General features: G+C 34.0%; 2 protein-coding genes, 1 long non-coding RNA gene and 2 pseudogenes across 5 annotated transcripts; all 5 read right to left on the bottom strand.

The window, feature by feature from the left end:
- The window catches only part of LOC145587552 (peroxidase 1-like), a 2,371-nt pseudogene extending 2,275 nt beyond the window's left edge, over positions 1–96 (bottom strand).
- An 11,431-nt stretch (positions 97–11,527) lies between these two features.
- Positions 11,528–15,025, bottom strand: LOC145587551 (uncharacterized). Of its 2 annotated transcripts, XR_014101299.1 has the most exons (4): positions 14,888–15,025; positions 14,674–14,780; positions 12,125–12,954; positions 11,528–11,805 (listed from the first exon to the last, which is right to left on the bottom strand). It is a non-coding gene; the product is annotated as an uncharacterized LOC145587551 (long non-coding RNA). The 2 variants fall into 2 exon arrangements; XR_014101298.1 differs by having other exon boundaries at positions 11,528–12,954.
- An 8,839-nt stretch (positions 15,026–23,864) lies between these two features.
- LOC145588621 (uncharacterized) lies at positions 23,865–25,150 on the bottom strand. Its single transcript, XM_081645244.1, has 3 exons — positions 24,885–25,150; positions 24,676–24,784; positions 23,865–24,281 (listed from the first exon to the last, which is right to left on the bottom strand). Exons 1-3 carry the CDS (start codon positions 25,148–25,150, stop codon positions 23,865–23,867), a joined length of 792 nt encoding a protein of 263 aa, XP_081501370.1.
- A 3,132-nt stretch (positions 25,151–28,282) lies between these two features.
- On the bottom strand, positions 28,283–30,485 carry LOC145587550 (peroxidase 27-like). The gene is made up of 4 exons (XM_081644283.1): positions 30,238–30,485; positions 29,748–29,939; positions 29,429–29,594; positions 28,283–28,919 (listed from the first exon to the last, which is right to left on the bottom strand). The coding sequence occupies exons 1-4, from the start codon at positions 30,445–30,447 to the stop codon at positions 28,504–28,506; spliced, it is 984 nt and encodes a 327-aa protein (XP_081500409.1). The 5' UTR covers positions 30,448–30,485; the 3' UTR covers positions 28,283–28,503.
- Positions 30,486–45,415: 14,930 nt separating this feature from the next.
- LOC145587549 (gamma-soluble NSF attachment protein pseudogene) lies at positions 45,416–48,683 on the bottom strand (annotated as a pseudogene). Its single transcript, XR_014101297.1, has 2 exons — positions 48,540–48,683; positions 45,416–46,674 (listed from the first exon to the last, which is right to left on the bottom strand). The product of XR_014101297.1 is annotated as a gamma-soluble NSF attachment protein pseudogene (transcript).
- Between the last annotated feature and the right edge of the window lie 23,406 nt (positions 48,684–72,089).

Genomic DNA, 72,089 nt, shown 5'->3' with positions numbered 1-72,089 from the left:
ACTAACATATTGCTTAGTAATTCTATGAACAATTTCCTCGGCTTCAGGACACGAAGACTCGTAAAACCCGAGCTTCAAGCCTTGTGCATTCGCCATGGAAAAAATGAGAAAGAGCGCGAGCAACCTGAGGTTTGTCATACTGAACTATCTTAGCTTAAGTAAGCTTACTTCTCTAGAATATATTTTTCTAGGATTATTTAGTTTGTATGATATAAATTTGTACGTAGAATGTTTGCATTATATACTAAAATTTATGGCATATTTTCACATGAAATAAATTAATATTGTACAATCTCAAAACCAAATTAGAAAACACGCATTTACATGCAAAATATCAAATGCATTAAATTAATGCACGTTATATCATATGGGCAGAAGATGTTATAATCACAACGTATTATGATGATGATTGATGATTGTTTAACTTAAATACAACAACTCTAAAAATAATCCGTAAATGACTAAACTTAATTGTTACTTGATATTATCTTATTGTCTTACATGTATTATGTATATAATCAAACAAAGGCAAATTTTTTTAAAATATTATTGTTTTTTCTAATGATATGTTATAGTATAGATATAGTTTGTCATTAATAGTATGAAGTTAAATTAGTGCTTTCATGCATTTTTGTTAGTAGCGAAACAACTATCCCAAATTATTAAGAGCGGCTGATGGCTTCGGACTATAATAATTGATCTTAAATCGCCACCCTAGACAAGCTTGTTATATTGTTACATGTACAACTACAGGCTAAGTTAATTTTTACATGCAATAACATAAATACTCTCTCGGTTTCAAAATAAAAGAGTGGTTAGTGTTTGCTCAAAGTAATTAGAATGTAACAAAAAATATATAGAGAAAGGATCAAAGGAAAAGAGTGATCCTGATTTCTTCTACCTATTTAGAAGTCTTGTTGTTTGGCTGACAAAATAAAATAGGGGAAGTTAAAATTCATGAGATTTTGTAATTTGGATAGTTGATTGGTTGACATAAAAAAGCAAAAAAGGGGAAAGTTAGAATTTATGGAAATTTCCACTTCCCACAAAATGTAGAAAGTAAATTACCTAGCCCCTCCTTGTTCATTCAAAATTCATGGGAATTCCAATTTCCCATTGCACAACCAAACGTAAAGAAATTTCTAGGAACTTCATTTGGGAAATAATTCCCATAAAATACAACTTTATATAAAATTTATTTCACATGTCAACCAAACGAGTTAAGATTGCTCTTGCAGAGTTGCAGTTGTTCCTTATCAAATTAATGTTTAGTTCAACCTTCAAAGTAAACTGTAGATTTTTATCAATACTCCGTGTTAATTTTAATTTGGACACGAATAACGTCCTTGATTATATAATTTTTATGAGCATGATTAGGCTATATCATGTTATTACTACTTTCGTATGCATCTGAATAAGTGAAACAAATTGACTTTTGCACTAATTTTAATTTCATAATATATACACAATTTTTTTTTATGCGACCTGTTGTACTGTGCGACAGGGGTTATTCGAGTTACTCGGTCAAGGGTTAATTGAGTTTCCAGGATTACACGAGTTTCTCGGTCACGGGTTACTCGAGTTACTCGGACGGGGGTTACTCGATTAGCCGAGGTTATTCAAGTTACTTGGTCAGGGGTTACTTGAGTTAGCCCTCACCGAGTAACCCCTTGAGTATTCCATGATTGAACCCCTCGAGTAATCCCTGACCGAGTAACCCCTTACTGAACCCTCAAGTAACCCCTGATCGAATTACTCAAGTAACCCCAAACCGAATTCCTTCAATAACCCCCTAATCGAGTAACCCCTGAGTCCCTGACCAAGTAATTTAATTCGAGTAACCCATGACCGAATGACCGCTCGAGTAACCCCTAACTGAGTAACTTCAGTATTCGTACCCTTTGCCGACTAACTCGAGTAAGCCCTAACCGAGTAACCCCTCAAGTAACCCTTGACTGAATGAACCTCTCGAGTACCCCCTGTCCGAACCCCTCAAGTAAACCCTGACCGAGTAATTCGAGTAACCCGTAATAGAATAACTCAGGTAACCCCTAATAAAATAACTCTAGTACCACATGCCACACGGTGTGGTCTGGCACCAAAACGTTGCTGCATAATATATATATTACTCCCTCAAGGAAAGGATTTCCTTACTTAGAGTCATGTCATCAATCAACAATCAATTAATTTAACCAATTTGAATTTTAATCCCATCATTTACTATTTTGGGCGTTTTAAAAAGACCTAACTTAATTTTTTTTATGAATTAATTGGTTGTTGATTGATGACATGGCTTAAGTAAGGAAATATCTACATTTAATTATGCAATTATGACTTATTTGCTAATCAAAAAAATCAAAAAATTTAAATAATGTATGAAAAATTGCGGAAAATAATATAACCTTTGGCCCATTTTTTTTTAATAATACAACGTTTTGATTATTTTATAATAATAAAACATTTAGGAGGTCTCAATTTTAAACAGGACAAAAAACTTGTAACCGGTTAAACAGGTTGGCCATGACACGTGTTGTCATATAATTGGTGGGATTATTTTTTATTTTTTCTTTTCATTTTCTTCTTCCTTTCTCTTTCCTCATCCATACTTATGGCTACCTTCCGTCTTTCCCCTCACCGATTCACCTCCCTTTCCGGTCACCCCCACCACAGCCACCTCCCTTCCCCGCGTCCTCCACCCCAGCCTACCTCCCTTCTACGCATCCCCCGCCCCGCCTCCCGAATTCCCCCTCCTTCTCAAACTCCATCGAAACCCAGAAAAAACCCCACCAACTCCCTTAAAAAAAATTGAAACCCCCACCCTTTTCCCTTGCCGTTGCTGCCTCTATACGAGTTTGGTAAAGCATTGCTGTTGTTGCTGCGGTGACAATTGTTATTGCTATTGTTGATGTTGATTTGAATTTAAAAGAAAAAAAAAAAGTGAAAAGGGGCACCAAAATTTCTGGTACGGTGGTAATCGATTGAAAGGCAGGGGATGGTTGTTGTATGAGAGAAGAAAAGGGGGGTTTCGATGGGGGACTGAGGGTTGGGAGATATGGCGGGAAGGAGGGCTGCGTGTGGTGTGTGAAGTGGTGGCTGGATATTATTTTTAATAATGATAATAATAATAAATCAATAATAATAATGATAATTAATAGTTTTACTGAAATAGCCAATAAAACAATGACAACTGTCATGGTAACTTGTTTTAACAGGTTACCAATCGGTTATGTCTTGTTTAAAATTGAGACCCCAAAAGTTGTATTATTAAAAAATAACGGGCCAAAGGTTGTATTATTTTCCGTAATTTTTCCAATAAAGTAACTAATTATGAATTATTTTGTACTTTAATGTTAGATTTCAAATATTCTCCTTTTCTTAATTTATGTGATTGATCTATATTGTAATACCCCATATTTTTATACGTATTTTATTTTAAATAAGTATTTTGTGAAGTATTTAAATAATTTAAAATGAATTATTTATGGCATTTTAATTACTTATTTTAAATAAGTTTGGAAATATTTTATAAAAAGAAAGTTTTATTTAATTAATTATTTTATTAAGTTGGGATTTATTTTAGGAAAGTTTTATTTTAGTTAAGTTTTATAAGGAAAGGGATTAGTAAAGATAGAAAAGGAAATTTTAGGTAAGAAAGGTTTCTAGAGAAAGGGTTATAAATATTCAACACTTGGGCAAATTAAACATTGCCCAGAGTGGAGAATACCCAAGGTAAACTTTCTCTCCCGTCTTCTTTATTTCTTTTTCTTTTTCTTTCTTTTCCCCTTCCCTTTTTTGCACACACCACCGCCGGCCACCACCACACCACCGGTGGGTCGCCGGCCACCACCACCAGCAGTCGGCAGCAGCGGCGGCGCCACCAGCAGCACAGTAGCAGCCAGCCGTGGTTCCGTGGCTGCTGTCCGACCACCATTCGAAAAAAAAAATTATTCTTTTTTTTTATTTCTTTTGTTTAATCCTAAATCTAATTATTAATTATGAGTTTTGTGATGATTTTATGATGATTGATTTTAAGTATGGTACAAATTAATTTTCAGATTTTAATTTTAATTAAAAAGCCCCAAATTTAAAATCCTAGATTTGTAAATAATTGATTATTGAAGGAATATGATTTAGGGTGGTTTAAACCTTTAATTTGAGGGTTTTAAAGTATAATTACAGCAAGTTTTCATGAATTAATATTGTTGGAAATTTTGTTAGTAAGCTAAAAATTAAGTTTCTTGAAGGAATTTTGACTACCTATTAATTGGAATTAAAGTAAGAGGTTTTAAATTAATTTTCATCTTATTTTAATTAAATTATGAGTGATTTAATAATGTTTATATTACTGGAAATTTGTGTATGCCATATTTTGATTTTGGATTGTAGAAAACTTCTAAATGAGTGATTTCTATTAGTCGTGGCGATTTTAAGATCGTATTAAAGGTACGTTTGCATACTTGGCATTTATTTGGTGATATAGGAACATGCTAGCTAGGCTTTGAATAATTGATTCCAAATAGTATTGTGATAGTTTTGGTTGGACTTTATCATTTGGTTGATATTGGTGATTGAATTATGAAGCATGGATTATTTGTTATGGATTATTGAATGGAAATAATTATTTTTGGCATATTATATATGAACCACACTTTTATTATTGGCATGATAGAGAACATGTTTAATTAAAGTAAATGTTTAATTTGGTTTGGAATATTAAAAGGGAATTTTATTATGGTTCATATAATTTTTATTGATGTTATAGGCATGAGAAAAGAGCTATGTAAGTGTCTATGTACACGAGGAATAAATTATATGTTGGTGACTTGGTGCACTTAAGGTGTTTCTAACACCGAAAGATAGGAGTTTTGGCGCATTACACATTTAAGGTGTCTTTGACACCGAGATAGATTTAAAAAGGGTTCAACATTAAATTTTATGTGGTCACTAATTATTCGAGAATTAAATTGGAATATTTAATTGTTTGGATAATTAGAATGTTTGATTGTGTTATGGTTTGATAGTCATCACCAAGTTTAATAATATGTAAATAACGTAAAGTGAAAGAGATTACGTACCAAAACTCTTGGAACGTATACACCTAGAGTATGAACATATGGGGAGAGTTATGGGGTTTTATATTTAACCATAACTTCTATTGGGAGTACAGAACGCTATATTTTCCTTTTATTATTATGCACAAGAATTCCGCCACTTACGAGTGGTTCTTTTATATTGGCACGGTTAGCTCCCGTGTTAGTACCCCTTTATTAGGGCAGGTTAGGGGGGAAACCCGTTCGATGCGTAATCAGTGCTAAATGAATCATTTGGTTACTTAATTAAGAAGTCATGTTGTATGTTGTGTGCTTGTAAACAGATGTATCGAGGTAAGTTGTGTGTTGATAGGTGAAAGCATGTTAGTGTGTTTAATTACACTTATGTACTCAGTTTTGCTGATTGTGTGTTTGTTGGTCTTGTCTTTACCTTGGCCCTATGATGACCCATTTTTAATAGAGAGTAGTGGAAACAAGAAGTAGAGAGAAGCTTTTTTAGGTCATGAAGCATATTCATGATGGGCATGACTGAAGAGCGAATCATGCTAATTTCCATAAGTTTATGATATGTTTATTGCTTCAATTATTTTATTATATTATATTTGTGAGACTAACGCAAAGGTTTTGAATTGGTTCGGTTTTGTTAAGGGCCTACAGTGGTTCCAAGTTGTAGGTTGACTTTGTTTTACTTTGGTTTGACTTTACTTTCGTTGGTTGACTTTTTAAGTTGAGTCGTTTTGAATGTTTTTAAGAATAGTCTTCCGCTGTGTGTCTTTAATAGTTTCCTTAGCCGTTTTCATAGTAGCGGTAATGTCTTAGATTTTTCTATTTTGAGTTTTAAACAGAACAAAACATGTATTTTAAAATAAAGAAATTTCTAGGGTGTTACATATATGATATTAACATTATGAAACTGAGGGAGTATATGGCACTAGTATTATGAAACAGAGGGAGTATAGATTTTTACTAACAGGTAATTAATTCAAAGATATTAATAATCAAAATAGTACACTGTCAGATGCAATGCTAGCTAGGTAGTTAAACTAATGTATATACTTAATTATTGAGATACAGTGGAAGTATTTAACTGGAGAGCATTACCAAGTACCAACTCAAACATGTACAATTAAGTAAAAACTTCTACATCTTCTGATTTTATAAAAAAATATACTACGTACATGCCATGTGGAAGATATAAATTAATTAATAAGTTGCCATATACTTTGTATAAAATATGAAACTAATTATAATGAGTTACATTTGATTAGATTAATTGAAAAGAAAACTGGTACGTATAAACTAATTCAAATGAAAGAATTATCCTATTTTCCTATGCTCCTAGCACTGTCAAACCAGGATAGTTTTGGTTTGGTTAAAATTATTAGCAGTTCGATTTCTTTTTTTTTTTTTTAATCATTTTAAATTGGTTCGGCTCCTAAATGGTTCGAGTTGTAAACATCTCGGGTTATTATAAACGGCTCAATTTGGGAAATTATATCAATTCAGATTGTAAGTAGTTCAGATTCATATCAATTCGGATTGTAAGTAGTTCAAATTCATATCAGTTCGGATCGTAAACAGTTCGGACAATAAACGGTTCGAATCATAATCGAATTAGTTTGAAACGGGTCGCTTTGGAAGCAGGTTTACCAAAGTTAATGCGGATTCGTGTTCAAATTAATTTGGGTCATAGATGGCGTGGATAGTAAACGATTCAGATTATAATCGGACTTGTTTAAAACGAGTCGATTTGTGAATGAGTTTATCTGAGTTCATATCGTTTTAGATTAAATTGGGTGGGGTTGAAACGGTTCATTCCATAATGGGTCGGTTTGGATCGGTAAAATAAATTAATGAGCCGTTTTAGTTCATTTCTTTTTGGTCGGGCTGAAATTGGGTTTTAAGCTTTCTTTTTTATATTTATCATCTAGTAATTTTATTTAATAATTCTGACATTTTCAATTCTAATACATTCTACATATTCTTTATTTTTCTTCTATAGTTGTTCTAATGAAATAATTTCCCCCTCTTTGTTAATTAAAGATCAACAAAGACAATAAATTTTGCTCTTTATGAAATATGGACAAAATGTTTTTTTTTCTTTTTTTTTTTGAGATGTTGAAATATGGTAATATATATAGAAAAATCTAGTACAGATAATTTTCTAGAACAAAATAGAATCATCTAGGATTTATAGTGATGGAAAAATCTTGTAGAGAAAGTTTGAGAAGTAAAATCTAGTTGTAAGTATAAAATTCTAAACTAACTACAAGTACAAGAATAGTGGAGTAATGAACCGATGTACTACCACTATAAATACATGCTATGCGTATGTTATGAATTAATGTGAAAAGTATTCCACCAAATTTTGGGTAAGTTAAGAGTTCCTACAAATTAGAGTAATAAGAGATATGAGCTTTCACAAATTAGTATTACAAGGATGTTAAATAGGTTGACATAATACTAAATAAATTACAATAATTTACGTGTTACAATAAATTACAATAATTTATGTGTTACAATAACTCTGAGTGTTTGAACTTTAATAGTTAAAATTCCGAAAAAAGAACAATGATCTTGCTATAAGAAGTAAATAATAGTTAATAAAATGGTTTAATTTTGAGTTCTAAGGTGTATATCAAAACCATGTTGAACAGCTTTTACGTTGAACATCCAAAAACTTGCCCCTCACATTTGCGACAAAAAGAAGAGGAAACGATGCTTTGGGATACGATCAAATTTCACAAATATCGATGTTGTTATCATGGATATTGTCAAGTTGATACTACTTAATGCAAGAAAAAATATATCAAAGGTGTAAATAAATTGCTTTATATACTAAAAACAAACAAAATAGGATAGTTTAATTCTGAATTCTAAGGTGTAAATCAAAATCACTCAAAACAACATGTGATAAAAGGAATAGGTTTGTTCTTGTGACTAAAATTTTAATTCTTCGATTTTATGCCTCGGGCTCTCAACGACAATGTATGTTTTGGTCTAAGTTGCTAATAATCAATAGATGTCTTCATATGTCACGTCACTTATTCTAACTCCATAAAACAATGCACAAAAACTTTGAAAATTCAACAAAAGATTTTACAAAAATTTGATATAATATCTCGAATTTGAAAATTAAATTTATGCAATGTTAAAACCTATACCACTTTCAATCGGTATATCCAATTTATGTGATTGAATGAAATTGTAAAGTGTGAATGCAACAACCATAATAGTTTGTGTTTGGAGTCCATATTTAACATCATTGGCAATATTTTCCATCAAGATTTTAGTGTTCCGAAAATCTTTCAATCGTTGTACGGAATGAAGAGTGAAGATAATTAAAATTTTCAAGTGTGTCTTGAGGTTGTAGACCATTTTGAAATTCGAGTATATGGACTCTAGTATCTTTATCTTTTATCAGACTAAAATATCCAACGACATTCAGATTTTCCAATTGCCCCAAATCAATATATATCATGGTAATTTTCCATAGTGTTGTCCATCTATTGTTTGCTGGTAAAGTTTATTTATTTGTGCATAACATTTTATTTGTAATTAATTATTAATGTAGAAGAATGTTTGTTATAGGTCAATATTTTAGGATTATTTTGTACATGCATCTGTTTAACCATTGTATTGCATCTGTCCGGGTTATGTCAGACGCTGAACGCTAGGATTATCGTTGTGCGTTGTGTTATCGATTGGGCGTTCTTTTGTTCTCTATTTCAATACAGTACTCTGCTTGCTCTAGGGTATTTGCTGGGGATATTTTTAGGGATCATGTAGTGTCATGTGCTAGCATAGTGGGTGTTAAATATCGTCATAATGTTGTTCCGGATACCCTTGTTGATATTTGTTATCGATATGACTTGTAAGCAAGAAAAGAGGTTGATATTGGGTTATCTTGGGGATCGACGGAGCCCTTAAACATGCATGCAAATGTGTTACTAGAGCTGGCAAAAGCTGACACGACACGATAACACGACATGAACTGAACACGAAACAAGTGGATTAGTGTTGAGGAGTTTCGACCCGTTTAGTTAGACGTCGGGTCGACACGACCCAACACGATAAGAATTGGGTTGAGTTAGTGTTGAAAATTATAACACGAAATTAACATTAGTCAACCCCGCTTAATAAACAGGTTGTGTTTGGGTCAACCTGTTTACCCGTTTAATGATTTAGAAAAAAAAATACTTATATTACACTATTATCCAAAAAATAAAAAATAACCTAATCTCATTCACTACTACAACCGGCATACATAGATAGAGTGGCTATGCCACAATTTGTACCCCCTTAGTTTATTTTGTTTATTTTGTTTCTCGGGGCTTTGCCCCTCGTTTGCACCAAAAAAAAATCCGGGATACATAAACAAATTATTAAACTCTTATCTCATTTTACTCTTTCTCATTGACTCTCACAATTTGTTTATTTGATTTCTTCTTTTTCGTAGCAAAATCAAAGCTGACATATAGTAATTCTTGCTCTTCGTTTCTTTTTATTCTTCTCATTCAATATCTAATTCTCTCATAGTAGTAGTTTGTTTTTGTACTGTGCTTTCGTTGTTGTGGAATACGAAGCCTTCGTATCTTAATGCATGTTTTTAATTGATTTGGAGCGATTAGAGCGAGATCCACTTTTTGAAGAATATGAGTCGAAGCAATTACAAGAATATTTCTAGTAGACCTTCTTTCACAATCCCTGGAGAGATAGTTCACGAATAGACCGAGGGATAAGTAATTCGACTCATTCACATCCAGATCATGAATGTTTGGAATCCATATTATTCAAGGAGACATTGCTTTTGCTAATTCGAATTGAAGGGTGATATAAAATTGGTCTATTTCTGGCATCATATCCATAGTTAGTGCATTCATCATAGTTAGCAGCTCCAGCTCCGTATCAAGGTCAAGATCGATATCGTCACTAACGTCAATATCTTCACTAGCATTAATATCGTTACTAGCATCAATAAGAGAACCTTTAGGCTTGTTATCCAGGAACTTATTCATAAATACCGTAATAAAAGGATCATAGGAGTTTGTCGCTAGGTATTTGACCTTATTTTTTTGTTTCTTTTAAAGCTGCAATGGAATATGCGGATTCTAAATCAATTGAAGCAATGAAATCTGTTTGAGTTTGTGCATAACTAGATGAATTTAGAGCTTTTGGAACTTGGAAATCAATTGAAAGTTTTTATAATGTTTTAAATTTTAGATGGAGGTCTGTAATATTTTGGGTAAAATTAAGGTGGTTAAACATTAAATATTAAGCTCTATTAGCTATTTTTTTAGTGAATTTTTCTTAAAATAGGTTTAGGTTTTTTTTGACACAACACGACCCGTTTGCCAGGTCATGTTGTGTGTATTGACCTGATAGGGTCCTCTCCTTTGATTCAATTTGGGTTGTCTGACTTTATAGCCGAGCAAGTTGTGACTGATGTGGCTCATCATAAGCGGGCTAAGTATGAAACTTGTCAAACAATTGGGTACATTTTCCTTCCTTTCTCATTCTCTTTTCTTGTGGAATTAAAAAGGAGCTTGTTGCATTGATGAAGCAGGTTCAGAAGTTGTCGAACACTCAAGACATTAGGGCACGTGCTACTACCCATATCTTTGACCACCAGGATAGGATTTGCTATATGTAGAGGAGTGGGAGCCCAAATTGTATCTTGGCTTCCCACTAATTGTTTGTAAGTCGTATGACTTTATCGGGTTTTGAGTAAAAGTAAGATTAATAGTAATAAGAAAAGTAATAATAATAATAACAATAACAGTAATAATAATGAAAATAATAATAACAATAGCAGTAACAATAATAAGTAATAATATTAACAGTAATAGTAATAATAATAACATTAACAATTATAATAATAATAATAATAATATAGTATTAGTAACAGTAATGATAGTAATAATAACAATAAAATAAATAATAATAATAGAATAAGAACAATAACTGTAATAATAATAATAACATTAATAGTAATAATAATAACAGTAATCATAATAAAAATAATTATAATTATAGTAATAGTAATAGTTATTATAGTAATAGTAATAATAGTAATAGTAATAAAAACAACAATAGAAATAATAATAACAGCAATGGTAATAATAATAACAACAACAGTAATAATAATAACAGTATTGGTAATAATAATAATAACATTAATAATAATAATAATAATAACAGTAATAACATTAATAATAATAATAATAATAATAATAATAATAATAATTACTACTACTACTACTACTACTACTACTACTACTACTACTACTACTAATAATAATAATAATAATAATAATAATAATAATAATAATAATATTATTATTATTATTATTATTATTATTATTATTATTATTATTATTATTATTGTTAAACATATAAAGCTATATAAATGTATCAAAATAAAGGAAATTTTCACTGAAATTTAAAAATTAAGAGTACATGTATACAATTTCGCAGAAAAATTAAGTTACAAATTCAAAACTCACTTAAAACTACATGTTTATTTGTCAAAACATAATTTTAACATTGTTTACAAAAAAAAATTACAAGTTCAAATATCTCCAACTAGGCACAAAATTCTCCAAGCTGGCTCACCACCTATGTTTATTTACATCAGAGAAGACTTTAGCTAGCACTTTTGCCTGCATGTCTAACATATCTAACAATTGGATCAGCATGAAGGTAATATTCTGGCCTACTGTAGCAAATGGGTATTTGCAAATAGCCCAATCTGCTATTTAATACAAGAAGATAGTGCATGTCAGTATATCACATACCTATTTAATACAGTAAAAGGCAGAAAGGGAAGTGGGTTTAAGCAGTGAGATAGATGACTAAACTGCCTAGAAGATATAGATGAGGTCCTAGATCCAAATAATCTTCTTGCGGTTCTTTTGTGACTTAATTGAAGCTCATAACACAACAATACATATATAGCAGAAAATCAACCTTGATTTCAACCTCTATACAATAAAAATGCAAATCTTAAATATAAAAAACTCCATCCTCTTTACAAATAAATTCCAACTATAGAAAGAGTAACAAAGACTTACATCATAAGCCTCAAAAAGCAACTTGAATTTAGCTTCAGTTTCCTTATGGCATTTCTCACTCTGATTTCCTTCCTCTGATCTTCTTTCCCCCTGGAGATGATAAAATAAGCTTGGGTACCAAGTGAACCCAATCTTTAACTTGAGATTTAGGGTTATTAGATTCCTCCTCCAAGCTGCTAAACAGCTTCTTACTGTCATATAACCATTGAGCATTAAACAATCAACTCAAACTCAATCTAATAAAATAATAATAGCGTATAAATGAAGAAAGCAAGGAAAAACCCTCTTCTTGATCTCTTCTAGTGGGTTGGGTAATGCCGCACATATATTTTAATTGTAAGTGTTATATATTATCAGCAACTTACAGAAATTAAAAAAAAAATGATCTATAGATGACAATAGCAAATGTATTGTTTTTTTCTTATTTTCAAAATGTTACCGTCATTTTGAGAGCCTATAGATAGTAAGGAACAAAGTACAAGCGTTGATGAGTGCAGAGAGAAAGAGTGTATCTCTAGAGTGCTTCCTTCTTATTGAGCCTGCATAGTCATATCAAATATTAACCCCTGATTTCTTTCATTTTTCTTTTTTCTGATATATTTGAATTATATTGAGATTTTGCTGTAAGTAGTCCCTAAAAAAAATAAGGAAAAAGGATTTTGCTCTAAGCAAACAAGAGCAGGAAATTTTATTGTATTTGTACCAAGTAGACCATGAATGACAGGAAATTTCTCACTTAAAACCTTCACTTTTCCTCCATCTCCAAACATTGCCCACTGAGAGCCCAAAACTAGCCTTGCTACATGGGCTTGATTTATTAACTCATCAATCTGCAGTGCATAAACAGGCAATAGGTCTAAAAAAAATGTAGACTCAATTATACAAAGATATAATCCTAATATTTTTGTGAACCATCCTTATCTTATTCTTTGTTGAAAGTGAAAGGAAATTATTGAGCTCTTATGAATCATAGAGATAGAGGGAAGGGACTATAATAGATTAAACAAAGTACTCTTATGAATCAAATAGATAATGGGAAGGGACTATAAACATTGTCATGAATTGCAAAAATGAGAAATGAAGGACTAATAAACTTCTAATTCAAGGAAAGAACAAATCAAATATATAAAAGAAAATAAACATTGTATGTCATGAATTTACAGTTCTAACAGACATAAATGACTATACAAGTTCATTCCCTACTTATTCAGACCTCACAACTTCACTATTTACTTGATCCAAAATGCCAAATCCTATCAAAATCTTAGCAATAATGTCGCAAGTTGCAACCTAAATATATTACATAATGAACAAAAAAGATATGGAGTTTTCAATGTGCCCACGAAATTTTAAGCATGGCTCCAAATTACAAAAATGCTCTAGTCAAAATAAAGAATGAAGAATTGATAGCTAAACAGCTCACCAAGGAAGTAGAAAGATATTTCATTTAACATCCCGTCTTTCATGAGTAATATCTTTGTGCAGAGGTAGTATTATGTAATAAATGTGCAAAAAATTCAAGATTTAATTTCTTCAAGTTATATAAATCAATGACTTTTCAACTTCTTTTCATTAGCCTCCCACTTGCTTAACATTCTTTGGGTCATAGTTAACTAGCTTCTTAACCTTCTTTTACTCAACAAGCAATGTTTTGTATAATTGATACTTTTAAAATACTTATTAAGATAGATTAAACAAGACCCCATATGGCTAAATTTTTTCTTAAACCTGTGGCTGAAATCTAAACACCTGTATTACCAGAATTCAAACAAAAACAATACTACATTCCACTTCTATCAACCAATAATACAATCATACAACATACTCCATCATTACAATATCCGCCATCAGAATACTAGTTCTAATTACACTATCAATGCGGCTATTAATGCTGAACAAACAATAATCAAAACTTCAAAGAAATTTTTTATTTTATTTTTTTAAAAAAAAGTGAGGAAAAAAGAGGCATATCCTATTAATTCTCTTTCTAGTAAACCAACTTTCCACCTACTATCTTTATCAAAATCCCAAAAATCAACAAATCAATCGAAATAAATCACTTAAACATTATTCTCCCACAATTATATTAAAACCCTGAATTAAAAAATTATGAAACACATCAAAATTAAATTCTGCAGCATTACAATTAAAACTCATAGATGAACACAAAAAAGTCCTTTCAAAATAAAGAAGATTATTTCTCTTTCACAAAATCAACATTATTTTAAAACTTAAGAACAATGTCAATAGCAACAATTTTATTTGAAATTATATTGTTTATTAACGTATTCTAACCCTCGTACAAAACAAAGAAAAATTAATTCTGTTTCACAAAATCAAGTTTAAATCTCTGTATATCCAAAAAAAAAGTAACAATTCACCTCTAAATTTGATAATAATTATGACGAATGAATGACAAACAACAAAATATCGATTATGATACGACAAAAAGTAATAAATTCTTAGGTTCAAGAAAATTTAGGAACCCTAATTACTAAAATTTAAGGAGGTTTTGATAAATCGAATGAGGAGAAAGAAATTTCACTTACCAGAGTACCAGTGGTGGTTTGCTAGACTAATTCTCCATTTTGCCAGAGCGTCGTTTGCTGTGGCCGGAGGAGCTGCTCGATTCTTTAACGTTCCACCACAAAAAAATCTAAATAAAAAATTGGGTAAATTTAATTAGTGAAGCAATTAAGTGGAGAATAATTTGGGAATAACTTTGAAAGGGAAGGAGATCATTTAGTTTTCTAAAGAAATTACAAAAAAGTTAAAGTATATTGCTGTTGCATGTTCTCCCTCTCTTCGAAAACTCTTTTTATTTTGAGAAATGCGATGAATTAGTTTTTTTTTTTGAACGCCTGAGATGAATAACTTTTTATTTTGTTTTGTCTTTATTTTTCTTTTTTATTGTGGGTTTGTCACTTCTCTTTCTTTCTTTCTAAATAAAGAAGTTTCGGGATTTAGGACTATTTCAAAATTTGGGGAAATTTCAATGCAAGGCGGGAATCACTTAAATTTTGCGAATCAATATTTAGCCTCACTGCCGTTGTGTTAGCCTACCTACCCGTCGCATTAGTATTCCTATTGCAACGGCTTTATTATGCCGTTGCATTAGCCCGTCTTTTGATGTACTATAGTATAAGCCATTACATTAGGCTTATCTTGTACAAAAGTCGTTGCATTAGCTCTTTTTTAACCGTCGCATTTGATCAAAAATGTAGTAGGCTTAGGCTTCATTGCCGTTGCATTAGCCTATCTAACGCGACGGCACATTAAATCCGTTGCATTAGTATAAGTCGTTGCAATAGTCTTATCTAAAGTGAAGGAATTGAAATTGTCGTTGCATTAGATCTTTTCTGACTGTCGCATTTGATAAAAAATGTAGTAGTGAAATTATGAATCTAGATATTGCACAATTGGATATGGATTCCTTCCCTTCTCCTTTTTGTCACTCGGGGAATTGGACAAGGAGGCTGTTGTGTTGCCGAAGCGGGTTCAGAAGTTCTCGACGACTCAGGACATTGGGGCTCGTGCTGTTACTCATATTTTTACTAGGATAGGCTTTTCTATACCTAGTGGAGTGGGGGCTCATATTGTATCTCGGCTTCCCACGAAGTTTCTATCTGGTGTATAACTTTATCTGTTTTTGAGATATAATAATAATAATGATAATAATAATAATAATAATAATAATAGTAATAAAATTAATAATAATAATAGTAATAGTACTAGTACTAGTAGCGTAGTAGTAATAGTAATAGTACTAGTAGCGTAGTAGTAGCAGCAGCAGCAGCAGTAGTAGTAGTAGTAGCAGTAGTAGTAGCAGCAGCAACAGTAGTAGTAGCAGCAGCAGTAGTTAGTAGTAGTAGGAGCAGTAGTAGTAGTAGTAGCAGCAGCAGTAGTAGTAGTAGCAACAACAGTAGTAGTAGTAGTAGCAGTAGTAGTAGGAGTAGTAGCAGTAGGAGTAGTAGCAGTAGTGGTAGCAGGAGTAGCAGTAGTAGTAGTAGCAGCAGTAGTAGTAGTAGCAGTAGTAGTAGTAGCAGTAGTAGCAGCAGCAATATTAGTAGTAGCAGCAGCAGCAGTATTAGTAGTAGCAGCAGCAGCAACAGTAGTAGTAATAGCAGCAGCAGCAGTAGTAGCAGTAGCAGTAGCAGCAGTAGTAGTAGCAGTAGTAGTAGTAGCAATAGCAGCAGCAGCAGCAGCAGCAACAACAACAGCAGTAGTAGTAGCAGTAGTAGCAGCAGTAGCAGTAGCAGCAGTAGTAGGATTAATAATAATAATAATAATAATAAGATCGCATTAGAGATGGATGTTGTTGCGTTGCTGAAGAGGGTTCAAGTATTCGCTAGAACTCTGAATATTGGTGCTCGTGCAGCTGTTCACACCTTCAACAGGATCGGATTCGCTATAGCTAGAGGGGTAGGGGCCCACATTATATCTCGACTCTACATTAATTTCCTGTAAATTGTTGACTTTGTAGGTTTTTGTTATTTTTCTATAATAATAATAATAATAACAATAAAATTATTAATAATAACAATAAAATTAATAATAATAATAATAATAATAAACTCATGAACAAATTGGCAGATATATATTTCACAAAGGTTATCGCTTTTGCAGAATCCGTTTATTCTTTAACTCCTCGACAATTAGTGACAGGATAAAGTCGTATCACCTAATCAAAAATAATTCCTAAATTCCTCAAACTATGCAGATAGGGAAGAAGGGTCGAACCACAAGGAAACAAGTCTTCCTATTCCTAATTAATTTAAATAATCTAAATTATAAAGTAACTAAATTATAGATATGAGGAAATTAAACTAAGGGAGATAAAAGTAGGGAGAAATCAATTAATAAAAGCCTAGGGCATAGGTTCACCAATAAATAATATTCCAGGGTAAAACATAACAATCAATCATCAATGCATCAATTAATCAAATTTTAAAGGGCTTTCGCTACGTATTACAATCACAGAGTTAATTTACCGGTATTAAACATCATCTCTCGAATCTCGACTTAACCATTTATAAATTAGTCCGCCTATTGAAACTAAGCCTAAACATCAATTCTCATCTCTCGAATCTCGAATCAATATTGCATAACTCATACAATTAAACCAGGCCTAATCTAATTGCATATCATTAAATCAATCAATAGGAAATTAATCAAGCATTGACAATCAACAACAACAAATTACCCCTTCATATTATTTATGGATCTCCATAAACCCTAGAAAGAAAACTACTCACACATAATTAAATCTAAACTAATCAAAGCAATTAAAGAAAACATAATTAAAAGCAATAATTAAAATAAGAAAAATAATAATATTAAAACCAAATAATAAATCTTGATATGAAAAGTATAAAAGAAAACTAAACTAAACTAAAAGAAAAATAAAAACTACCTAAAACTAAACTAAGAGAACTTCCCCCCACGTACTACTACTTCTTCCTTTTATAAAGAAAAGAAAGAATCCTAGCCTAACTAAAAGTCTAAGAAGATAGGATTAGAAACAGAAAACTTAAAATTTATCTAAAGCTAATAAAACAAAAGTTGTTGAAAAGATTAACTAATCTAAAACTTTAAAGCTGTTAAAAGATAGCTAAGCTCAAAACTCCTCCTGCTAATCAAGCTTCGTGAATTTAGGCCCAACTGGAGTACACTCGCCTAACCATGCAAGGCCCTGCTTGTTCAGGCCCAGTAGACTTCACGCCCAGCAGCTTCTTTCTTCTTTGCTTGGATTTGCAAACTCGGGCCCCTTCAAGCTTTTGGCCCAATTTCTTTCCTTGATTGGTCTATAATAATAACTTGTAAAATCTTAGACCTTCTCATGTATCGAGCCTTTGATCACCGAACCAAATTTAATTAGCTCAACCTTGGGCTTTAAATATACGGTCATGAAATACGATCAAACTCCAATGTCTTCGTAATGGTTTAATAAGCTCTAAAATTATCGTAATTATGCAAATTCCTACAAAATAATACCAACTCTACAAAAACACTAAGAAACGTATATTAGTAATAAAAATAGCTCCGTAAACCTTAAATAAGCACAAATATGACCGTGGGACAGGGAATAAAAATATATAAAAAAATAGACTCATCAATTAGCATTATGGAAATCACAGCAGGGAGATCACACCTCTTCTTGGCTTCGGGTGGTCCTTATTTCGGGATTGGGTCAAACGATGAATGCCAAGACTTATCGTTGTGTGTTGTGCTACCGATTGGGTGTTCCATTGTTCTCTATCGCGACAATGTGCTCTGCTTGTTCATGGGTTTTTCTGGGGATATTTTCAGTGATCACGCGGTGTCTTGTGCTGGTATTATGGGCATTAAATATCGACATAATGTTGTTCGGGATACCCTTGTTGATGTTTTCTATCGGTTAGGGATTTCAGCTAGAAAGGACGTGGACATTGGGTTATCTGGAGGGAACGACGGGGCCCTCAGACCTGCGGATGTGTTACTTTATTCCTGGGATCGTGGATGCGATGTCTGTGTTGACTTGACAGGGTCTTCTCCTTTGACACAGACTGGGCTATCTAACTTTGTTCCTGGACGGGTAGTGACCGATGCGGCTAATCAGAAGCGGGTCAAGTGCAAATCCAGTTGTCGAGCAATTGGATTTGGCTTCCTTCCTTTCTCTTTCACTTCTTTTGGGGAGTTAGAAAAGGAGGCTATTGCATTGTTGAAGCGAATCCAAAAGCTCTCGAAGACTCAAGACATTAGGGCGCGTGCTGCAGCTCATATCTTCACTAGAATAGGATTTCCTATACCTAAAGGAGTGGGGCCTAGATTGTATCTCTGCTTTCCACTAACTATTTATAGGTTGTATAACTTTATCTATTTTTGAGATATAATAATAATAATAATAATAATAATAACAATAATAATGATAATAATGATGATAATAATAATAATAATAATAATAACAATAATAATAATAATAATAATAATAATAATATCTCGATGTGTGTTGTGCTATCGATTAGGTGTTCCATTATTCTCTGTCTCGACGCCGTGCTCTACTTGTTCAGGGGTTTTCACTGTGGATATTTTCGGTGATCACGCGGTGTCGTGTGCTGGTATGGTGGATATTAAACATCTGCATAATATTGTTCGGGATACCCTTATTAATGTTTGTTATCGATCTAGGATTTCAGCTAGAAAGGAGGTTGACATTGAGTTGCCTAGAGGGAAGGACGTGGCCCTTAGACTTACAGATGTGTTACTTTATTCCTAAGATCGTGGTCGCGGTGTCTATGTGGACTAGACAGGGTCTTCTCCTTAGACACTGTCTAGGTTATCTGACTTTGTTCCTAGACGGGCTGTGGCTTATGCTGCTAATTGGAAGCGGGTCAAGTATGAATTTAGTTGTCAGGCAATTAGATATGGTTTCGTTCCTTTCTCTTTCTCTTCACTTGGGGAATTAGGGAATTAGGCGGGGGTTACATTGTTGAAATGGGTCTAGAAGTTCTTGAAGACTCAAGACAATGGGGCACGTACTGCGCTCATATCTTCACTAGGGTAAGATGGGGGCCCAGATTGTACCTCGGCTTCCCACTAATTTTTTGTAGGTAGTATGACGATGTCTGTTTTTGAGATTTAATAATAATAATAATAATAACTGTTTAAATAGTCTAATAAATGCTTGTGGTGTTTAAAGAGCCACAAGAGTAAGAAAGATTTGATCCCATAATCACCTAATACTGGAGAGAAGTTTTAAATGCCTGAACTATCCCTTATTCTCATATAGTCATACTTGTATTTAAATTCAATTAAAGGTCTTATTTGATTTGAAAAAAAAAAAAAAGATATTACTAGCTTACACACTTGTGTGAAAAAAGGAACTTTTAGCCATTATTTTAAAGCACATATATAGGGATTTATCCAATGAACTAGATCAAATACTAACTACACATTTTATTTAAAGAAATATTGTCGAGAATAATCCGACCTTTATATCAATCGCCCAAAATAATTTCACTTTTCAATTATGTTTTAATATTCAAACCTTTGTACCCAATTTGCACCAAATGGTCCCAACTGGACAACTAATGTGTCGGCCTGTGATTGGCCAAAAAAATAAAAATAAAATAAAAATTTTTATTTTTATTTAGCAAAAAATAAAAAATAAAAAATAAAATAAAATTAATTGATTATTTTGAAAAATCTGCCACCCATTCCCGCTGGTCTAGTTGCTCGACTCCCCTGCCCCGCAGCATTGACCTCCCAAACCCTTACCCTAGCGCCGACACCCCTCTACCCCCCTCCTTCGAACCACCAACTTTCCTCCCACCGCCACGAAAACCCACTAGAACCATCCCCTTCCCCCGTTTCGATTCCAACAGATCTCGGCCCCCTCCCCTTCCCCCATTCTGATTTCGACATATCTCCCCTTCCCCTATTCCGATTCCGGCCTCCCTCCCCTTTCCCCTGCTCGAGTTCTGCCTCCCTCACATTCCCCTGCCATGATTTCAACCTCCTTCACTTTCCCTTGCCTCTATTTTGGCCTCTCAAACCACCCTACCTTTAATGCCGCCGCTGACGACGCGAGAACCGGTGTGATAGTTGATGCAATTCGGCGAGTATTACGGTGGCTAGGGCTGGTGGAGGGGGTAGCTGGCTAGGCTGCCGATTTTTTTTTATTCAATTTTTTTTAATTTAAAATTTTAGAAAAATTATAAGGTGACACGTGCGCTTTAAACCCAAAACAAAATTACCTTTTTAATAGGTAACCGGTCACTTAGGACCATTGGGAGCGAATTGGGTATAAAGCTCGGACTACAAAAAAAGAAAAAAAAAGGTGGGATTAATTTTGGAGGAAGAGGCAAAGGTCGGATTATTCCCGACAACTTTTCTAGAAAAAATTGGTAAAAATAATCCCAACTTTTGCTCGTTGACTCAAAATAATCTCAACTTTGGATAATTTTTAAATGATCCAAACTTTTGGGGTCATTTGCTTAAAATGATCCCAACCGGTCACCAACCTATTATAGCAGGTTCGGGTGACACGTGTCAGCACATGAATACAAAAAACTTAAAAAATACAAAAAAAAAAAAAAAAAAAACTTACAAAAAATACACAAAAATCCAGCCTCACTCACAACCACCGTTCCCACCACCAGCTGGCGCTCAGAATCCCCCGCACCGACACACAAACCCTTCCTTCGGCGTGTAGTCGCCGGCGCTCCCCTTGGTACCCCCTACATCACCGAACATCGACCCAAAACCCGTATTATCGCAGCCCGATCAAATTGCAATTCAAACCCTTAATAAAACCTCAATGCCACCACAAAATTCCTCAAATGGTCCTCCCCCACCCTCAAAACCCAGAGCAAATTGGGTTTTAAGGGTGGGGGAGGGCCGATTTTGGTGTTTGTGAGGTGGGGCTGGGTTTTTTAAGGGTTTTGGTTCGTTGATAACAGTGGTTATGGGGTTTTGGGTTAAGGAAATTTAGGGGGTAGAGGAAGGCGCATAGCTGGCGCCAGCACCGGGATGGAGGAGGGGAGGCTGGAAGCGGTGTTTTAGGGCGGATGGGATACTTGGGTTGGGCGGCGGGAGAAGGCTTCTTGTGGTGGTGAGGGTTATCGTGGGTTGGCGGCTGGATTTTTTTTTTTTTTTTTTTTTTTCAAATAACCACGTGATGATACTAAAATAAAAATTATCTATTTAACAAGTTACCGATAACTTGGGATCATTTTGAGCGAATGACCCCCAAAGTTCTGATTATTTATTAATAATCCAAAGTTGGGATAATTAATTTGAGTGAACGGACAAAAGTTGGAATTATTGTTACCAATTTTTCCTATTAAACATAAATCTCTAATGATATTTTATAAAAAAAATTTTGAATAGCGGAAAATTAAAACCATTGCCACTAAAAAATAAATGAAAGAATCAAATTAAGTACATTCTAGGTTTGATTCCCTTTAATTAGATTAAGAGCAATTATTGGCCTGGTTAGAATTTCTATCAAATATCATTTTGTTAACCTCATAGAAGAATTTTCAGTTTCACTAGCAATTTGAAGGCATGATCATAAATATCACTAGAATTTGAGTTTTTTTTTTATTATTATTTTTTTAACACAAAAGGAAGCATATATTAGTTGGGCATTGCCCTAATATTACGACTTATCATTCAAAGATATGCGAGAAGAAAAATGCATCCTTTAAAGACCATAGTAACCAAAGTATCAGAAACAGAAAATGGTAGCTATGTTTATATTACAAACAGCAGAGTAAAGCATTAAGGTCCTCCTTGTATGCTGCCATAGCACTGGTAGGACAACCATAATGGGGGGTTATTCCCTAGAGCCATATCCATAGCATACTTCGTCAAGTAGTGCGCCAAAGCATTGAGCTCCCTTGGAATTGAGTTGAAAACAATCACCATCTTGCTGTTGTTGAGTGCTCTAGCAACATCAATGATTACTGCTGCTAACTCATGGTGCATATGATCTCCTTCCGGATTAAGCAAATTCCTTAGAGCTTGGGCATCGGTTTTAACTTCCAGATATTGAAGAGGCGTGGCTCGAGCATAATTCAGCCCCCTTCTCAGAGCATACAGCTCTGCACCCAATGCATTAGGAGCATTATATTTGCTAGAATAGCCAAAATACCATTCTCCTTTATCATTTCTGAAAACTCCTCCTTCTTCTTGGGAAACCCATGCTCTTTCTGTGTTTAGATTTTTCCAACATTCTCTAGGGGGTTTCCTCTATGGAGGCTTCACATTGAAGGTCCTACACCATCATAATTTTGTCCTCTACATCCTCTTGTGCCCTGTAATACAAAGGAATTGATTTGATAATCTATAATGAATCTGTTGAAAACAGAATTACAATTATAGACTCTTCATTAAAAATGAAACCATTTCTCAGTTTCCATATATGCCACAAACCCATGATGAAAATGTATTTCCATTTAGGAGTCTGAGAAAAGTTGTAACACAACCAGACATTCCAGTCTGAGTTCATGAAGATGGAGTAATTGAAATAAGGAGAAGGCTTAAGCTTTTGAAAGATCACCTTCCAGAGAATGCTAGCAGGATCACAATCCCTAAATAGATGAATACAAGTTTCAGTAGTAGAACCGCATCTCATACAAGTGGGATCAAATCTTGGGAATTTGCAAGCTAGCAGGGAAACACAAGGAAGAATAGAATGCACACAATTCCACATGAACATTTTGTACTTGAAAGGGACCTTAAGTTTCCAAAAAGATTTCCAGCTAAAAGTAAAAGGTAAAGAAAAAGGACGAGGTTGCTTTGAAAGAAAGTAAGTAGATTTAATAGTGAAAACACCAGACACATGATACAACCATTGAATTTCATTTGGAGAAGATTTAGGCTCATTGATGGAGAAGGGGGTACAAAGAATTAAGGAAAAAATATGATCTGGCAAAAGGTACTTTATATCATCAATGTACCATTTGACATTCCTTATGATATTAAAAACCCTCCAATGACATTTTGATTAAGGTATATCTGGGATTATTTTATAAAGGGGTTCTAAACCAACCCAATGATGATACCACAAGGAAGTGTCCTCCCCATTCCCTATTCTAATGATTATACCCTTGAACAACAGATCTCTACCCTTAAGAATGTTCCTCCACATAGAAGACTCAGAGGAATTAGAAAAATAATCTTGCAAATTTGTTCTTCTAGCATACTTATCTTTGAGAATTTTGACCCATAATTTATCAGGCTTAGTTAGGTAAATTCAACCCAACTTAGCCATGAAATAAAGATTCCACTCCTTCAAAGATCTTAAACCTAAACCCCCCATTGAAATAGGAATGGTAATGTTATCCCATTTGGTTCTAGGAGTGTATCTAAGAGAGTCTGTTCTGTTCCAAGGAAATCTTTTACACTGCTTGTCAATGTCATTCAAAATGGAAATAGGCAACAAACTGTGTTGCATAGCATGAACAGGGTAAGAGCTCAAAACAGACTTGATTAAGGTACATCTACCAGCCATGTTTAACAATTTAACTTGCCAACCTTTAATCTTGTCCAAAGTCTTAGAAACTAGCTCCCAATAATCCCCCTTTTTCAGCTTATTAGGACTAATGGTAATCCCCAAGTATTTCCCAAAAGAGAAACTAGACTTGAATTGCATAATGTAGCAAGCTGATGCCTAATATTATAATCCATTTTACTGGGAAAAATAATACTAAATTTGAGATCATTAACCTTTAAACTAGAAAAAACACCAAACTCATCAAGAATACTCATCATATTACTTGAGTTTTGAACATTGGCTATACCAAATAGAAAAACATCATCATCATAGAATAAGTGAGAAAGATTGTAGTTTTTGGAAATTTTGAGAGGCTTCCAACTACCTTTCCTCACATTATCCTCAATCAAAAGATATAGTCTTTCCATGCATAAGACAAAAAGATAAGAGGAAAGGGGATCTCCTTGTCTTATCCCTCTTGAAGGCTTAAAGCTGTTTGTAATCTCTCCATCCCAAAGAATAGAAATTTGAGTGGAAGAGACAAAGTGCATACTCAGCTTAGCTTAATTACAGAAGGGGGAAAACCAAAGCAAGAAAGAGTATCTGAAATGAAAGACCATTCCAGACAGTCATAAGCTTTAGCAAGATCTAACTTTAAAGCCATCAAATTTTTGCGTTTTCTGCTTTTATGAAACAAATGAGCAACTTCCTTAATAAGAATGATATTATCACCCATGCATCTATCCTTAATAAAAATGGATTGGAAAGGACTTATAACACGATGCAACACGCCTAGAAGAAATGATTTTTGTGACAAGCTTATAGATAGTATTGCAAAGGCCTATAAGTCTAAACTCAGACACGGAAGTAGGATGATCTTTCTTTGGAATAAGGGAAATGTAAGAGTGATTAACATTATCAGGGATAAGAGAGGCTGAGAAGATTTGTACAACAAACTCATGAATGGCCACCCCAATGTCTTTCCAAAACTGTTGGTAAAAGAGAGGCTGAATACCATCAGGACCAGGACTTTTAATGGGATCCATTTGATAAGTGACTTTTATGTCACTTTTAGGGTATTTATCGAGTCGTTTCTCGGCTTATTTTCCAATAATTTAACCCTATTTGTCCTTTATTTCTTTTATTTACTTATTCTCGTCTTTTATCTTTATTTCGAGTATTTTAGTAGTTTTTAATAGTTTTTAGTTTATTTTCTTAATTTATTTTAATTATCTTATTTTCTTTGATTTTATTTTAAGTTTTTAGTTCTTGTTTTTTTTTAATAAGTTCCTAGTTTCTTTTATTTTCTTATTTTTTTTTTATTTTCATATTTGTTTTACTTTATTTTATTTAATTTTTTTTGATTTTATTTTTAAGTTTATTTTATTTTATTTTATTTTTATTTTATTTTATTTTGTCTTTTGATAATGCCCTCGTGTTTTTGTTGTAGGTCGAGTTGGTGTTTCGGGTTTTAAAGTCGTGTTCGAGTTCAAAGTCCGGGATTCGAGGCACAAATTTGTTCCAATTACTGCTGCCAGCCTTAACCATCACCACACCCCTTCTTAACCTCCACCACAACCACACAACTTCTCCCCTGGTCCCCGCTCTCCCTTTCAATTCCACCAGCCACAACACAAACAACACCAACAGCAACAAACGCAACACCACCATCAATTCCCCTGCTCCAACTCTCACACTCCCCTGCTTCACCCCATAAGCAACAGCAACTGCAACAACGACAACAGCAATTACACCCAGCAGCACCACTCACTCCCTTACCCCCCGCAACTCCCTTACCACCTCCAATTAACCACCACCGCAACAACAACAAAACGACCACCAACAATCAGCAGCTTCAACCAACGCAACTCCAATTTCAACTACCCAGACCTTCGCGGCCGCGCAGCTCTGTTAGAAGGCGCACAAATTGAGTCCAAAATCAGAGTCGAGGCAGAAGCTATCGCGCGACCTTTGTGCGATGTCTGTGCGGGCGCGCAATTGTGGGTCAATCACGAGCTTCTCACGCGAGTTTTAATGAAAATTTAACGGCCTTGATTGATTGAAGCTGATCGACGGTGATGATTGATGATGGTGGATGGCGGTTGTGATGGGTGATTTGTAGAGCAGCAGTACGAAGAAGGAGAAGGGGGGTCTGATTGATTTTTGGGGATTTTGGGGTTTTATTTCCCTTTTTTTTTTTTTCTTTTAATTCTATTTTTATTTCTTTTTCTATTCCTTTTCTTTTCTTTTTTTTTTCTTTTCTTTTGGTTTTCTCTTTTCTTTTATTTTCTTAGCTTGTATATAAATATCCCTTTGGGGTTATTTTCTCTCAACTTTCACTAAACATTATTTTACCCTAGATTAGATTAGAGTAGAGTTTAATTATTTTATTTTCTCTCTCTTAGAGTTAGATTAGGAGTTTCTCTCTCTAGTTTAGGAGTAGTTTAGAGAGAGAAAGTTTGGATTTTTCATGGAGTTTTTGGGATTTTGAAGAAGCAATTTGTGGATTTTTCCTCTCATAAATTCATTGAGTCTTCCTAACTTTCTCTCACATTTATTGCTTTCATTTATTATTGTTTTTGCTTATTTATTTGTTGATTTGAGTAGATTAATTAGTTTAGTTATTTGATTCTTGCTTTTATTATTATTTTACCTTGTTTTCCTTGTTTTTGTTCATCATGTTAGTTTAGATTTTGTTCTAGGGAAATGGATGAAGGTTATGTTAATTAATTTAGTGATTGATTGTGATTAGTATGAAATTGTTTCTTGATTATTGTGTATGGATGATGCTTTTATGGATTAGAATCTTTCTAGCTAATTGATTCTATGTTCTTAATTGTATTTTCAATCAATTGCGCGAGAGTGAGTTGGTTGAGAGCCCTAAATTCTTCCATACCTTTGCTAGGCTAGTTGCACGAGAGTGAATTAGTTTAGTAGGATAATTAACATGCTTAATTGTGCGAGAGTGAGTTAATTGTGTTGATTGTTCCTAATCGAGGTCATTTTCATCTAATTGTATGATGTTGTTGAATGCATTGATGTAATTGGATTCCACTTTCCCTAGTTTTAGTTATTTGTCCTTAGTTGTGTTTAGTTGAACCTCTCTTTACCTCACAAGCTTTCCTAGTATTCTAATTAGCACAAATTGATACACTTAGTCCTTTTGGGTTCGACCCTTTACTTACCCCTATACTTGTATTAGGGTAGTTTAGGTTTTATAAATTTATAATTTGATTAGGGTTAGTAGACCAACGACACTACCTAAACCCTCGATCACCATTAGAAACAAATTTAACTGGTGTAATTTCAAAAATTACAAATAGCATTATAAACTGGTGTAATTTTAAAAATTACAAATTTGGTTGAATAAATAAAAACCAAAACAGTGCATCTTGTGTACGACTGACTGGTCACACCATGTGACTGCTTGTAAAAGAACAAAGTAATTAATAAGTACCATACTAACCAAGTAACCGCTGTAATACTAACCGAGTAACCCTTATAATACTGATCGAGTAGCCCCTATAATACTAACGAAATAACCTCTATAATGGCTAGATACACCACCAGCATATAAGAATTTGTGAAAATGAAATCATTAGTTAAGTAAAGAAAATTTACGCCCACATGTTTTTATCTACTTGTTAGGTTGCAAGTGGGACTTGTTATCTCACATGGAAAAATTAAAAAAAGAACAATTAGTTTATAACTTAAGTGAGCTACTCCTATTGTCATATTATTTTAGAATGTAACCTCACTTGGGCTTATGTGTTGGGTTTTCCCTCCTCCTTGTCTCTCCTTTGATTCCTAACAATGGTATCAAACCCGATGGTTTAGTTGGGCCGCCTCTTCCTAACAATGGTATCAAACCAATGGTTCAGTTGGGCCGCCTCTCGCACCCAGAGTGCTCTAAGGGTTTGGGTACATATATAGTTTCCGCTTAAGGGGGAGTATTTCGAACTCACACTTGAGGGGGAGATTGTTAGGTTGCAAGTGTGAGATGTTGTCCCACATGGAATAATTAAACAATGAACAATTAGTTATAAATTAAGTGAGGTACTCCTTCTATTGCCATATGATTTTGAAATGAAACCTCACTTGGCTTATGTGTGGGCTTTTCTTCTAAAATGATCTTTGTGCCTCACCTTATGATAAAAACTTATTCTAGACTAAGTAATTGAAGTTTGATACGCTCAAAATTTAATTTAAAATCGTTCACTTTGAAAATTTATTCATTTGAACATCAATAATAAGCTACAAGTTCAAATTCAAAAAATTTTTGAAGCCAATTTCTCTGGTCCTAGACATGATGCAATAAGAGAATAAAAATAAAAAAAAATAAAACTTAATGTAACGAATATAATGAAATAGCCTTAACAAATAGGTTGAATTTTTCCATCTATTGATTAACTGCACCACAAGTCTTCCTGATTTCACCTTGGCTTCCAGTAAGCACACCAATATTGATCATTTTGGTCATAGACACCGCGAAATCATCAGCAAAAGTTGATCCCTTGGTCTTAACTTGGGTCTCGATGTAACTTTTAGTTTCTTGATCGGTCATAAGAGTGGCATCTGACACGAAGAGCCCCCTATTTTGGGTTACCATAGTGTAGTACTTTTCGTCGAAGACCTTAGGGGTAATTCGATCCATAAACACAAAAGATGTTGAATCACTTGCAATAGGAAGACACCTAGTTTTCAACCAGTCGGCGTAATGTGGTGATAGTGTGGGATCGGTGTCACCTTTTCCGGTGAAATTGTACAAACGACTACGGATGATGAAGCAGTGACCAACTCCAATGGTGTGAGCACCTATCAAAAATGTAAGGGAAATATTTTTAATACAATGTACAAAATTGTGTTTTTGCAAAGCCTAAATGCTTATACGGAGTAGAATTTTGGTGTAAATGTGTGCTTGTGTGTGTCAACCTGTGTATGAATGTATGATATGAGAGCCACAAAATGCATTGAATTTTTAGATGGTAATAATGTCATTTTATTTTGTGTAATGTCTTACATATAAGCATTAAAAATACCTTTGAAAATTTTATAAAATTAGTAATTTATGACAAAGACACGCGTAGTTCAATGTATTTAGTTTGTTTTTGTCATGATATCATAAATTTAAACAATTTTTAAAAGTGTTTTTAATGCTTATATGTAGCCCTAAGGATTATGTATAACACTTTCTTTTTTTTATTTACAATAGATGGTATTAAACTATTAATTGACATAGAAATGATAATCACATATGCTTGCCAAGTTATAATTTTTTTTTATTTTTTTTTTCTTTTTTTTGCTACAATGTATGTTAATATTACCTGATAAAACCACCAAATCCTTAGCAGAAAGACCTAAAGCTGCAAAGTTTTGTTTAAGGGTAGTAACGTCAGAAAATGGTGATGGAATAAGTGCATTGGCCTCTGATTCCAATGATACTTTCCCATCTCTTCGACCTGTTGGAACCTCCCACCATGGACCGTTAATCTGTAAGAAAATAAATACCTATGTTTTAGTAATAGAACAAAGTATATTGATTGCATAGTCTTGACTCACATATGAAATTTATTTTACATTTTATAAATAAGAATAAAAAATATATATAAATTGATAGGTTTATGTTAAACTTTGGATTATTACTGTGGTAATAGCATCTCGAGATGCCAAAGCTAAGATATCAGCACAAGAAACAACACCAGGGCACTTCTTTTCTAGAGCGGACTTGATTGCATCAATGATCTCAAAACCTCGGAGTGTTGTGTTAGGAATGGCTGTCTTCTCTGTTTTGTTGTTGGAAGACGTTGGATTGATTAGTACAGAAGCATCACAGCCCTACAAAGAAAGGATCAATACCATCAATTACTATTATGCACGTTCATTTGACTAATTATGTACTTGGCAACATGATCATCTAAAAGTCAACGCAAACATGATAAGCTAATTATTGGTGATTATAAGAAACAAAATTGCAATCATGAACAACATATGTTTTTAATAGATTGAAAGAACTAATATTGGACCACCTAATTATCACTTTAATTTGTACATTTATTTTTATATAGTCCAAGAAAAATACTCTGTAATAGATATTTATATTTTAAGATGAGTTAAGGAATAAAAAGAGACATACCCTAATGGCGCAATCATGAAAGTTCATTCTAATCAAACCAGCAGCAAAGTTAGGAACATGACTAACGTATTGCTTAGTGATTCTTTCAACAATTTCCTCGGCTTCGGGGCATGAATTCTTGTAATAATCAAGCTTCAAGCCTTGAGCATTCGCCATGGCAAATATCGTGGCGAAAACAAGAAAGATTGAGGACAACTTGTGGTCTGCCATGTTGTATAATCTAAGTTACTTCGCTAGGATAAAATTGATTTAGAAGATGTACTTCTAGGAATGTTGTTTTGAATGTTGCAGGAAGAATGTTCGCCTTTTATACTTCAATTTATGGCATCTTCTCACATGAAAACGACTTTGATATATTTTTTAAAAAATAATCAAATAAATTATTGCAAACATGCATTTACATGCAATTATCAAATACAAGAAATTGCACGTTAGCTCATATGGGTTGATCAAAGATGATACCATGACAACAAATAATGACAACTCTTTGATTAATCATGGTTCAACTTAATTACATAAATACAAAACTAATATATATTTTGTTAGGGAAAATATATACCATGTAACCTTTTGTTTTATGTGATTTTTTTTTCTTTTTTTATGTAACTCTTAACTTTGTCACTACTTTTAGAAATAACCTTAAACTTGCAAAATATCATTAAATTGGATGGTAAAGCTAACACCGTTAATTGTTTTACTTGTTTCCTCTTCATCAATTCAATATCGTTAGTTGAACTCACTCAATCTCGATCTGATCTCTTTTCTCAATAATGGGGGATCTAAGCAATAAATATCTCTCTTCTTCTTCTTCTTCTTCTTCTTCTTCTCTATATCCTCAATTTCAAGACCGGATACAATGAAAAAAGGCAATATCAACCAAACTTTATTTTCAATTCACATAGCTTCTAAAATTGAACACAACCTAAAATTTTAATGCCTTTACAATTCGAAAATTCAACTTGAAACATAACATTTACCATCCCACATCATCCATTCAAATTAAACATCAAATCATTCTTTTCATTTTTACCATTTTAGTTTAAAAATAATGAAATTAATTAACATTATTGTTGTGTATTCCATCCAATTTAATGAGATTTAAAATTCTAATTAAGGTTACCTCATGCAATAGTTAAAAAGTCAGGTAATAGTTACAAGAGAGAAAATCCAGTTACACTTATGACCGTCCTTACACAAGAAGACAACTTGTATCGGGGGTAAGGGCCGGGTACAACTTTCATGGCCTGCTAACATGTACTAATATTAACTAATGACAAGAGTTGAATTAATACAATAATATATTTGATAGATATTATGTATATATAAAGTCAGACAAAATTGATAAAAACTTTTAGGAATTATTGTTTTAATTTTATTCTAAGTTATTAGAGTATTATTATAAGAGTTGTCCATAAAATACAGAAGGTTAGATTAGTGTTGTCTCCATGGTTTAGTGCGAACAATTAGGCCAAATTATTGAAGGCGGTAGGCGGCTTGTGACTATAATATAATTGAACCTTGATCGGCAAATTGGACAAGTTACTCATTCAACTCGTACCTTAGACCACAAGTTAATTTTTACTAATAATTAGTTTATGTTTGGGCCAAGTCCATTGTCCTAAGCCCAGTGACCTAAAATTACAAAAATACCCCTCTATGATTCAGCCCATCATTAATCATTGCAAAGTACAGATTCACCCTTAATCTGTCCAATCAAGTACAACTTATGCTACCTGAAAGTACAACTATAAATAGCACTCCAATCATGAATGATGGTAACTTTTTCCTAATTCTCTCTCCTTCTCTCTCTACTTTCTCTCTCTAGAGAATACTCTTGCTGACTTAAGCAATGGAGGGGCTTTTTCGGGTCACACCCCAGGGGCAGTTAACCTTCCTTGTTTTGCAGGCTGAGCTCTCGGACATGCAAGCGGAGCCCTCAGACATCCCTTTGCCAAGCGGAGCTGAAGGACATTTGGGGAATTCGGACAATTAACTTTAGGACACCTTGATACCTTGTAATTCCCTAAGACTCCCAGGAGCATTCTATTTCCAGAATTAGTTTACATAAAATCTACTACGGTGATTTCTATTTAAATTTAATAAAAACGTATTGCCTTCATTTTTTTTTCATTTGCTCTTTTTAAAATCTTGATAATTTCTAGTTTTTCAAAGTAAAAAAAATTATTTTTTCACTATATACCTCTGAGTTTTTTTGTTTATTCACCATGTACCCTTAAAATTTTTCAAATTCATCTTTCACCCCTAAATTATTACAAAAATTCACCATATACACCTAATGACAACAAGATGAATGGAATTTGATTTATTATGCATCAAAACCACCATAGATTTCTTCATCTCCGAAACCACTCCTCTCTTTTCTCCAAACCCCGAAGCCATTCCAAATCTCCATAATCATATCCGTATGATTGATTTTGAGGATGAAAAATGAAATTTTTGGTGGTTTGGGGGTGAAAAAAGGAATGTATGTGGGTGATTTTGAGTGTAGTGGAATGTATTTAGGTTGGTTTCAGGTCATAATATACCCTAATGACTGATGAAAATAACAATCATTAGTCATCAAGGGTATATGGTGTATTTTTGTGAAAATCCGGGGGTATATGATGAATTTAAAAAATTTCAGAGGTATATGACGAATAAACAAAAAACTCAAAGATATATGGTGAAAAAACCGTAAAAAAATAAAAAATACTAGTAAATGAAATTTAACAGTTTTTCTATATTTTAAAACATAGTTATCTAAATTTTTCTTGGTTTTTCGTTTTAAATATGTAATTTCTTTCTTTTTTTTTTTAAAATTTAACTTATTATATTTTAATTATAATATTGTATTGAAATTTGTGCAAACAGCAAATAGAAACAACAAAAATAACAAAGTAAGAGTAGTTATTTTGTACTTCAAGTAGGTTTTTTTTTTTTTTTTTTTTTTTTTTTGAGAAAACAAGTAGATTTTGTTTTCACGACAATGTTAACAAAACAATAAAAAAGGAAGTTGTGTGATAATATTAAATTTACCCTAAATAAGTAACACCTGTAACCCCTGATCAATTGAGTCTAAATAAGTAACCTCTTATCAATCGAGTAACCCATGAATAAGTAACCCTGACCACACGGTGTGTTCAGCTCCTACACAGAAAACACGCTCAAATTTTTATTCCTTGATGTAAAAATAAAATGTAGATCAATGGTATGATATTTTTTTTATTTTTTGTTCTTTTTCCTTATTATTGAAAATTTTGTTTTTTTTTTTTAAATTACTAAGGGTCTGTTCACTTCAGCTTAATTTCAGTTCAATCAGTTCAGTTTAGCTCCAATCAGTTCAGTTCAGCTCCTAATTTCCTTCTCTCATAGAATATTTATTTCAGCTCTGCTCAGTTCAATTTAGTTCGATGCAGTTTAGTTAAGCTCTAATTAATTCAGTTTAGTTCAGTAAATGTGAACAGGCGCTAAGTTTTCAGGATACTTGTAATTGTCACGATGAGTTTTGTATGATTATTGTGGACTTGTGGTAAAAATTTGGGAGTATTGTGTACCTCCTAATATTACTCTGTAATCATGGATGCTTTGGCTACTTAATAAATAAGTTTGCTCCCTCTCAAAAAAAAAAAAAAAAAATAATAATAATAATAATAATATAAGATATATATAATCGACATTAGACATTAGTGCCAGAAAAGACGACCCATTAATGATAGGTCTAAGTATTTTAATCCTGAACATGATCCAAACAGTATCCTAGACAGTGAACCTAGAGCTTTATACAGCTTCAATTACTTAATTAATTACTGTATTATGAGTTTTCTGTTCTTTTATTTGCAATAGCATTAATAAAACTTATACAATCTTATAAGCCTTTTTGTGCTGTCATTCATAATTTGTTTGTATAAAAATTGAAAATCTAGTCATTAATTTTGAATATGTAATCAATTGTGTTATTTTGGACTCAATATATATATAAAAGATACAAATTTGATATCAAGTAGCGTGACAATATTTCTATTCAAATTTGATATCAATATATATATAAAAGATACAAATCTTATAAGCCTTTATACTCGTATTTCATAAGTATGTATAAATAAATAGCGTTAATTTCTTGTTGATATACTTATAATACATTCAAGAATGCTTTCTAATTGACCTCTATTAGCCAACTTTAAATTAATTAACACAACATCCGAATTGATGAATAACCAAAACCCTTTGATGTAGGAGCTGTAAAGACTCTACAAAATCAAAATATTAAGTCAAAATTTCATAACTATCAATCATCCTACTGTTGAAATAAGAAGTAAAAGAGAACATAAATAAACGTTGAAAATAATATTGATATATATATATATATATATATATATATATATATATATATATATATATATATATATATATATATATATATATATATATATATATATATATATATATATATATATATATATTTTGAATAGAAAATAATACTGATACTTGCATACTTCATTCAATCATTAAATACACATATGCCTCTTGCCCTATAGTAATAAACTTAAACTAAAAAATAGATAATGCTAGTACTTAGAGGATAAACATGAGCCATGATTTACTCCACCAAATAAACTGATTTCTAATACTCCTAAAAATCTACTATATACTTTATTTGAGGAGATTAATATGCCACTAAAGCACTAACAACCTAATATCCCTTAAAACCTAACTTTAAAGCACATAAATAACTTAATTACAAATTATTTTGAAGGAATAATAGCAACACCTACTGGAAATTTTACAATTCATATTTAACGACACATAATATAAGATATTGAAAATAAAATTAGGTTTACAAATTTGGTCAAAGAAACTCAATTAATAAGAAGCTAAAGTAAGGTTGATTGTACACCATAATTTAGAAGAAAATACGTATCACTAAAAATAAATTATATTTAAATATTATCATTCAATATAATAAATTATAATTTAACATAGTCTAGTACTCTAGTATTATAATCAAGGTGCAATGCATAATCCCAAGCTCAAAATATCTATTTTTTATAAGAAACTTACAGCTAATGCAAAGACAAATCATTGTATTCCAATTTTCTAGAATAAACTTGTTGAAAGATTTTACTTAGCTTCTTATGAAATATCACAAAAAAAAAAAAAAAAAAAATGACATCATCAAAGCTTTTAGGCGGAAAAAAATTTAATAGAAAAACAACACGTGTACAATTTTGAAGAAAGATGATGTCAACTGTAATATCAGCGGTTGCTACTTTAGTATTAGTTATAGATTATTATGTCATACTTTTATAAATCTGTGCATTGTATGGGGACAAAACTAGTAATAACTATAAACTAAAAGACATACCAGCAATGACACGTGTCATTTTCTTGTGTGTCCCTTATTTTTCTTATTTTTTGTTTTTAATATCTATATAAGAAATAAATCTTATACATAAATAAAATATTACAAAAGATTTTCCTTCAAAAAAAAAAAAAAAAAAATTAAAGTATCATCCAAATATATATTAATACCATAAACTTCTCAACATAATTTATGACATAGGTAGAGTTATGTACTACTATACCATTAATAAAACAAGGACTTTTTAAAAAAAAAAAATAATAATAATAATAATAATAATAATAATAATAATAATAATAATAATAATAATAATAATAATAATGTATGAAAAGCTTGCCAAGAAAGATAAGAAAAAATATTTTAAGTGAGTTGATTATTGAGAGAGAGAGAGAAAAAAAAAACATACATACATAAGAGAAAATGAATAATAGTGTGCAAAAAAAAAAAAAAAAAAAAAAATCTATTTACGGGTTAAATACATATTTAAAATCTTTATTTAGTTAACAAGAAGAAAACGATATAAATTTGTTGATGAAATATATATAAATACACACAAATACATTTTAAATTATCTATTTTGTTAATAATAGACTTTTATAGTAAAGTTATTTTACAAATTAATAACTTAGCCAGATTTCTTCTCTTGAACTAGATGTAACTTGATGCTCTATTAATAATATCCCCCATCTTGCTTTCAAAATTAAAGAAAAGTTATTGAAAGTTACTATATGTATGGCACGGGACTTAACTTAGTATAATTAAAAAAGATTCAAGAAAGAAATGTTATCGTGGAAAGATCAACTTATTAGTTATTATTGACTCTTTCTTGCACATTGAATAATATATAATTAAGAGACTTAAAATCTAAGGCATCAAGCGCACAAGTTAGCAATTGGTAGGTAGAAAGCAATATCATCTGACCTCCGATATGTCAAACAATATGCAATGAGTATCACTATACTCATGAACTATGCTGTCACACACGTTAGTTGATTTTGATGTATTACATTAATTTTAAATTGATGCATTATATTTTATATTTTATTTTGTTGAATTAGATATTTAAAAATTGTTAATTCCACAGTTGTATTCTTAACAGGCATTGCAATTGAATGAATTTTTTAGGTTACAGGACTTTTGTAAGTTTGTGAATTATGAATGTATGATAATGTATGTACAACTAAACATTTTTATTATTTAACTATTTATATATACGGTGCTCCATTAATTACTCCGATGATTATTAAGTTGACCTTGAGTTTTTGAACTGGTAATATTAATCCTCAATGGAGGTGCTTTTTCATTATCTTTTGTGCAATGATTAATTGAATAATATGGTTTTTAGTTTATTATTGGGTTAAAACCCTTGCAATGCACTATGCAATGCATGGTTTATATAAATCTATTTTTATAATTTATACATTTGAAAAAAAAATATATAAACAAGAATTATGCACCTCGTATTTGTAATTTTAAATTTTTAGATTTTCATCAATATTATGATATAATACCTGTTCAATATCGTCAAATACATATTTCAATGTCCGAGTCCATTTATTAATGGGCTATTTACAATTATTTCATTTTTTTAGGAGCTGAAATTGTAATGTAGAAGTTTCTAATATTCGAATTTTAAAATTGTTAAATATGGTAGCTCCATGAAAAAAAAAGGAGATGACATCAACCTTGCATTTAGGCGGGAAAAATTTAATATGAGAGCGACTTATGGATAGCGATGACGTCAGCAATATTTTGTTTAATAATAGTTAATAGATTTGTAGTGGTAGTGCTACTCAAACTTATTGAGGTTTTGTAATAGTTTTTTTTTTTTTAATTTAAAAAAAAATAATTGATAGTTGCTCTCAAAAGTGGTGATTTAAATGGAAGTTGTTGACAAAATTTCCATAAAAATAACATACTAAAAATTTTAATGAATAAAAACGTACAGTAATTTATAAAAATATTTTAAATTATGTAAACATTAAATAAATTCAACGTTACATTAGTCATTTCATTTAAACTGACTTTATTTAATTGACTTTTATTATTTACAAGTTTTATTATTTTGAATTAGTGCTTTGTATGGAGGGGCAAAAACTAGTTTATAATATTCTTCATCCAACAATATTATGTTAATATGTGCAAAATAATAAGGATTTTTTGACTTACAACATCACATAATTGCTAAAAAATTAAGTATAAAATAAAATCCAAAACTTATATCAAAATACCACAAAAAAAACTCCTAAAAAAATTGATTTTACATCCACTTGACATATTTTTGGCTTAAATTCGTTAGGAGGGCTCACCACGTGCACGTGTTAATAAACTATTAGTTAAAATATTAAAAAAATAAAAAAAAAATAAAACCTAAACCCTAAACCCTAACCCAGCCCCACCCCCTCCCCCACCACCGGCAACCCATACCCCCACCGTCAGCAGTCCCCCTCCCCATCCCACCCCCATCACCGACACCCTCACCGTACTGCTAGCACCATAATGAAACCCACCCGAGCTGACCAGGCCACCAGCACAACACACAACCTTAGCCCAATCCTGAAAAACCCCAGCCCTAGCCACCCCGAAAAACATTGTTCTTTGTCAACAAGTCAAATACCATATCTTGTTTAACATTATTAGGGGGTTGCCCCTCAAGTTACTGGTTTCAAAAGATTGATACCTCGCTCACGTAAAAAAAAGAAAAAAAAAAAAAAGAAGGAAGCTTCCCAAAGAAATCAAACATGTTAGACTGCTTAAAGAAACGAGTTGATAAACATATGACATACATTAGATACAAATGCTCTCCATTTATTAAAGGATAAAGTCAGGTCTATAATTGTACAATTTGAAGGAGTGGTTACCTTCTTGTTCATACAATTGGAAAAGACAATCGATCTTCAATACATGCTATAAAAAGCCATACTATCGCTTGTCTACTAAGCCAAAGGAAAATTAAAAAAGCTAAGAAGAAAGCTTACAGAAAATAAAATGGTTGTTGTTGATTGGTTTACTCATGTCCTTCATACGGTCCCCTTGCCTCGATCTATTAATTTATAGAAAAATTAGAACATTTTTGGCTAACTCCAATAACTATTTTTCAGTTAGTTTTCTTGGCACCAACTCTCTTTGAAAAATCGAATTGTCCACTTTTGCACCTAAGCCCATCCTTTCTTCACATTGGGCCTTTGATTAAGTCCAGCCCACCTTTAATTGCTACCATCGACTGACCCAAAGCCTTTTACTAATTCTAAAGTTCATTTAATTCGGTCAATTAGGTCAAAGTCAAGAAAGAGTCAAGAAAAGTCAAATTTTAAAATTTTGGCATAAAAAATTGCCCACTAATTTTGATGGTTGATGGCGTTTGAAGCCAATCAAAGTATGGCTTTCTTGTAAAATGTTAGGAAGCATTGTGTATGTTTAATTGCAAATAGAGAAAACACAAGACATTAAACATTAACTTCATATATATACAAGTAAAAAAATACAAAAGTAGAGCATTTCAAAACATAGTAATTTTGAATTTCATATGCTCTTTGGGAGTCAAGGCTAAATATATACATAGATATACTTATTATGTTTCCCTTAGTACCTAGGGTCATCTTGGAAGTTTGCTACGACATCATTCTTCAGACCAGGATCATTGAGATAATCCTTGAACCCATCGTCGCTAGGCTCCAAAAGCAACCAATTGATCCTATTATTGTTGATGATCTCGTCATCCCAACATTAGCATTTACACTTGTACATTAGGGTATGCATCTCCCCCTCAGTTCCTCTAATTTTCTCTCAAATGAAGGAGGGAAGATCGCTTTGATTTCCATGGCCCATACCTTGCAAACATGTAAACGCTTAAAAATGTCTCCCTAAAACCAAACTCTATGGTAAACAACCTTTCGCCGCAATTATCGGTCAGGTTGAATTTTTAATCTTGGGAGTGTTTTAAATCCATATTCAATCAAACACAGTTGACCAAGCAGGCCAAATATCAGTCCAAGTATTTAGTCAAAGCATAGTCCAATTCACATTTCAACCCAAAAACCTTTTTATCCATTTCATTTCATTTATTAATTGATCCCAATTAATAAATATTTAAGCCCAAAAACCTAATTAAGTCTGAAATAGCTGAAACAACGCCTTATTATCCCGCACTTAATGTAAAATAAAAGATAAAAACGAATTTTAAACAAGAATATTAGAAAAATCATCTGCCATGCCACGGCAGAATTGCTACGCCGCGGCAAAACCTGTCGTGCCACGTCAAACATTGTCATGCCATGACAAACGTCGCTATGCCATGGCAATTTCTTTCACCCGTCTTTATCTTTAAACGCTTTTTAACTTTTAAACTTATAAAATTAGCTACTGTACCTTGTCAGCATTGCCGTGCCACAGCAATTGTGTCGTGCAACGAAAATTTCTACCGTGCCACAATAGTTCTGCTGTGACATCGCAATTTATTCTTTCACGACGCCTCGTTTCTAGGGTTTCGTACCTCACCCTTCGAATTTTCTCTATAAATAAATACGAAGCTAATTTCTTGGTTTTGGGGCACCAACACACATTCTCATCTATCTCTCATATTCTAAGCCTTAAACCTATTCACCTAATTTCACCATAGCTTCTTCATGCACTCCAAGGAGTCCATATAACACCCGAAGTTCCATACTAAAATCAAGGCTTGAAAAGTAGAACCGATTGAGGGTTTGGACCAAATCAACTCAACTTTATTTTAATGTAATTTCAATTTTATTTACTATTATTTGAAGTTACTAATTCATGATGTAGCAATTGAAAGAAGCACCGAACGTGAGTAGTTTATTTAATTAACTACTTATTATTATTTTATTGATGGAATGTTAGGGTTTATTATTATGATTTTGATGATTTGACTAGCGATGTTATGATTAAGTTGCTTCCAATATTATTATTGAATCTATTGTTTATTATTGATCACCATATTGCATGTTTAGGGGCGGAGCTAAGTTCAAGGCATTAGGGTCGATTAACACCACTTATTTTTGTAAAAAATTGTTACAAACATTTAAAACACACTTATTTGTATGTGTAAATATGTGCAAATATAATATATAATATATAATATGAATTTATTTTAAGAATTTCTAAGTCATTATTAAAGTTTAAATAAATTTTTTTATTAATAATTTTAAATAATAAATTCATTTACTTTTGAGTTAGAATTAGTTTAAAATAATTATTTTAACTTACTTGTTGAAAACTTTTCTCCGCCACTTCGTAAAGGAGGTAGGTTCTCAATCACTAACATGGGGCTTGCCTCTTAAAATTATTATTGGAGTTGTTCGAGGAATTGCTTTCATACATTCTTCGGATGATCGTATGATTAATCAGGACATAAAAGCTGGTAATATACTGTTGGATGGAGTAAGAAAATTTGTAAACAAAAAATAATAATATTATTGTTTTCATATTAACTATTAAGGCGTACAGTAATGAAATTTCATATAGAAGCATCTTTAGAAAAATAACATTGGTGTTTAGTATTATATTATGTTAAAGTGATATACATAAAGGAATTAAATATTTGTTAGGGATAGATTTTGGTAAATGAGTATAGCGTACTACCTAAACACAATTAATCTTGCACAACATTTTGATGTCAAACCTTTATTTACTTTTTTTTTTTTCCTTTATTAAGCTTTGGGAAAAAAAAGAATTAAAAAAAAACCACCAACCCAGCCACCACCTTCACCGTCATCCCTACCAGATGTAGTCAACACCACCTCCACCCTTACCGGATCCACCGAACCCCCTCACATGAAACGCCAACCCGCCGGAGCCAACAAAAATCTGCTACACATTGGCAATCCAATTGAACTCAATTATCAAATTAAGCTCCGAAAATCACATAAAGTACTTCTAGCATAAGAAAATCAACAAAATAGCTACTTATAAAATTTCATAATTTCAGTAATCACAATCAATAGTTAAATAATCCACCTTGGAAAAACCCCAATTTGAAGAAATAAAACGATTCCTAGATTTTGTAATTGATAATTGATGATTAAATTTGAATCTTAATTGTGATGATTCAATGGAGAAGAGAAAGATCAGAAGTCGCTTCAAGGGAACTTGGGAATATGCTTCAATGGAGGAGAGAGAGGCGCAGCGTAACAGTGAGTGAAAAGATCAAAAGAACTCATCAAGATGGTAACAAGGTCGAGTGTTCGAACCTCACTGTCTTGGCGGTGGTCGGACGGTCGGGGGAGCGTGGGTAGCGTCGTCGACGATCGATGGAACCTGAGGTAGTGTCGCCGGAAGGGATCGGAGATGGTGGCCGGCAGTTGGTGGCTGGTTTTAGCTGGTTGGGGTTACTTTTTTTTATTTTTCTTTTTATTTAAAAAAAATATAGAATTCTAACCATAGTTAATATTTAATGAAATAGGGTTATGAGTGAGATGAAATTTTTAACTAAGGTCATTTTGTATAATACAAAAAAGGGAGGTCGCTAATTCGCTATTAGTGCGTAGCAAAAGTTGAGGGTCACCGTTGAGAATTTCCCTATATAATATAATATGAATTAATTTTTAGGATTTTTAAGTCATTATTAAAGTTTAAATAAATGTTTTTATGAATAATTTAAGATAAATAAATTCAATTACTTTTAATTAAAAATTAGTTTAAATTAATTTGAACTCAGTTGTTGAAAAGCTTGGTTCGTCACTGATTATGCAACTTTTTACCTAATGTAGTAATATGTCAGTATTATGTCGAGCTTCTTAAAAAATAAATCACTTCTAAAAAATCTCCGTCTCTCTCTCTTCTCAACGAAATAGAATTTTTCTTTTTTTTGTTTTTTTTATCTAAAATTCCTTCATCTTCACAACATGTTAGGAAAGTTAGTTTAGTACAATGCTCACAACTCACACGTAGCTCATCTTCCTTCTAATTTATACAATTAAAATTTCCTTCTACTGTATTTTTTTTAAGTATTTTTTTTATATTAATTGATACTTCGTAATTTCATTACGTTTATGGATAGTTTGTAGAAATCCATGGGTTGTTGAATACTTTACTATTTTCGTAGTTATTCTACTTTGATTGTAGCTATTGATACTTTAAATTTAACTTCCAATTGAATTATTTAAAGACTTTTTTTCAGCTCATCTTATTTATTTTATTTTATTTTATTTATTTATTTATTTATTTTTTTACATGAGCTTAAACAAATAAATTAAAAAATATTATTAAAGGAAGATAAACTACTATTAGCTATGGTAGCAAGGATATGTGCTTTGTGAACTTGTTCCGTTTTAATATTGTAGATGCTACACCATGCAAAGGCCTTATTAGTTCGGCGAATATCATCCACCGTCCATCTCAAGGCCGGCCCTTACCGTGTGCAGCCAGTGTGGCTGCACAGGGCCCAAATTTAGTTGGGGCCTCTTTGAATAAATAATAATGTTGCATTAAATATACATACATGCTAATTGTGGCCTAGTGGTTAATGATTTCAATTGTATTGTTGGAGACAGCGGATCTAATCTCGGCAGCAACCTTTTTTTTTTCTCTTATTCAAAAGCATTCTTTTTCCAAAACATTCCCACTAAAAGCCTTAATTTTCGATACTTTTAGCAAAATGTAAGTGACAATATTCTTTATATTTCATTTTTGATGATTACAACATTTATATATTTGTTTTTTTAAGGGCGGGGAAAATAGCGATTTTGTTTTCTAGTACAAAAAAAAAAAAAAAAAAAGCTGAGTACAGAAATTTCATATAGTACCAAATTATACACTTCATTCTTGCACAGGGCCTCCAAAAAGGTTGGGACGGCCCTGGTCCATCTAAGGCAGACATCAATTACAATTTCCTCCCTGAGCGTCTTTACGAGAGAAACAAAGTCGTATAAATTGTGATAGCCTGCAATAAACGTCTTGCTTACCATCGAATACCTTCAAGACAAGCATTCATCTTTGTATGTAAGGCCGATTGAGCCAAACCGTGAGCTGCTCCCCCCAACATTCCCTGAATACCAAACTCTTCTTTTACTGGACACCACCCTTATCTTGAACGATGAGTTCGTTTATTCCACGAGCCATCTACTAATATTATTGTCGTTGAAATACCACATGTGCCAACATTTTGTAAAATATCTCGCAAGAACCTTGGTGGATGATCCAGTCCTCGCTCTGGAGGGTGGAAACACCATAGATTCACCCCTATATCTTCGGAATATAGACTTGATCTGTTGCCTTAACCCTTCTGAGATAATAGTCGGCGTCGACAACTGATTCCCCGCCAAAAATTCTATTTTTTCTTAGTCTGAAGTTCCTCATGCTAATTGTAGTTGCTTGATGTAATTGATATGAAAATCTGAAAATAAGATTTAAAGAAAGAATTGATTTTTTCCTAATATTTATTGTATTAAGGATTCAATGCAAAATGTTTGAATGTAATTTGTGAATATATTGGTAGTTTATGGAAATTTGCATGTGTTATATACTTATATGCATATATATATGACATGTACAATTGAAATCATTTAGTTTCATGCTATGCCGCTAAGGTTGAAGTTTGCCAATGGGCCATTATATAAAGATATAAAGTGTTTCTTGGTATTTAATTTATGGTTTTCTCTCTCTCTCTCTCTCTCTTTTTTGGGAAACCAAGCAGCAAATATGCTTATTTAGTTAGTTGTAAGGGCATGTACACTTCATCTTAATTTCAATTCAGTTTTTAATTTTCATCTCTCATAAAATATTCATTTCACCTTAGTTCAATTCAGCTCCAATCAGTTCAGTTCAGCTCCAATCAGTAAATGTGAATATGCCCTAAATTGAGTTTATTAATTATTAATTTAACTAATTTTTGGTTTATGTGAATTGTGCAATAAGAGTATAATATATTGTAAGTAGGGGTGTCTACTCGGTTTTCGGTTTGGATTTAGGCCAAATCCAATCCGATCCGAAATAAAATTCGGTTTTTGATTTTTAAATCCAATCTGATTCGAATTTCTCATGAATCCAATCCGACTTAAAATTTGGTTATTAGGATTTGATCCAAAAATCCGAATTAAAATATATTGCAAATTTTTTAGGGAGTTAAGTGATTATAAAAATAAAAATACATAGTCTTAAATACATAGTTATTCATGATTAATACAAATATTAATAACATAATTTTACATAATTTATATTAATGTAATTATCAACAAAATTTTACATGATTAATATAATGTATCCTTATTTGTAAAAGTATGGTTTCATATTTCGGTTTATTCGGTTTTTTGGATTCAAACAAGGTCAATCCGATTCAATCCAAAAATCTGAATTTTCAAAAAAACTCAATTCGATCCGATCAGATTTAATGTTTGGATCCGATCCGAATTAATAATTCGGATTGGATTGGATTGGATTTCGATTTTTATCCGAATAATGAACACCCCTAATTGTAAGCGTATTTGAGAATCTTTGTATTTCTATTATGGAGTACTCCGTATTAATTATGAAGTTGAATTATTTTATTTATATGTATTGGTAATTGATTGTAATGTCGTGGTCAGTGGAGAATAAGTGGTGAGAACCATCCAAAAAATCCTCAATTCGCCACTAGATTGATTTTAGAATAAATTAAGATTTTTTAATATATTCCCTTCTTCCCCAGAACTTCCCCAAAACTCTTAAAGTTTACCACGATGACACATAAATTATAAATTATGGAAATTAATTTATTGCTTATCAGTTATCAATCGTTATTTCATTAAAACATTAGTAGTAATTACTGTTTTAATTGAATGAAAATAGGGGGCAGGACCTTTTACTATTGGAAATGAAGAAGTATTTAAGAGTAGACGAAAAAGAAAAGTATAAAGGTATTCTGGGACAAAGTGAGTACACAGATACAACAAATTCATACTACTATTCGTGTCCCACACAACTTTCAACAAATCCAAGGGAATACCAAGGTACAAAAACTCAAACAAGTCTCCCTCAAACAACTTTTTACATGGTAAGAACTTCCATCACCTTCAAAATACCTCAAAAACCTCAGAGAAGATATAAAATTTCTTTCTGGGATAAAATCACAGTCATGTCATAACTTAAGTCTGGAGCTAAACAAGGTTATCTTCATCGAGTTCATCACCCTCTTCCCCAGCAACTTCAGCCCGAATTGCATGCAGTTCCCCAGTTGGCAGTTTTCTAGCGAGCCTGATTATCACATGTTCCAAATTTGATATAGTGCTAGATTGTACCACACGTTTAACTTCTTCAATGTCACCTTCTCTGTACGCAGACATAAGTTTACTAGCCACACGAAATTGATCACTATCCATAAAAGCATCAGTCTGTAGACAATCATTGTAACACTTCTCTGCTTGTTTGAAGTCATGAGTATAGAGGTAAACAATAATGGCACTTAGGTAAGCCTTGCATTGGCTGTTTTTGGCATTGCTCTTATCAGCTGCCAAGCCCAACCTAAGCAAGGTAGCTGCAGCATCTTCATACTTCTCAAGTTTTATATAAACACTAGCAGCAGCTCGATACAAGTCAAAGGCCATCTGCTCCTTTTCATCCTCTTCAAGAATTTCACAAGCACTTGCATATAAACGAGCAGCTTCCTCGGGCATAGACTCTTCCAAAGCACGAGCACCTTTAGCAAGAGCATCTGACGCAGGCTGCGATCTTCCACATTCAACATACAACTCTGAAGCCCTTTTGTAAAAATCGGCAACCTCATTCCAGCTTCCTAGTTCCTTGGCCATCGCAGCAGCAGATTCCATAAATCTGGCTGCATCCCAAGGCGAAGAGAGCATCTCCTGTCCCTTGGATGCTTTCTCAAAAGCTAACTTTGCCTTTTCGTTTTGTTTAGCAAGCCTGAATGCAATAGCAGCTTGTTCATATAGCACCGCCGCATTCTTCCAATCAGCATTCCATCTAGTAAAACTTAGCTTAGTAATCTTGTCAGCTTTGGCCATCTGCTTTTCAGGATCTGAGCTCGCCATGGTTGAATGCCTTCAGTACACAACAACTTATTTTCAGGACACAACTATTGACAGTTGTTTAGACAGTAAAGGGCTTTCTGAAGGATTACACAGTCCCTGTATTCCATTCATGACAACAAAAGGCTTACATCAACAAGCATGCTCCAAAATATATGCAAACCCAGTAAGAAATGATGGCTCAGGCATCACAAACAGAGAAAAGAAAAGAAGAAAAATTAACAAATTGCAAATTCCTATGCAATAGTCAATGCCTCAGATTGATGAAGACATATTACAGCATAAAATTCGAATTCCTTCAAACAGTATTCATGCATTCACCTGGGCCTATCAACTCATGAACAACACACACCAAACCACCCCCTCCCCCACCCACCAAAAAAAAAAAGAGCCTCGTTACTCAGTGAGGATTAATCCCTTGCCTCTAGGGTGGAAGGTAAGAAGGCATTGCCACTCCTCCCTTGATTCTCAAAAGAAACATCCGTAGCATAAGTGTAGCATGCGGTTCAAAGAAGAAAAACGAAAAACTGAAGATACCTTGAAGGAACCAGGAATCCAGGACGCAATTTAGTTACAAAAATACACTAAAGGGATGTTTGTTTTTTTTTTAAAAAAAAAAAGGAAAAAAACAAAACATGAAACCAGCCCCCCCCCCCCCCCCCCCCAACCCCCCTCCAACCCAACAAAAAAAAAAAGCCTCCATGGTGTTTGGTTAGAGTAAAGGAGATGTATAAACAAACCCCTCCGGTATTCCCTTGTTGATCTATTATTTCTACCACCCTTCGACGTAATATGCAATCTGCCAATCTCTATGCATCATAACTTTTAACATGCCAATATCCACATATTCACCGCCTATTGCTGACCTTTACACAATCACACCTCCTTTGCCAGCACCACGCTTACTGAATCATCGACTTAATTTCACAGCAGGGTGGTGGGGAAAGTTGGTGGTGGGTATATTGGAAGCTAGGTTGGGGTTAGGACACTGATCAATCCTGCTATGGTCATGGAGTACAAGAGTACGAGGGTTTTATGAAGCCCTTGGTGGAGGTGGAAATCAGTATACGTAGTAGAAGGATTTAAGGGAACTTCATAAAGAAAATGGAGAAAAACAATGTCAAAAAATACCAAAAAAACAACATTTGAAAATTGAAACCCCCAAACCAAAACCCCCCTAAACAATTTCATCATCAAGCAATTCCAGGAACATACTTCTCAATCTAACCAACCAAAAAAATATGCACACCTTAGTCTCCTTGAATGACAGCTAACGACGATGAATATACAACTAAAAGCTCTCGTGGAAACAAAATAGCCAACTAACACCCTTCCCCCATCCCCAACTCCGGGAATAGGAGGAAAGTCCTTTATCTCCGTAACTTACAAACATAATTAAAAAAAAAAAAACGCCATAGCCAAATTCGAAAGAAGAGATTAATCGAATGCAATAATGACATAGCAATACCAGATTACCAGTTCACAGCCAAATCGAAACAAATACGACGGAAACAAGTTCTCCAATCTCAAAGCTAACCACACAGCTATTAGAACACATCAAGTTATGCCTAAATCAGCACAGAACCTCTTTCTTATCCAATTAAAAACGCAAATTAGACCAAAAAAAATGCACCATCAATTCCTCTCTTGTAAAGTTGTGATACTGTCACCAAATTATATGACCTCATAACTAACAAATTAATCATACCATCGAAAATTGGCTTCGACAATCAGTACAATAATAAATTTATTCAAAAAGAACCCAATATACACCAATATTTTTTTTTTTTTTTGAAGGGCAATATACACCAATATTAAAATAGTATGATTGAGTGTAAGCATTGAAATTATGCTAATTGAGCTGAAAATCTTATAGTGAACAACAATCCTTGTAAAATGTAAAGAATAAAAAAATAAAATGCGAGAATTATGCATTGAAAGAATCAAAGACAAATATAAGTTACCTAGACAATGATAGAGTTGAATTTCAGGGAAAGTTTGATCAAACCCTAGATCCTGCTTTTCAATTTTGATCTTCAATTTGGGGGAAAGAAGGAGAAAGAACGCTCTTTGCTAAGTTTGCTTCTTTATTCTTGGCTTTGGCTGGTTCTAATTGCCCGTTTGCTTGATATTATGTCCGTCTTTAAATAATTGACACAATTAAACTTGATACACATACTATGTATAATAATTTAATGTTATATATATAATATACGTATGTATAATTATATACTCGGTAAATTTTATTGTTAACTAAAAAACTATAGTTGGTGTCAAAAAAAAAAAAAAAAATTATGGTCAAACTTAGTATATAAAAATATTGATAAAATAAAGTCAAGCCTATCAATTATTGGGCGGATGAGTCTATTTTTACTCTCTTTGTTTAATTGTGTTTGGGGAGTAAAGTATAAAGAAGGCTCCCTGACATTTGCCAAAAGTTTGGTTTTAGTCCTTAACTTTAGAAAAGTTTGGTTTTGGTCCCTCTACCACCACTTTGGGTGGTCTGAACCAAACATTAGGGACCTTTGCTGCTAACTAGACCAAATTATAGGGACTTTGCAGTTTTTTTTTTTTTTTTTTCTTTTTTTTTTATTCAATTGCTGCTAACTATGTTAATTAACCATATATAGCCTTAACTTATCTAACACAAACTATTGGGTGTGGTACTCCGCACCCAATAGTTCGTGCAGCAGCTTTAAAAACTGACTCGACCCATTTTTATTTTGTTTTTAAGAAAAGGCCTGTATAAGTTTCAACTTAACCGTTAGGCCATTTTAATTTCTTCCACTTATTCCGCCATTTTCAACTCCATTTTCTTATTCCAAAAATACTGCCACATTCAACTCCATTTCCTTTTCTTTTTCACTGTAATTTCTACTAATTTTCTCTCTTTTCTTTTTCTACTTCAATTTCACTTATGCAATTTCAACCTTTTTTGCAAATTTTCTTCATTTTCGTCTGCATTTTTCTTCTTTTATGAAAGATTTCTCAGTTCAATATTATCGTAAATCAAAAAATATGAGGTTAAAAAATGTTAATCGTTTGCCATTAAAGGTTACGGAAGAACATCCCGATGATTCACTTCTTTCCCACTTTAGGTATTCATTTTTTCCTTAATTCTTAATTTCTTACTTTGAACTGTTTTGATTTAGGTTTTTGGTTTTTTTTTATTTAATTAATTATTTATTTACTATGGTTTAATATACATTTTGTTTCTTTTGTAATGCTGTTCTAAACTTTTAGATATTTCATTATTTGTAATGTAATTTTTTGATTCAAAATTTAGGTTATTAGTATTTATTTTCATCGTAATTCAACTTATGCTTTGTTTGTGTTTAATTAATTGAATTTTCAATTTAATGTATATGTTTTTATTTTAGCATTTGCTTTTGCTTCTTAGGGTTTGATGATATCGTATTTTCAATCGAAAATTTCATTTAGGCCTTTGTTCAAATTTTTATGTCCTTTTAGATTTTGTAATGTATTTTTATGTTGTTTTTTGATCATTTATTTTTTTTTTACAGAAAATCTAAAGCGGGAAAAGGTACTTCAAAACGAAAAAATCAAACAGAATCTAGGTATGATCTTTCAGCTTATATAATTTTGTGTTGGCTGATATTTTGATTGTTTTACTTGACATCTTCTGTTGACTGAAATGTTTTCTTAATTGCCTGATTTTTTTTTGTTGTTGGCTTATATTTTTCATATACTGTTTGACAAGATTTTTTTCTGTGGGCTTGTATATGGTGATATTGATGGATGATATATTTATTGTGTTTCCTTATATAATCATATTGATGGCTTATATGATGATATTTTTGGCCGATATATTTATTAGGTTGCCTTATATAATCATTTTGATTGCTTATTGGCTCATATGTTTTCTCTGTTGTGTGAAATATATTTTTTTGTTGCCTAATATGTTTTATTTCTTGACTTATCTTAATTATGGTTTATATACTTAAATTTTGGCTTATTTTTCTATTTTATTGGCTTAAATGTTTCTTATCTGATATATTTTTGTTATTGGCTTATATCACTGTTTTGTTGGTTTATCTATATTTTGTGTCTGATATTATTATAATGATGGCTTATTCTATTATAATGATGGTTGAAATTCTTAGTCAATTGCTTATATAATCCCTCGCCCCATAATACTTGACACGATTATTATTTTTGTCTATCCCACAATACATGACACGTTACTAAATATGAAATGAGACCACTAATAAAATAATATTTTCCCACATTTTCTCTCTCCTCATTACCCCCACCACACCCCCACCTATTGTTTTATTGCAATATAAAAATACAAAAGTGAATCTTTTATATGATAAATAAATATTTTAAATGGACTCACTTGTAGTTTTCTTAAGCTATGTGTCCACCCCAACGTCCCAAGTATTACGAGGCGGAGGTAGTATTAATATACAAAAAATCCCAGAGAGAGAAAACTCTAGCAACCCACCATTTTTTACCTTTAAATCTTTGGATTAAGCCATGGATAAGGGTAAAAAATCGAAGGGAAGCAAGAATTCTAGCTCTAAATCGAAGAAGAAGCAAAAATCAAAACCTTAGACCTAGAATTATACGAAGCGAATGGAATAGAGAATTGCTTTAGATGATGTTTTTGTGGAAAGGTGGCTGGAGTATTCAATGGCGAAAGAGATACCGGTAAAGGAGGTTACTCAAGAGGATCGATTGCAGCACCAGGAGTTTAATGATTGGCTTGAGGTAATCCATCATTCCTCAACCTCCATTAATGAGTTCGATAATACCTCTGATTTTGGGATTGCTAGTAGTAGGTTCATCAATCCTACTCCATTGATAATTGATGATGGAACTTTGAGCTTTGGAAACAGGACAAGTAATTTTTCCCCAAATTCTACTAACTCAGATCTTTAATGCTCTGTTTTACGAACTCCTACTATTAGAAACCCTGTTTTTCAATCTGCTGCTGCTAATGATAGTAGTAGGAATTCTTAGAAAGATAATTTGTTCAAGAATGTTGATGATGAGGGGGCTAACGTATAGTATCTAGTAATGCTCAGGCAAAGGTAGGGGTTAATAGCCCACAGAATTTAATATAGATTACTATTGATGATGTATAATCTGAAGTTGCTTTCTGGAATTCAGCTTTAGTTTGCTACTCCCTCTGTCCCAGTTTACTTGCAACATTTTGACTGGACACGCTTGCCGATGCATATGTTTGACCGTCGATATCTTTTACTATTTAATTATAAAAGCTATAAAAAGTTTATATTAAGAAACTATACATTAAAATAGAGCCAACAATATCTTACATGATTACATTGACTTTTATAAAATAGCTAAAAAAGATGGTCAAAGTAAGATGTGTGAATAGTGCAAAAAATCAAAACGTTGCGAGTAATTTAGGACGAAGGGAATATGTTTTAGGGACTAAACCTATGTATTCTAAAATCAATGGCTTTGCTCGAAGAAGTTGGGGAAAATTTAGGGTGGACAAAGTTGCAATTATATCTAATAGGATCTTCCTTGTTCAATTTAAGTTGATTGATGGCAAGGACAAGGCTTTGAATACTGGACCTATTGTGTTTGATAGGAAGCCTATCATAGCAAAGAAATGGGTTCCTGGAATTGATCTGACACAGGAGGAGATTTCTGAGTTGCCAATTTGGTTTAGATTGCTTGATCAAAATCTGATGAAATATTGGGGGCAAGCTACTTAATGAAGATTGCTGCACTCATTTGAAAACCTGTTAGTATTGATAGAAATATAGCTAATAAGGAGAAGCTGGAGTATGAAAGATTGTTGATAGAGGTCAAATTTAATGACACACTACTAGATGACATTGAATTTCTGGATGAAAATGGAAGACATGTGGTTCAAAAAGTTGTGTATGAATGGAAGCCTATTGTTTGCAATGAGTGTTGAGGGTTAGGACATTCTGAACCTAGCTGTCCTAATCATGCAGTTTAGGCTAGAAAGCAAAAACAATAAGTGCCATGGAAAGAATGGAGGCATGTCCAAAAGAATGGAACAAGTGTATGACAGAATAAAGGTGGGAAGGATGATCCAATTACTGTAGGCCATAAGGAGAATATATAAAAGGACAAGTTGGTGAGAGATAAGGAGCCAATGTATTTTAATAATGGAGTCATAATGAGTTGTGTGAATTGTTACAGATTTAGATTGTTGGAGGAGAGGGAATGTTCTTATTCATTCTATCAATGGATAAGTGGGGTTTCTGAAACACTAGGGGCTTAATAAGCCCACCAGACCTTGTGATGTCTTATGGTTCATAAACAGCATGGCTTGGGCTTATTTAGGCTCCTAGAAGGTGAGGATTGGTAATTTTGGTAAGGTGTTTCCTAGATTAGGGAATGACTGGTCTATTATGACCAACTATTCTAAACATGCAGGTGATAGAATATGGGTCATTTGGTTACCTCAGGTGTTTGAGGTAAATATTTTGAGGGTAAAAGTACAACTTATTCACATGGTGGTTGCTCATAAAGCTTTTGGTTACAAGTTTGAGTGTACTTGGGTGTATGGGTTAAATGATGCAGCATTGAAGGAAGAGTTATGGGGTCAGATTGTCAATATTGGAAGCAGGATTAGTGGACCCTGGATAATAGGAGGGGATTTTAATAATGTTCTCAACGGTGAAGATAGAATTGGAAGTCTTGTAACTTTACAGGAAGTTGATGCTTATATAAATGCTTAAGGAATTGTCAGCTGACAGATTGGAAAATAGGAGGAATGTTCAGTACTTGGAATAATAAGCAAGAACGTGAGGATAGAGTTTTCTTGAAGATTGATAGGGTGATTGTAAATAAGAAATGAATAGAGGATCATCCCTATATACAAGCTAATTTCCTCCCTGAAGGACTGATGGACCATTGTCCATGTGTGATTAGAATATTTGGGAATAATATTAAAATAAGAAAACCTTTTAGGTTTCTCAATATGTGGGTAGATGGTCCATATTACAAGAAAGGTGTAAAAGATGGTTGGATTAGCTTAGTTAAAGGCCCTAATATGTATTAATTGGTTTATAAGTTGAAGGAGGTGAAAAAGATGCTGAAAACTTTGAACTTGGTGAACTATTCTTGTGTGGAAACTGCTGATGATATTGCTGAAGTGAAACTAAGGGATGCTCAGATTGCTTTGCACAAGGATCTTGGCAATGATAATCTAATAAACCAGGAGAGCAAAGCTAGATAACTGGATGCTAGCAGTCATAAGGCTAGATATCAGCTTTTGAAATAGAGGAAGGCAAAGGCTCATTGGCTCCAAGGAGGTGATCTGATAGGGAAAATGTAGGTCGTTTTCTACCCTTCCCTAGAGCCAAACGAAATTTATAAACACTCGACCAACCTAATATGAGTATATGGTAAGTCAAGGGTCAAACCCAAAGGAATGAGTAGGTACAAGCTATAACCTAGGTCAAGCTACTTCGAAGATTGTAGAAAGATATGGTTGGTAACTAAGGTATCAAAAAGCTAGATAAATCGAGAAATTCAATATGCTAAACACTAGGGATATAGGTTCCATATGCAAGCTCAATGATTATGCTAATTGATGGATCACTCAAACAATTCAAACATTACAAAGAATAAACAATAGTTGTAACCAACGGAATCCAAAAGCTATCTCCTATAAGCCAAGCTAGGGCTCACTATGAATGGCTAACAAGGAAAATCACAATCAAATTCAATCAATTAAAGCAATTCTCAAATCAAGGGTTCATGTCATTGAAATTTGCAATGCAATCTAGATTAATCTTATAGGTTGATCACTCCTAGTCTAATTAATCACATGCACAACTATGTCAACCAATTTAATTGCAACAATTCAATCAATCAAGGATCATCAACTAGCAAAAATCATCAATCAAGCATGCTTCCCCTTCTCCCTAGCAACTAATCTACTCACTAATCATGGTAAAATTGAAAAACAAAACAAATTGAATCACAAACATATTCATTTCAAGTTTAATCAAGAAGAAATTCAATCATTCAACAATTTCTCAAACAAAGATTAAAATTCAAATCAAACATTCAAGAATTAAAGGAAATTGCAATAAAAGTAAATTCAAAGGAAAGAAATCTCACAAACTTTCATTGATTTGAAGAAGAAATCCAAGATCAAGTTGAAATCAAAGATCAAATTGAAGTACAATCAAGTAATCCTAAGCTTCTATCTCTACTTTCTCTCTCTTCTATTTCTGGAAAATAAGTGTCAAGTACAAAATAAAGTCGTCTCCCCTAAAAAAGGAAAAGTCAAAAGCAATAAATAGCAAATCAAGCAAAGGGAAGTGGAAGCCTCTGTGCGCACGCACCACACCTGCCGCGAGCGCGCACAACAGGGTCTGCGCACACGCACAGAGGGGTCTGCGCGCGCGCACCCCTGCTGTGGTGCTCATGGCTGGCCTCCTTTGCTTGCTCGATCGATCTCCGCGCTCCCGAGCATCCCTATCATCGGTGCACTCGAGGCGATGCCCGTGAGAAGGGCAGCCTTTTATTCTCCAAGCACTTGTACACTCCGGACCAAAACATTGCTTCCATGGTGCTAGCTTGAATTGCATGCTTGGATCCCCGAACTTAGCTCCATCAAATTCCTTGAATGCGCTCGAGCTTCCTCCTCGATAATTAAACCTCGGGAAACTCGACACACCTACAAAACAAGTCAAAGAAACAAAGAAGCGAGAGAAATAACCGAGAAATGAATAAAATAATAAGAAAACCATCAATAAGCACACATTTCTCTAAACTTACACACAAACACGCAAAACAAGCATTATTATGTAAAACACGACATAAAAGACTAAAAACGAGCATAAAACTACAAAGAAAACCTAGCCTAAGAGTGTAATAAATGACACTCATCAAATTCCCCTAAGCTAAACTTTTGCTTGTCCTCGAGCAAAACAAAATCAAACTTAAAGGAAGAGGATGACATTATTTAAGCAAGCAAGAAACGAGAAAAACTAAAGAATAAGAGAATGTACACTAACTCACTTTCGTAGGAATCACGGTCAATTTTAGCAACAATTGACAAGCCATTTAAACCTTTAGATCGCTCTAGAGGACGAGTAATGCTCTCGTAAGGGTTTCCTAAGAGATTAACCCATAACTCTCAAGTAAAAGGAGGCAAAGCATAAAAAGAGAAAAGAGAAAGTTAAAACTCAAAAAGAAGAGAGGTGCTTCTACAATGAACTCTTGCAAATGGTCAAAACACGAGAGGATACCAAACTTCCTAAAACAACAATGGTAAGCATGTTCCAAGATATCTAGGGTTGATTGAAACATAGGACATGCTAAGTATAGAGAATTATCAAAACGTAATTCACTTTCATCTCAAAATATTTTTAGCACATTTTCCAAATTAGCTTCAAATCTACTTTTAGCAAGTATCTCTATAGTTCCTCAAAGGAACCGGAAACGCAAATAGATTTGAGGTTTCTTGACATCTTGACGTTGCATCCTATCTCCTTAGGCTTTAACTCATAATGCCCTCCCCCGATATGTGACTCAACCTCTAGGTCAAAAGGGCTTTCCCAAAGGTTGTAACGTAAGGGCAAAAGGTTGAGGGTAGGCTTAAAATTTAGAATTTGGTGGTATTCCTAATTAGTGAAGCAAAAGGATGAGCAAACCTTCTCCTCATAACCAAGTAATCACCAAACAAAAACAAACTAACACCCCCAAGCTTATTCAAAGCTATAACCACAATCATATATACAAAAAAGCGTAAGAACGCTTCCCCCCAAGCTTGAACAAAGCATTGTCCTCAATGCATAAAATAGGGAGAAACATTTACATCCAAATGTTTTTGAACTTTTTTATTTTTCACTTTTTTCAATTTTTGCCAAAGCTGTTTGAATTTGCTTTGCTTTTTCTCAATTTTTCAACTTTATCATTTTTCACATTATTCATTGTCCTTGCCTCTTTTAACTATGGACGGCTTTTTCAAATTTGCATTTGAATGTCCTTGCCTTTTTTAACTTTGGACGGCTTTTTCATTTATTCACTTGCCATTATTCACAAGAAATACAAAACACAAGCTTGCTTACAAATAAGAACCAATATCCAAACTCATATACATGATCATTTGCTTCACAAAAACCAAAAAGGAATAAAAAGAAACAAAAGGCTCAAAGTTCTAAAGATGTGGCTTGAAAAGAAGGGGAAAGGCTCAAATGGTTAGCAAGTAGGCAAATGTAAACCCAAGAACTAAAAATTAAGAAGATTATCCTAAAAAAGAAAAATTACCACCCCGAAAAGATGCCTTTGTCCTCCCTAGATGGTTCGGTCTCGTGTTTGAGAATTATGAGTCAAGATTCAAGATTAGGTCCGCAAAAGTCAAGGATCCATGCCGCTCATGCAAGATATGGAGAAGGCTAGAAAAGAATGAAACCTGACAAGGATTTGGCAAAAACTCACTAAAAGCTTCAAATTCACCAAAGGGGAACAATTGCGAGTTTTCAAAAACAATAGAATCCGACTTCAAGGTCCCAATAGTTCTAAACAGCTACCTTAGCAAGTTCTATCCTAGAGTCAACCAAAGATACTCTCAAAGCGTGCAAACCATTGTTCTTAGGAAGAATGATAGCCTAAAGTGCAAGTCCAAGTTATACTAAGTCCAAAGCAGAAGCAAAATTATTAAGAAAGAAAAGCAATGCCTCAAAAACATTTTATTTTTTATTTTCAAATTTTTTTTGTTTTTCGTCTTTTTTATTTTTATTTTTATTTTTTTATAGTAAACATAAGAATGCAAAATGCAAAAAGAAATGGAAAAGAGAAGAGATAAAGGAATCAAAAAGAAAAAGTAAAACAAAAAGGAATTAGAAAAAGGAGAAAAAGAAACAAAGAAGAAAGATAGAAAAGCAAAGGAGAAATAGAAAGTATCAAGGAAGTAAGCTAACACATATATCCCAATCGACAAACAAGTGAACATTTGGCCACAATGCCAATGTTCCCAAACACACTAAGGTGTTAAACAGCAAACAACCTCGAACCGTTCAACTTCTCCTAATCTAAACCTATACTAAGCATCCAAGAAAAGAAAAGAAAATAAAAAGAAGAAGATTAGAAGGATCTCACCGGGCATCGAAGCTATGCTATATCAATTAAGGTGAAAGAACAACCACCTTCATGGAGCACCAATAATCCATAGCACAAGCTACAAGGCAAAATGAGAAAGAAAATAGACTATATATAAAGAAAAATGTTAGTAACTTCAAGACAAAATAAAAGAAAGATATAAAAGAGAGATATGTACTCAATAGGAAACAGTAATATATGATAGCAGTAGAAACATCAGGAACAAGATTAGAAAACGATATCAGGAAGCAAAATCAAGAAGCAATACAACAGACAATCATCAAAAAGCATAGTCATCATGAAGCAGCGAAACACATCATACAACAATCAGTGAAACAAACAACAATCCCGGGAATTGGAGCAGAGAAACCATCAGAAATACATCATCATCATCATCAGAGAAGCAAGAGATAAACAGTGATCAATACCAACAAGTAAAAGAGACCCAGAGTGAACTACAAAAGCGATGGGGGGAACGGTGAAGCACACAAACAACATAAATCACCCCCAAGCTTGAAATGAACTACCCTCCAAACTCTAATCCTAATAACATATAGGCAAAAAGAGAACAACATATAAACCACATAAGAAAGGGGGGTAGTCACGATAGTCTCACTCCGCACTATGGTAAGGGGTAGAGTGTGAACTCCCCTCACCGGTCTCTAAGACATGACTCGAGCTAGCCATTTCACTCACCTCCACGGGGGCCTTTCCCCTTAACCTCCCCTCCCTCCTAGCACGATCAACCGCGAAGAAATGAGACCAATCATCCAAGACCGGCTCGCCCGACTTACCCCACCTACCAAAAGTCTCGAGGTCCGGGAAAGGCATAGGGTTTGCGGGATCATAAGTATAATCGCATCCACCTGGCCGCTTATAATCGTAAGTGGCCGGGGTGGTGCCCATGATAGCACTAGGATGGATATGAGGACCCTCCCAATAAGGGTAACAAGGTCTAGGTCCGACGGTTGGGTCAAAGGGTTCCCATTGAGGGATAGGTCCTTGTTGGACCGACAGGTATGGATAGTTCAAGTAAGGGTCAATCTCCCCCCTCCTCACATGATAGTCATACACTTGATTGGCATGGAAATCATAGCCAAGAGACAAATCCCGCCCCAAAGGCATGGAATACAAAACATTAGTAATGGAGTCTAACTTGGCATGTATAGTAGATAAATCAAATGTAGAAGAAGAAATAGAAGGAGGGGTAAGAGTACCTCCCCGTTCAACCGGGGGCAAGGCTTGGAAATACGTCGAGATAACATCATTGGAAGCAGTTCTTGTATGGTTAGTCTTCCGCCGAAGAGAGGGGTCAATGTTGCACCTTGGAGGTCTCCAAGTCAATGAATCCTTCTTCGTCTTACGGTTGGTAGTCTCCTTGCTCGGAATCAAGAACCAATCCTTCACTCGGGATACCTTCCATATGAAAATATCACGCCTCTTGGTACGATCAATGAATTTTTGGTTTACAAGAGCATAAATATTGAGGAAATAAGAAGGTGTCTTCTCCCGAGGGTCGACTATCGGAGGGAGTTCGCAGAGCAAATCTTTATATGAGTCGTTGAGGCAAAGGGCGAGGATAGAGATCATTCCCCCTATTTGGATGCTCCCCGAAAGGGAAATCCCATCTCGGATGTCTAGGAACCGATTGATCAAGTGTTGTATGAAATCTACAAGCTCGAGCTCATGCGACTCTTGGTTGGCTATCCAAAGCCAACAAAGCTCCTCACGGGAGATGGCTCCTAATGAGTCTTTTGAGCAAAGGGCATAGGTGAGAATACAGTTAAAGTATCTCATAGCCGGATGTACGATCGATGCGGATTTAGAAGTTTGAGGCTCATATTTCCCTTCTTCAGAGATACGCCGCCACCATCGGAGTTCGTCATACCCATGGTCACTAGTCATTTTACCATTAGCCAGATAGACAAGATGGTCTTCATCAACGACCCAAGGAAACCGGAAATAAGAACAAAGTTGTGACTCCGACAACCGATGATCATTGTTGAATAGTTCAAAGGTCAACGTTCTTGAAGAGTCACCACTTGTCTCACGGACCACTTCTAGGGATGTTAGAAACTCATAAGTCACCCTAGCATAGGTAGAGGCACTCAAATCCAAGAACTCCAAAAGACCGAGGTTCTTGGCTAGGAGGCAGACGTCATCATCAATTCCAAGTAACTTGGTAGTTGCTTGATCATAGAATCTTTTCGACTTAAGCTTCATCTTGGTAAGTTGCTTGAACCGATCCCAATGCATTTCCTTGGAAAATTCAATGCCAAACGTTTCTACCACCTCGGGAAGAGGTGGAACAACGTGCCGAGCTTTACTTGAGCTTGATCTAGCACGCTTCTTTTGACGTATAGGGGCCATCTACAAGAAGCAAAGCAATTCATGAGCAATCCATTAACAATTATCATTGTTCAAGAATATTCATAAGAAATTGCTCAAGAATCAAGCACAAATATAATCTAATCAAAAATGAAACAAGAAATGGTCACACATGAACTATGCCATGAATATAGAAACAAAAGTTTGAAGCAACTAGTCATGAATCAAAGGCAAAGTTGGACACAAAAGACCAAATCATGAATCATTATGAGCAAATTAATCCCAAAACATTGAATTATCAAAGAAATGAAGTTATCATATAAAATACCCATGAGAGAGAAAATAACCAACAATGGTGATTCAAGGATTCAAGCAAGTATACAAATTCATCATGAAAAAGCTTCAAATTATCATCCAATAACATTATTCAACACAAAACACAAGCAAAAAGAACCAACAATGGAGTTCTACCATGAAAGCAAAAACAAGGGTTTCAAGCTTAAAAAATGAGAAAGAAGATGACTAAAGAGTGAGAAATTATACCTCAATGAAGCTTTAAATCACTTGAAAATTGTACAATTTAAAAGTAGACCAATTAGAACACCCAAAATCAAATTCCAAGCACAAAAATCAAAACCCCAAAATTTTGAAATATGCCCAATTTTCGAATTTTAAATTCGAAATTTCTGAAATTTTTTGTTGTTTTTGAAAGGATTTGATTATGTGTTTATGTAATTTGTGGAGAATGACATTAAAATGTGTAATTAGATGAATTTGCAAAGGATTTGGAAGGACGTAGATGAGAGAGGAGTGAAAAGGGGAAGTGAGGGGTGAAATTGGGGAGAGGGAAAGAGAGTATGAGGGGGTTTTTGTGAGGATGGGCACGAAATGAGGGGGCTGGGCTTCCATGGCTGGTGCGCGCGCACACACCCCTTTGTGCGTGCGCACCAGCCATGGTATATGGGGGGCTGAAATTTGCTCGAAGGCACATAAAAAAGAGCCAACCTCTGACCTACCTAGTGCGTGCGCGCAACCAGATGGTGCGTGCGCACCAGGTGAAGGCATGAGGAGGCTGAAATTTCTTGATTTTTGCACTAAAACGAGCCAAATTGCTGACCCCCTTGGTGCGCGCGCAACCTATGGTGTGTGCGCACCATCCAAAGCCTTGGGAGGAAATTTTTTGCTCGGAAAATCTGACCCTGTTGGTGCGCATGTGCAGCCATATGGTGCGTGTGCACCAACCAAGGCCTAGGGGGTCAATTTTTTCTCTAGTGCACACTCTCGTGCTTGCGCTCTCATCAGTGCTAACGAGCATCATGATCGATTGTTTAAAAATTACGCAAAAAGTTTTCAAAAATCACTCGGCCATGAATAAAAATTCATGATAATGCAAACACGAGAACGCATTTGATCATCAAACTTCTTCACCTTTGTTCACCCAAACCTCATGAACGAAACCTTGAAGAATCACCGAAATTGTTGGAAATCATTATCAATTCAATCTCAAGGTACCTAAAATCAAGAAAACAAAGAGAAATAAGAAAAGTTCTCAAAAATAAAAGAAATGGAAAGAATAGAAAAAGAAAAAGTAAGAGTAGCAGGTACTATTTATGATGTCCCCGGGATTGTAGCCAGGGATCGTCAACAAACCTTAGCTATTCGTTGGATCCTTGAAGCAGCTTTCAAACGACGTATATCCTACAGGATAAGCTTAGAGAAATGTTCATTTGATGAGATACTGATCGAGGTCGGATTTAGGAATAGCAACGGGAGATAGCTGGTTTTGTTTCATTAGTTTGATAAAATCTGTATTTAACGACACTAACTTACACTAGTCTTGGGCTGATCTAACACTTCAATAAACCTCTTCGTACTTCGATCCAATCAATCGATCGATCAAGAGACTAATCTCTTTTGTTTAGGCCAGCAGCTAAAAAAAAAAGTCCTCGCTTTCTCTTTTTCAAGGGAAGGACAGCACAGCATTAGCTTCAATTGAAAAAGCTCAACTTTCTTTTTCAAGAAAGGCGGTGGTAGGCCGAAGAGCCGGGGGAAATTTAGAAGCTCGACTTGAAGGCCTTCCTCAGCTGGATGCACGCCAATGGGACCCTCCAATAAGTCTATTGGGGAACGACGCGTGCGGGTAGTCAGCCCACCTCTCCGCCGCCAAAGATTCCGAAGCCGAATGGTTCTCCACCCGCTTACACATCCCCTCGATCTCCTTACCAGCTGTCCGACTGGACGCGAGACATAGTCCGCCCTCAATAAAGATTGATCCCACCTTCGAAAATCCGAATTCGAGGTTGGGGCGAATTCGGTTTTCTCAGGGCCGTTCTTGCGGTTTTCTTGCCGATGTGTCCCTTTTTTCCTGTTTTTTAAGGAAAATAAGGGACCGCCGTGCTGCTATATTTTGTTACCCCCGTCGCGTCGCTCGTTTTAGATGGCATATACAAGTCTCCGTGTTGTCGATAGGCACTTAACCGCACAAGCCTGGGCTGGGCCTACTTCCATCCCTAGAGGAGCCGTATGAGGCGGAAGCTCCACGTACGGTTTTGAAGCCGACCCTAGAACTTAAACTGGAGAGACTGAAGACTGCCTGGAGGAAAGATCCCGTTTGTTTTTTTTTTGGGGGGGGGGGAGGAGCCCGACAGGGCCCCCCACTGACTTGGCTCGGGCCTAAGCGAAAGTGAAGGCCGAAGAAGACCCTGGCCAATCCATGTGGCAGAGCAAGTAGTCTTCCCTCATTCCCGAGTCGCATTAGCACAAGCCACGAGCGAGCAGCAGGTTCGCGATTTCCAAGTTCTCCGGCTCGATCCCACACGCATAGAGAGAATATATCCCACTCCATGCGAAGTAGGGGAGTCCATAATTTGCGACTCTTGACAGAAGTCACACTCGTAACAGGAGAAGACGACCATTGAGGTAACCGCCTGAAGCCAGCATCCCGGACCGACCGACGCCTTACCTGCACAGGTACCTACGGGCTTACCTCGTCATAGGCGATAGAGCCTTTCCCGCCAATTCCCTTGCATAGATTCTTAGCTAGGACATGCAGCTTGCCAGGGAGTAGATGCAAGGAGTCTCTCATGCGGAATAAGAGCCTACTAAATAAAAAGCCTGCTAGGTGATCGAAATCGCTCAGGTCACTGAGGACTCACTCACCTACTCCTTATCTATCTAAGAGTTTCCTCTATCTACTGAATTCAAAAGGCAACCCGCCGCGCCGGGCTATAAGATACAGCTGTTGTACTACTTGACTGGGCGAAAAGACAGTGCAAGCTTTGTTATGTCGAAACCGGAGTAATGGAACACCAAGATACTTGCCTAGGTTAGATGTAAGAGAGAACCCAAACTCCCTGGGTGAACTCCTATCCTGTAGGGACTATCCCACATTGAATCGACAACAAGTACCTTTCCTTTCAAAGAGGCGATGTAATACTAATACAGCTGACATTTGTTGAAAAAATCCTCCTAGAAAAAGGAAGTTGTCAGAGGTAGACTCGGCATCTCGCGGCGAAACAGAAGTCCCATAAGCACCCACGTCTGAAGAAGCGGGCATCAGATTAGCAGGTATATAATTGTCGGGATGCCCCATCAAAAGAAAGGGTTAGAAAACCGGGTTGCCTCCCGGGAAGCGCTTGTTTAACGTCTTAGCTCAACGTTCTCCACCTATTAAGGTGGTTTTCGGAGAAGCAATATGTGAATTAGGCCAACAAAAGCACCATCGAAATACTTCTTAAGTCGATGGCCATTGACCTTAAACGGAGATGAAGAATCCATCATTGAAATTTCTACAATACCACTAGGAAAGACATTTTGAACCAAGTAAGGACCGCTCCATCTTGACATGAGCTTTCCGGGAAACAACTTCATCTTGGAATTGTAGAGAAGAACTTTGTCACCTACACAAAACTCTTTCTTCTCAATAAGCTTGTCATGAGTTTCCTTGGAATGAGCTTTGTAAGTACTAGCACAATCGTAAGCATCAAGTCGAAGCTCCTCTAACTCATGAAGATCTAACCACCTTTTCTCCCCCGCACTTGCCAAATCAAAGTTTATCTTCTTGATTTCCCACAAAGCACGGTGTTCGAGTTCTACCGGGAGATGACATGATTTTCCATAGACTAGGCGGTATGGAATGGTACCTATAGGTTTCTTGAAAGCCGTTCTATAGGCCCAAAGAGCATCATCCAACTTGTCCGACCAATCCTTCCTATTCCTTGCAACCGTCTTCTCAAGAATTAACTTGATTTGACGATTGAAAACCTCGACTTGGCCGCTTGTTTGAGGATGATATGGAAGACCAAATCGTTGATGAACATCATGCTTTTGCAACATCTTTTGAAAGGCATTGTGAATAAAATGAGAACCATAATCACTTATCACCGCTTTAGGTACACCAAACCTTGGAAAGATGATCTTTATGAACAATTTCATTACCACCTTGTGGTCATTTGTTGGAGAAGCAATGGCCTTAACCCATTTAGACACATAATCCACCGCCACAAGAATATATTAGTTTCCAAAATACGAGGGAAACGGTCCCATGAAATCAATTCCCCACACATGGAATACTTCCAACTCAAGAATAGGTTGTTGAGACATCTCATTTTGCTTGGAGATATTCCCAACTCGTTGACAATGATCACATGACTTAACAAAACCCCATGAAATCCTTGAAGAGATGTGGCCACCATAAACCACTTTGAAGAATCTTAGTGGCGGTTTTAGAAACACGGATATGGTCACCACTAGAATCCGAGTGGCACATCTGTAGACACCAAATTTTGATCCTACTTTTGTAATTATTACTATTATTATCTTTATTGTTTTTGTAAATAACTATTATTATTTTTCTAAATATTTTTATAAACTTAATGACTTTTTTTATTATTATTTAAAACAAAGAAAACGAGTAATAATAATGATTTTTATTCGTAATTTCCAAAATACATGTTACAATTTGTACTTCTAAGCTACTAAATTACAAAATATTGAAGTACAGCTAACACCACATGCATTTTTACCCTGCTCCATCGAAGTAATTTTCGGGCTTTACTTGTGAATTAGCAAGTAAATTAATGCAACCATTAGGAGGACCACTAGCCCCACATTGTACATGAAGTACACCCGTATCATCCTCATGTCTTCCTCAAAAGTAAAGACAGGTTGATCTTCTTGGTTATCTTGAAACATGGTGGCCGAAATTAATGGTGGTTTTTGTTTGGTTTTTTTGGGTAAGGAAGGATATGGAAGAAGATAAGAAATAAGTGGTGAGTGGAGATTTTGGATAAGGGTAATTTTCTTTTTATATTAAAAAGTAGGCAATTTATACTATATTTTTATACATGTATGTATAATAATCGTATAGTATAAAGTACAATATTTTTTGTCTCGCCAGGGAAATATGTCATTTTCTTTATAAACAAGCATTGTTTACTCCTTTAGAATATAGTAAGTATATTGGTATGTTCACTTAGACTGTTAGAGTATGTTTTTTATTTTATCTAGTGATTTTACAATTTGTGCAATACTCTATTATTTGGCCAGCTTACCTATAAAGTCCACTACTCTAAAGACTCATGCCCAACCAATGTAGGAGAATGATGAACATTCCCACACCTAAAGAGGTACTACATGTCACAGTACACAAGGGACCTCCTTTTATTTAATTTTTTTTTTTTTTTACCGCAGACTGAAATAATGCTACTTTTTTTTATCCCCCACTATTAATATTAGGATCCAATAAATATCAATTCGGATCCATTGAATCAATAATCATATATCAATGGGAAACGTTTATGTGGATAAGAGTAAAGCAGGCTGATAATGGCTGGAATATATAAGGAAGCACAGTATATTTTTGTTAGCTGTTGGAGTATAATATGGACTGTAAAGTATATCAACTCATGGAGTGGCAGAGATCATTCATATTGTGAGGATAGGAATGCAAGGGGCTACAGTAATAATGTGAGTTGAGATAGGAATGCATGAGGCTACAGTGTTAACGTGAGTTTGTAGCAGAAATGTGAATGCATGAAGTTAGAATAACAACTTAAGCTTGTATCAATTCGTGGAGCAACAATAGTGGTGTAGGCTTGTAGCAATCAGTTACACTCCCCTTTATTATTGTGAAGCTATTTTTGGGGATCATGTCCCCTTAGTGGACTGTTTGTTTTTTTTTTCTTTTCTTTCTTCTCTTTTCTTCAATTTGTTTTGATCTAATTTTATATCTTGCCATCATCAATGGTGAAATAATACGACTATGATAGATATAAATTTGTGTTTAGTAGGGTATGACAGGATAAGAGTTCTTTTTTAAAAAAAAGAAGTCGTTTGGTTAAGGGATATATATTACTCTTGACCACGTTAAATTTATGTTGTATGACTTAATAACTTAATAATTATTACTCTTAACCATGTCAAATTTTTGTTATATGGTTTTACATAGTATGTTTTTACTCTGACCACATTAATTTTTATATGACTTTATATGATTTACATTACTTACTTTTTTTTTAGTAAGGGTCATTGTTTGTAATGCTCGTATGTATAAGATTTTGTCGTATGGTTAAATGTTCTTGGGTAAATTTATATGTACTGTCTAATAAGGGCAAGGGTTATTTTTTTATTTTATTTTATTTAAGCTATGAAAATATTTTGTCCACCCCCACTAGTATTGTAACCTAATGTCTTTGTGTAACTTTCAGAGCTGACATCTTAGGGAGATATTTATTTTATAAGTATTGTTTTAGTACCTTGGTGAGTATAATAGTCACTAAATAAATTTAAGCACTCTGCCATACGTATACCATGTGAGTACTTTTGAGTTGTGACATGACTTGGTTATATATTTTATTTTTTGTAATACCATGGCATTTTAGAGCCTTTTTATTATATGAATATTGGAGTCTGATTTAATTACAATTTTCTTTATTTTATCAGTTTAAGTGTTGCAAAACAGATAAGTAGTTTGTTTCATATAAAACGAAAGAATTTAATATCAAGATTCTCATTATTACCAAAATCTTGATATTTACCTTTATAATCCTTGAATTATATTTTATTTACTTTTTTTATTTACAAATTAACCCCTTTATTTTCCTATAAATACCCCCCTAATTTTCTCATTTTGAAAAAAAAAATTTCCAACTAATTCTCTCTCTAAAAATTCTCTCTAAAAAATTCTCCTCTAATCTTTTGCTTTACTTAAAATCTCTCTAATTTAGCTTTATTTTTAAGTTATTAGCTTATAAAAGCATCATATAATTAAGTTGTTATTTTATTTAAGTATTATTACTATCTTCAATTCCTATAAAAAAAACACAAAAAATATTTTAAGTTCAAGTATTGTTGTTATTTCATCTTTGTTAAAAAATTAGCATAATTGTTCAAGTATTCCTATTCTATATTAAAACCAAAAAAAAAAAAAAAAAAAAAAAAAAAAAAAAAAAATTATTTCTCAAGATTTAGTTTTATTCTTCAAGTTTATTTTCTATAATCAAAAATCAAAAAAAAAAAGTTCATTAGCTTTATTTTGCACTAATTTCTTTTAATATCTCAAAATTCCAAAAAATATAACCTAGTCTCTTTTATTTCACTTTAATTAGGGAGTTATCATCTTTTAGTCCTTGATAAGCAAGAAGGGTTATCCAAAAAATTGCTACTTCTAGCTCAAGGTATTATCTTTATTCCTTTCTTAATTTCCTTAATTATTATTATTACGCTAACTAATGTGTTTGTTTCCATGTGATGTTACCAATAGGGGTAATGACGATATTAGGTGCTAAATTATCCCTAAATCTTTCGTTACTCCACATTAGAAAGCCAAGCCTATTGGTGAGGTGATAGGTAATAAAAGAGGGGGGGTTAATTGCATTTTGCATGGCATCTCTTTCTAATGCATTTTAAATATAAAAGGTTAACACATTCACGTGTTTGTTTAAGATATATTTATAAGAATAATCTCCTTCTTAAAGTGAGCTTAAAGACCTAAGGAATTAAGAGTTTATGTAAAGGATGTTCAAGAGTGAAGAGTTACTTACCACGTCCCAAAGATGGCCTATAAAACAACCCTTACGTCCAAAAGTAGTTCTATTTCTTTAGCTCAAGTGATAGAAATTTTCAAGAGCTTTCCAACCGTATCTCACAATAATATTTTCGATTTTTCTATGATTTTTAATGATTTTTAATGATTTTTTTAGTTTAAAGTATCAAAGAGATGAAATAGGCATGTTTTTCTCTTAATTGTTTTTTTTTTTAAAAAAAATTGTATTAATTTATTTTCAAGAAACTAATGGTGTCATGGAACCTATATTACACTATATCATGTATTTATATTTATAGAACTTTAATTATTAAGAGTTTTCAGTAACTTTAATTTTATCTAGAGATGACTTTAGAAATAAGAGTTTTTTCACAATCTAGAATTCTAAAAAAATGTTTTAAAATCTTTAATCTTATTTTAAAGATGACTTTAGAAATAAGAGTTATTAAAAAACTTTAATTCAAAATGTTGTTTTTTTTAAAAAAAATCTTTAATATTATTTAAAAAATGACTTTTGAAATAAGTGATGTCTTAAGGACTTTAATTTTATTTTAATATGACTTCAGAAATAAGAGTTTTAACAAACTTTAAAATCTTTTATAATTTTGTGAACCTTCTTATTTCAAACCCTTTCACGACACAAGAATGAATCGTAACTTTGCTTGTTTGTTTTAATAATTAATGATAGTTAATATAAGGTTATGGCCTCATTTCCAAACATGAGGTTAAGATTAACTATTTAGTTGTATAAGGTTGTAATAATTATCCATCTCCATAAAAATAATCTTATATCCCATTATAATTACCCGATGGATTATTTGACAATCGGATATGATTAAATAGTTTATTGTTCCCTTTTATTTGGAAGAAAGGCCTTGATAGGTGTCGTGTTTTACTTGGTCAATTCCATTAAGCCTAAACACATAACCTTAAAACCTTACAAAAATTACCCTTGAGTGTTTTTAAACCCAAAGTGAGATTATACAGTGAACCCTTACAGTTTCACTCCAAAAAATACCTTGATCCACTAAAAAAGTCGTCAACTGGGACGCATTTGTTGAATTGTCTTCTTCAAAAGACATTTTTGGTGATCACTAATCGGGGTGATTTTCCTCAACCAAGGTGGTTCATTTTACTTTTATAAGTGAAACCGTCAAAGATCACTAAGATCTCACTTACAAAAAATGACGTTTATGTCAACTACCCAAATTAAAAACCCAATGGAATTGGTTATTTAAAACATGGCATCTGTCCGAACTACGAAGGTGTTGATCCGTGAGTGAATTCAAAATCTCACTATTATCGGTATGTAGTGCAACTTTGGTGCTCAAACCTACCTTATATTAATTATTATATCATTTTTATTGTGTGATTAACATGTTTTAAAACTTGATTTTTAACAACGCAATAGTAAGAGCCCGTTCCTTAAAACGGAAGGGAAGACGAGTTCCAGACGTTCGATTATCTTAACCTAAACCTCGAACCCTGTGCCTTATTTATCTTTATGGAGTTAACAGTTAATTTTTTATTTTTTTTAGTTTTATTTCTTAAAATTGACTGTTTTAAAATCCGTCCATATTCGGTTAAAAATAAGGTGGCGACTCTAAGTTTTGTTTATAAGTCTTATCAGACACTTAAGTGGAACCTTTATAGACTAATCTTTGTCCACTAAAAACCAGGTACCACAACATCTTCAAAGCACTAGGCACCTCTTCATTTGGAACACAATGCCTAAGTAAACCATCAACTCCTCTTTGTACAAGATGGGATCATCCCACAAACAGTGTCTTGCCTCTCTCTTGAGCTTCTTTCGTTGATTCTTAGAAAAGGAAGGTGGAAACTCCCCACATGCAAGAAAGTTCACTAAGTCAGCAATCCATGGGAGCTCTTTTGCCTCAATAGCATATAAGAAGTCATCAATCATTCTATCCTCAATTGGAGAACCATTATCATGGATTTGAGAATCCTCAAGGCGAGAGAGATTGTCTGCCACAACATTTTTCGCTCCTCTATTATCCCTAATCTCAATGTCAAAAGTTTGAAGTTCAAGCACCCACCGGATCAACCTAGGCTTGGACTCCTTCTTGGCAAAAAGGTACTTGAGAGCCGCATGATCCGTGAAGATAATGGTCTTGGAACCCAACAAATAACAACGGAACTTCTCAAAACCATGAACAATAGCCAAAATTTCCTTTTCCGTTGTGGTGTAGTTCCTTTGAGCACCATTTAGAGTCTTGGACATAATAGATCACATGGAGCTTCTTTTCTACTCTTTGTCCCAAGACACCTCCAATTGCCAAATCGCTTGCATCACACATCAACTCAAAAGGTAAATCCCATCTTGGGGCTTGAACAATAGAAGTAGAAATTAGAGCCTTCTTCAACTTATTGAATGCTTCCAAACACTTATCATCAAATACAAACTCGGCATCCTTCTGAAGAAGATCATTGAGGGGCTTTGCAATGAGTGAGAAATCTTTGATGAATCTTCTATAAAATCCGGCATTTCCTAAGAAAGATCTCATTCCTTTCACATTAACCGGAGGTGGAAGCTTCTCAATAACCTTAATTTTTGCTTTGTCCACCTCTATCCCCTTGTGAGAAATCTTATGGCCAAGGACTATGTCTTCCTCCACCATGAAATGACACTTCTCCCATTTCAAAACCAAGTTCACCTTCTCACACCTTGCTAAACATTTCTCAAGGTTTTCAAGGCATGCCTCAAATGAAACACCTCCTACGGAGAAGTCATCCATAAACACTTCCATCTCCTCCTCCAACATGTCCCCAAAGATACTCATCATACATCGTTGGAATGTTGCGGGAGCATTACAAAGTCCAAACGGCATTCTCCTATAGGCAAATGTACCATATGGACAAGTGAAGGTTGTTTTCTCTTGGTCATCCGGGTGGATAGGGATTTGGAAAAATCCTGAATAACCATCAAGAAAACAATAGAACTTGTGCCTCGTTAGTCTCTCAAGCATTTGATCAATGAAAGGAAGGGGGAAGTGATCTTTCTTTGTAGATGTGTTTAGACGTCTGTAGTCTATACACATCCTGCATCCCGTGACCGTCCTCGTCGAAATGAGCTCACCTCTGTCATTCTCGACGACGGTCATGCCTCCCTTCTTTGGAACAACATGAACGGGGGAGACCCACCTAGAACTGGAGATGGGAAATATAATTCTCGCATCCAAAAGTTTGGTGATCTCCTTCTTCACTACCTCTCCTATTTGGGGATGTAGCTTCCGTTGCCTCTCAATAGAAGGTAGATCACCCTCCTCAAGGGTTATGTGATGTGTACATAAAGCGGGGCTTATACCTTTGAGGTCATCAATGGTATAACCCAAATCACTTTGGTGCTTTCTCAAAACACCACACAACTCTTGAGCTTGGCGCTCACTCAAAGAAGAGCTAACAATCACGGGAAAGGTGGAGTTGGGTCCCAAGAACTCATACCTAAGATGTGATGGAGGAGGTTTGAGCTCTACCGTAGGAACACCTTTACCTTCCTTTGATGTAGCCACTTGCAACACTTCTTGGCTAGAAATGCTCATGCACATTTGCTCATCAACATCCTCAAGGCTTCCATTGAGCACATCTTCATACAAAGCCATCTCCTTGCTAGGAGCACCTATCTTTTCCTTACTCAACAAAACATTCTCAAGAGCATCGTTAGAAGTGAGCAATTGCTCATGCATGGAAGACACAATATGATCAAGAGAATCAATCAACATGTAATTTTCTAAAGAAGAACTTGGATACTTCATACTATCATTCAAATCAAATTCTATCATCTCATCTCCTACTTTGAGTGAAATTTTAGCACTCTTCACATCTATCATAGCACCCGAAATAGCAAGGAATGGTCTTCCTAGCTGGTAGGAATGCTAGCATATTCGTCCATCTCAAGCACCACAAAATCCACCGGAATAACAAATTTACCAACCCTCAAAGGGACATCCTCCACCTTACCCTTAGGAAACTTAATTGACCTATCGGCTAATTGCAAAGTGATGTTAGTAGGTAAGAGTTCCCCTAGCTCAAGTCT

This window comes from Chenopodium album, chromosome 17 (assembly GCF_948465745.1).
Source record: "Chenopodium album chromosome 17, dcCheAlbu1.1, whole genome shotgun sequence".
In the NCBI taxonomy this organism is placed as follows: domain Eukaryota; kingdom Viridiplantae; phylum Streptophyta; class Magnoliopsida; order Caryophyllales; family Amaranthaceae; genus Chenopodium; species Chenopodium album.
This window is presented reverse-complemented; position numbering and strand designations above follow the sequence as displayed.

What these genes read in the sequence shown, in the direction of transcription:
- LOC145588621 (XM_081645244.1), bottom strand. Translation starts at nt 25,150, where the DNA reads ATGGATCCCATTAAAAGTCCTGGTCCTGATGGTATTCAGCCTCTCTTT. An exon ending in TCTTCTAGGCGTGTTGCATC is followed by an intron (nt 24,785 to 24,884) that starts GTGTTATAAGTC and finishes TCATAAAAGCAG; the next exon opens with AAAACGCAAAAATTTGATGG. An exon ending in GCTTTGGTTTTCCCCCTTCT is followed by an intron (nt 24,282 to 24,675) that starts GTAATTAAGCTA and finishes TTATAATATTAG; the next exon opens with GCATCAGCTTGCTACATTAT.
- LOC145587550 (XM_081644283.1), bottom strand. Translation starts at nt 30,447, where the DNA reads ATGGCAGACCACAAGTTGTCCTCAATCTTTCTTGTTTTCGCCACGATA. An exon ending in CTCGAGATGCTATTACCACA is followed by an intron (nt 29,595 to 29,747) that starts GTAATAATCCAA and finishes ATTTTCTTACAG; the next exon opens with ATTAACGGTCCATGGTGGGA. An exon ending in GGATTTGGTGGTTTTATCAG is followed by an intron (nt 28,920 to 29,428) that starts GTAATATTAACA and finishes CATTTTTGATAG; the next exon opens with GTGCTCACACCATTGGAGTT.